The sequence below is a fragment of the Canis aureus genome, chromosome 31 (genome assembly GCF_053574225.1).
Source record: "Canis aureus isolate CA01 chromosome 31, VMU_Caureus_v.1.0, whole genome shotgun sequence".
NCBI lineage: Eukaryota > Metazoa > Chordata > Mammalia > Carnivora > Canidae > Canis > Canis aureus.
In genome coordinates this window covers 15,461,231-15,529,136 of record NC_135641.1, presented here as the reverse complement: position 1 = coordinate 15,529,136, position 67,906 = coordinate 15,461,231, and the positions used below count along the sequence as shown (strand labels likewise).

General features: G+C 58.1%; 1 protein-coding gene and 7 long non-coding RNA genes across 18 annotated transcripts in view; 3 read left to right on the top strand and 5 right to left on the bottom strand.

Moving 5' to 3' along the window:
• Positions 1-1,685: 1,685 nt before the first annotated feature.
• LOC144302196 (uncharacterized) lies at positions 1,686-6,710 on the bottom strand. Of its 2 annotated transcripts, XR_013369042.1 has the most exons (4): positions 6,478-6,710; positions 5,216-5,558; positions 2,639-3,874; positions 1,686-2,523 (listed from the first exon to the last, which is right to left on the bottom strand). It is a non-coding gene; the product is annotated as an uncharacterized LOC144302196 (long non-coding RNA). The 2 variants fall into 2 exon arrangements; XR_013369043.1 differs by lacking the exon at positions 2,639-3,874.
• A 5,095-nt stretch (positions 6,711-11,805) lies between these two features.
• LOC144302195 (uncharacterized) lies at positions 11,806-13,000 on the top strand. Its single transcript, XR_013369041.1, has 3 exons — positions 11,806-11,894; positions 12,140-12,301; positions 12,384-13,000. It is a non-coding gene; the product is annotated as an uncharacterized LOC144302195 (long non-coding RNA).
• Positions 13,001-28,309: 15,309 nt separating this feature from the next.
• On the bottom strand, positions 28,310-35,883 carry LOC144302383 (uncharacterized). Of its 2 annotated transcripts, none has more exons than XR_013369247.1 (3): positions 34,877-35,883; positions 34,601-34,667; positions 28,310-30,586 (listed from the first exon to the last, which is right to left on the bottom strand). It is a non-coding gene; the product is annotated as an uncharacterized LOC144302383 (long non-coding RNA). The 2 variants fall into 2 exon arrangements; XR_013369248.1 differs by having other exon boundaries at positions 34,885-35,883.
• Positions 35,884-38,862: 2,979 nt separating this feature from the next.
• Positions 38,863-43,665, bottom strand: IRX4 (iroquois homeobox 4). Of its 2 annotated transcripts, none has more exons than XM_077879642.1 (5): positions 43,575-43,665; positions 42,774-43,025; positions 42,010-42,140; positions 40,744-41,072; positions 38,863-40,285 (listed from the first exon to the last, which is right to left on the bottom strand). In XM_077879642.1, exons 1-5 carry the CDS (start codon positions 43,617-43,619, stop codon positions 39,462-39,464), a joined length of 1,581 nt encoding a protein of 526 aa, XP_077735768.1. In that variant the 5' UTR covers positions 43,620-43,665; the 3' UTR covers positions 38,863-39,461. The 2 variants fall into 2 exon arrangements, with proteins under 2 accessions (XP_077735768.1, XP_077735769.1); XM_077879643.1 differs by having other exon boundaries at positions 42,010-42,122.
• LOC144302382 (uncharacterized) lies at positions 43,648-45,592 on the top strand. Its single transcript, XR_013369246.1, has 2 exons — positions 43,648-43,789; positions 45,292-45,592. It is a non-coding gene; the product is annotated as an uncharacterized LOC144302382 (long non-coding RNA).
• LOC144302381 (uncharacterized) lies at positions 43,693-47,862 on the bottom strand. Of its 3 annotated transcripts, XR_013369243.1 has the most exons (4): positions 47,716-47,862; positions 46,349-46,628; positions 45,300-45,542; positions 43,693-43,725 (listed from the first exon to the last, which is right to left on the bottom strand). It is a non-coding gene; the product is annotated as an uncharacterized LOC144302381 (long non-coding RNA). The 3 variants fall into 3 exon arrangements; XR_013369245.1 differs by lacking the exons at positions 43,693-43,725; positions 47,716-47,862 and adding an exon at positions 47,097-47,224 and having other exon boundaries at positions 45,391-45,542; XR_013369244.1 differs by lacking the exons at positions 43,693-43,725; positions 47,716-47,862 and having other exon boundaries at positions 45,391-45,542; positions 46,349-47,083.
• A 382-nt stretch (positions 47,863-48,244) lies between these two features.
• Positions 48,245-55,207, top strand: LOC144302379 (uncharacterized). Of its 3 annotated transcripts, none has more exons than XR_013369242.1 (5): positions 48,245-48,611; positions 49,165-49,282; positions 49,640-49,832; positions 50,816-52,413; positions 53,336-55,203. It is a non-coding gene; the product is annotated as an uncharacterized LOC144302379 (long non-coding RNA). The 3 variants fall into 3 exon arrangements; XR_013369241.1 differs by having other exon boundaries at positions 48,252-48,611; positions 50,816-51,787; positions 52,277-55,207; XR_013369240.1 differs by lacking the exon at positions 53,336-55,203 and having other exon boundaries at positions 48,261-48,611; positions 50,816-51,270; positions 51,644-51,658.
• Positions 55,208-67,896: 12,689 nt separating this feature from the next.
• The window catches only part of LOC144302378 (uncharacterized), a 12,107-nt gene continuing 12,097 nt past the window's right edge, over positions 67,897-67,906 (bottom strand). For 2 of the 4 annotated variants that reach the window (XR_013369239.1, XR_013369237.1), the window contains one exon: positions 67,897-67,906. This exon is cut by the window's right edge and continues 552 nt beyond it. This is a non-coding gene — a long non-coding RNA (uncharacterized LOC144302378). The other 2 variants (XR_013369236.1, XR_013369238.1) reach the window with 1 other exon arrangement.

The window sequence follows — 67,906 nt, the reverse complement described above, 5'->3', positions numbered from 1 at the left end:
CCTGTCCCCGGCCCCTGCGGCAGAGAATCAGATGTTGGTGCACGTCGGAGATGCCCAGCAAGGCCCTTCGTAAGGATTCTCCCTGGAGCCACACGGGCTGTTGTCAACGTGATGGAAACATATCAGGCCCCATGTTCACCCCGTGTGGGCGACGAGGACTTAGAACACCTCCTCTAAGGAGCGACCCCATAGACGACAGGGCGCATCCGTGGCAGCGGTCCTCTGAGCATGGTGCCCATGCTCCTGGGACTGTCGCAGTAATTCTTACGTGTTCCCTGAGTTCCCTGTGGCTGCCATAACACATAACACGGCCACAGCCCGGGTGCCGTGGGGCCGCGGGAGTTCATTCTGTCCCAGGTCCTGAGGCTAGGGCTCATAGGTAGAGGGGTCAGCAGGTGGTCCTTCTGGAGCCCCTGAGGGAGGCTGTGCCCCGGCCTCTTGCGGCATCCCGTGTTGGCCCCTGACAATCCTTGGTGTGCCTGGTGTATGGGGCCTCGTCTTCCCACACACATTGTTGTGTGTCTGCACATTGGGGACCCCTTCTCCTTGCGGGACGTGGTCACTGTATTTGGGGTCCATCTTAGCCTGATCGCATCTACAAACACCTTATTTCCAAACGAGGTCCCAGGATTCCAGGGGGGGCACTGTCGCCCAGCTTGGGCATCATTTGCTTTCTCATAGTGCCGGCGTCCACCCTGACAGAGAAGTCACGGCCGTCAACCTGCTGACAATTGGGAGGACGCCAAGCTCCCCGGTGCGCATAGCCCCTGTGCCACCCAGAGGCACTGGGTGACGCGCAACCACGCTGACCGTGGGCCTGCTGGGACGGGAGCACATGGGGGCCCCATGCCGGGGTGTCGTCCTGAGCTCGAGCCAGGCCCGGAGCTGGGCTCAGCGCTCCTCTCACGCAGCACCGCCTCCCGGGGAGAAACGCTGAAGGTTGGTGCCGATGGGTCAGGAAGCCAGAGGAAGTTGGATGAGCCCTTCGAGGAGCATGGTGGACGGGGCTCTTGTCAAAACCCTGCGCTTCCAAACAAATAGCAGAACTTGGAAAGCCCTGACAGCCGTGGCGGTTTCCCTGCGCTCAGACTCCGTGGAGGACGCCGAAGGGCATGTGGAAGATGTGATTCGCTCATGTTGTAAAACAGAACATATAGACGCCTGGAAGGTCTGTTTAGCTGAATAAACCGATAATTTGCTAACGACCAATGCAGGTGGTTACAAGATTACGCGTGGATGAAGGACACACTTAAAGTTCAAGCTAGACCAGGGGATTCTAACATAATACAGAAGTACTAATGGGGTTTCAGATTTCTATTTTATGATGAAGCTTTAGGAAACTCTAACTTGTTGAGTTTGGGTATGATATCAAAGAATAACCCACATTATCTGAAAATACCGTGAGCGTGCACCTTTCTTCTCCAACCGCGTATCTGCGTGGGGCTCGGTTTTCTTGGTGTACCTCACCCAACGCTGCATTTGTGCACAGACCACGCGAGCCCTGGGCTGTCGGCTACTGAGCCAGACATTATAGAGATGCGAGAAATGTAAAACAGTGCCACTCCTTTCACTCTTTTTCTTGAAAAATAATTCCAATAAAACGTATGCTACTTACGTAAACATGTAATGGATTTGTTTTTATTTTTGAATGAATTAATAAGCATTTTTATGTGACCTGTCTTAACTTCCCATACAGCGACCAGCCATGGACAGAAGCCACAAAGGGAAGTGTGTTGGCATCTGGGATCGAGGTGTGGGGGCTGCGCCTGTGAGGGCCGCCTTTCTCTCCCCGAGTCTCCACTTTGTCCACATCTGGATGAGGGAGCACCTGGGTGTGGGGAGCAGCACGTGGCCACCGCGCAGAAGACCAGGTGCTCCCCAGGGTGGCCGGGCACTCTCCGAGCGTGGGGGCCACCGCACCACACAGCCTCCTCGCAGAAGGGGAGTGCTGGCCGCTGGGATCTGGGCGGCAGTCAGATTTCACCACGTCCAGTAGGAAGCACCTTTCTCCTACGCCAACTTGCCTAACAGCGGACACAAGAGGCACAGTAACCAAAGGGGCCCCTCGCCACGTGTTCGCCAGGGGCCGGGGCTGCTGTGCCCACGCCACAGGATTCTCTGATGTGCTCCTAAGTTTGCACACACACACCCCCCGTTGCACTTATCTGGCCAACAATGAGCAATGCATTAATTTATTTGGCATAAATGTCATTAAAATAAAGGTTATATGATTTATTTCCCCAAAAGCACTTTGACCTTGACCTCATGGGTCTGGTACAAAGGTCGGGGTCACTCCACCCAGGTCAGAACGCTCTACTTGCTGTGGTGATGTCTGCCTTGCAGGACGACCGTGATGCAGATTTAACGCAGGAAGAGCAGCTGAAGCTCTAGCGGAGGACCAAGCCGGGTGGGGACATCAGGGTCACCTCCCTGGGCGTCCTGGCTCGGGGCGCTGCTGGCGGGTTCCTTCCTCACACAGAGAATCCTCTTCCCCACAGGTGTACAAGCACGGAGCTGTGTTCTCTGCAGTAAAGGAAGGGAAGACTCCTTTGGGCGGGCGTCAGCTTTCACCTCCCACGGGGACACCCTATGACAAACCACCCCCATTGGTGGCTGGGGCGTAAAGCCTCTGACTTACTGGAGTTGGGCTGGGCTGGGTCTGTGGGTCTTGGGTGCACCGGCTGGCTGTGGGCCCCTGTAGGTGGGTTTCTGAGGGTGACCCAGCACCTGGCCCTGTGCCCCGGCTTCCTGCCCCCAGGCTAGTCTGCCTACATCCATCTCTGGTCCTTTCCTGTGGACAGTGCTCCTCCTGTACCAGCAGGTGAGCCGCCGACTGACAGCAGGAGGCCATGAACACTGTTCCAGGGTGGGGCCCATCCTGAATTTCCAGAGGCAGAGGAGCAAGCTGAGGGCTGGATCACCCCGGTGCGGGGCCTCCGTGGGGATGGGTGTGCAGAGCCCAGGCCCGTCCACTGGAAGTAGCTGGCACCTGCAGGAGGTGGTGCTCAGGCAGGACAGACGGGGGACAGGGACAGATGGGGGACAAAGCCGCTTCTCCAGGGGGATAACCCCACCCTGGGCTCTGAGGAGCTGGCTGGTGAGCTGATGGGAGCCTGGCCCCCCGACCTTGAGCCAACGGCGCTTCCTGGGCACAGCGGACAGCCCAGGACGGGGGTCCACTGCCCATGGGGCCCAAAGCAAAGTCCCCTCTGTGTGCTGCAGATGGCCTGCCTCTTACCCGTCCCCAGTCCCGACCCCTCTCCAGTGTGGCCTGTGTTCAGGGGGCCAACGGGGAGGCCGGGTGGTCACGCAGAGCAGCAGGGACCGTGGCCTCTCCCTGCGCCTTCGCCCGCTTGGGAGTCGCGTGCCTTTGGTGACAGCCTCTTGTCCCTGACACCCTCCCAGCCCACCTGCTCTTCTTCCACCAGAGCTTTTACTTTGGAGGCAGTGAACTTTCCGGCCACGGTCCTGGGCCCCGGCCTCCACCTGGAGAAAAGCTCCTCACTCTCCGGGGGGCTGGCGGCTGGCAGGGGCTGCTGGTTTCAATCACTCTGGGCCTCTCCCCCAGGTGGCAGGCGGCGGGCAGTGGGTGGCAGGCAGCGGCGGGAGGCGCTTTATTACCCTCAGGGATATTGCTGACGCTCCTGCTAATTGAGTTTTATCTTCCCCGTGGGTAGGCCTCTTCCCTTTGCATACACATCTGCATACTCAGAGTGAGTTATGGCGCCTGTGCTAATCAGTGCGGCTTGTTTTGTGGCTGGAATGGCCATCGTGTGCCCTAGAGGCAGCCCTGGCTGCGAGGGGGTGGTTTCCAGAAGTTTGCTGGCGTCAGGACTTTGCCACTCGGTGTGGACACTCTGATAGGGAAAGTTTCCTGCAGGAAGAGACGCAGTTGAGGCATGAGCCGTGCTGGTCGGTGACCTCACGTGACACCCAAGAAAACCTACTTCCCATTCCAGCTGGAAGGTGCAGCTAAGTGCCTCCCCTGCTGCCGCCCTGGCTGTGGCCTCAGTGCCCGGTGCGTTCTCCATTCCCCCAAATGCGGGAGGAAAGGCAGGGGCTGGACCACTGTCAGAAACCCTGCTGTGTTGATGGTCCAGATTCACGGGAGGGGGGGCACCTCTGGACAGTCAAAAGGCCCCAGCCCCTGCCTGCTCAGCCTGCCTCTGGAGGGTGCCCTCTGTCCCCTGTGCAGCACTCAGTGGGGGAGGCAACCTGAGGGTGCAGGCAGGTTGGCCCAGGCGTGCAGCTCACTCGATGAGCCCGCAGCCCCTCCTGGTTTCTGGGTTCCACTTCTGCTCCCAAAGGAGCCCTCCCTGCAGGCCTTCCCCCAAACAGCGGGGAAGGGGATGTGGGGGCAGCTCGAAGGGAGCCTGAGCACTCTGCTCTGACCCAAGCCCACCACTCCTGCCCCTGCCCCACCACACGGCCACACAGCCACACTGGTCGCCATGGTTCCCGCTGCACATGCAGAGCATGGCTTTCCTTTCCCCCTGCGGATGGTAAGTGGTTGTCTCCATCCATGTCGTGAGTGTTAGGAGTTGTCACTACGAGGGCCATCTGGCTGTGGGTCCCTGTCCTGACGGCACGGGGTCTCAGACACCGACCTGTCCTCCAGCCATCAGAGGGTGGGAACGAAGGGCATCCTGACTGCGGGGCGACGGGCCTCCGAGCCGGACGGATACCCACTCACAGCGGGAGCCTCGCAATCACACGCTCACAAAAGGTCACATTTGCAATAAGTAAAAGGGAAATGTAGGTAATTGGTTCTGGAGCCCGTTAATACCTCTGCCGGCATGAGAGGCGATCTGATGGACTTGAAACGTTTTTGTTCAGGTAATTAAAAATGAGATTTCATTATGTCATTAAAAATGAGGGCCAGCGAGCTGTTTCCTCGGCTACTGGAACGTTATCGAAAGAGGGAGGTCGATCCAGCAGGTACCGCGCACATGCAGGGTCCCCCGGGCCCTGGGTTGGGGTGCGGGAAGGCCTGCAGGGTGTGGGGATTCGGGGCCACCGTGAGGTCTGGGGGCAGCGGCGGAGACTGCAGGGTAATGGGCAGGAGATGGGGAGGGCCCCGGGCACTGCGCGCGGGGGCCGGGGTGCGGGAGACGCTGCTGCTGCCCGATGGGCCTGGGATGATGTCACAGGCGCCTCATCCTTTCGGCAGGTCCTCAGAGAGGCCAGACAAAAACCGCGACCTGCGAATTCTCACCGTTTGTGCGCTCCAAGGTGAAATGTCACGTCTGAAACAAAATACGGACGTGTTTATGTGTCATCTCTTTCTCAGTCCCAACTGTGAACTCTGCTGGCACTTTCTTCAAACCCTGACACGGCTTCTCAGACACGCAGAATGTCACCGCGTGGGAATCACTGTTCAGAGTTCGGATGGCTTTCCTGTTTCTGTGATCGCGGTGAAATCCGCCCGACGCGGGGTGGCTACCGCGGGAGGCCGTGCGTGGGTGGTGCGGGCCATGCGTCCTGGGCTGGTGCTCCGATCGCCTGCGCCCCCTGCGAGCTGTGGTGGGTGGGACCTGCAAACTCAGCCCTCAGCAATCCTGTGAAGAAGGATCATGAGATAACATGTCTTTATTTTTTTAAGGCACATTCTCTGGGTAAACATGATGCTTCATGAGACCCTTCTTTTAGTCTGTAAATAGAACAAACAGTTTCCACCCAGATTTTAGGGTTAAAAAAATATATATACTGAAGTAGATGTTTTGTGGCTGGAAGATAAACCTTTATCAACTAAATCCCAATTTTATGTAAAAAATAAAACTATGTGATGGAGAAATTGTGGTTTATTTCCTGGTTTATTTAGTGCCTTTCATCATTTGGATTCCCAGCATTCAATCTTATTTTTAGCTAAAAGAAATTCACGATTTAAAGTCTTCTGCTTTTCTTTGCAGATTTTCTTCACTCCGTGAGTGAACTTGGCTGAGGAAGATGATTTTCCCTAAACGTTTTCTTATGGTTAGAAACCCGGCACCCAGGGCTGTGGTTTCCCAGTGACCCCCGGCCTGCAGGGGCAAGTGCAACTGCCCTGGGCCTGGACTCCGGCCTTGGCACCACGGTCCTAACTGGTCCTGGGTAAGGGTGGTCCGTGCACCCCTGAGCCCCGTGTGGGCATGCCTCTCCTACCCACACGGGCCGATTCCTCTGAGGATCCGCTGCTTCTCCCCTGCCCACCCTGGCGCTAGTGTCTTAGTCTTTCCTGCTTCCCTTGGGGCAGCAGGTGGCAGCTGATGTCCAGGGCAGTGGCTGCCGTGGCAGTGCCTGTCCCCTTTGCCCCCGTGGGACCCCCTGCGCTCCCAGGGAGGGGTGCCCTGTCCCTCTTCACTCCCCTGCTGTCCTCCACCAGGGCTCCTGTGCACACATCCTGCTGCCACGGGCATGACACAGGAGCCACAGCAGACGCCTGGCGGTCGTCCCGTGGGACTCAGCTCAGGCCTCAGAACCCGAAGTAACAGTTCTCACCTGGATCAGCTGAGCCAGCCTCCATCACCCTGGGTAACCGTCGTGAGCAGGAAGGGGGAAATGGGACTCTTCATCTATACTCACAAGTCACACCAAATCCAAGGTAATTCAAGGGTTAGCGGGCGCCCCTTGCCCAGGCTGTAGTCATACTGGGGGAGTGGGCATGCTCCTTCTGGAGCCAGGACAGCCACCTGCAAGCAGCCCCCCTGAGGCGACACCTCTGGTAGCAAGGCCCCCTCCCAACAAAGCCTGGTGACTGCTGCTCCCTGCTCTGCGGGCCTCACAATGCAACGGTCACCCTGTGTGTACTGCACGGGCCGTGATCCCCGTGACACCCGCTTGCCACCCCACACTTGGGTGTGGCCAGCAGGCATGGCCCATCCACACACCCTCCTGGGTGCTCAGACCCCTGGAGGAAAGGGCTGTCCTTTCAAATCCTCCCCCAGGACCTAGGCAGCAGGCGGCCGCCCCTACCTGCCTCTGTTTGCACCTGGCCTGCCTTCCATGGGGCCCTCAGGTTGCCCAGGGCCAGGAGGCTGAGGGGAGGGCAGGTGGTGCCAGGCCTGGACATCCACCCCCTGCCCAGTGTCCTCCTCCAGCCCCTGGAAGCTGGGCTCTGGCTGGGGCTCTGGCTGGGACCGACTGGGTGCCAATGCCTGCTTCTGACCCCCCGGCGTGTGCTGACCCGGCCGGAGGTTTGCTGGCACCGCACGTGAATGGTGAGCATGCCTTCCAGTGCCCACGTTTCTGCAGGGCGATCTGACGTGCTCAGGGCTTGGACACAGTCTTAAGAGTCTCTGCAACAAATGCATTTCAGCCATTTTAATAAGGAAAATGCTGCTTTTAGCCTCATCTTGAATTCTGCAGTGCAAAAAAGGAAAGATATGTCCGTGAATGGCCATATCTACTTGGCAGATTCTGCCCACGTGGTGGCTTTAGAAACTTGATTTAAGATCGGCCACCACTGGAAGTCTCAGTTTAAAGGAGAACCAAACTAGTAGAGCATAATATAAAAAATAACTCTGTTTCCTTAAAAATATTTTATTGATCATTTCAAAATGCGAAATAGTCTTTGTACTAATAAGACAGAAATTTTAATGTATGAGGATCAAGTGAATTTACTACTCACATGAGAATAATACGGGGTATGAATCACAGCACGCCCCCTTCCCCCAACACAGTGCCGTCTGCAGAGGCCTGACGGGACTCAGGGCTGATGCTTCCCCGCAACACAGCCAAGCTTCCATATCAGCTCAATTGTCACAAAATTTAAAGAAAATCCGTATCTTTTCTTTTCTTTTTTTAAAACCAGGGATATTATTTTTATATTACTATGAATAAAAAAAAAATGTGTTAAAGACAGTCTTCGGGATTCACGTCCCTGTCACTTTTACCAGGAACACCAGGAACGCTTTGAGGACAGGCCACATGAAATAAGGGAGGCTTCTCGTGCCTGGAGACAGAGCTTCTGCAGGGAGGGGAGGCCTGACGCGGGGGCCAGGGGCCTGGCAGTTCCGCAGGAGCACGAGGCTCCTGTTGTAGGGGGACTGTCGGCGTCCTGCTCGACGTGGGTCAAACCAAATTTGTTTGGATGTGACCTGGGTTGCCTTTTACCTGCGTGTGCCTGCTGGCGCTGTTCCCAGCAGAGCAGGTGAAATGGAAGACACAGGCCCTGGACCGGCAAGCAAACCCCCGACACCGGTGGAAGCGTGGATAGGCCATCCCGGCGTCGCCGGAGGGTTTCAGGTCTCCCTGTGGGCTCTCCTCTCACGTGGGCCCTTCCTCTCCCGTTCGGAAGGAGGGTTTGGGGCAGTGACTTAAATTATCTCTCCGACAGGAAAGATCTGATCATCTGCAGCCAGTGAAGCGTGGAGACCCCCGCTCGAAGAGGCCCAGTCCGTGAGGGGCGCCCACGTCGGGGCAGCTGCTGGCTTCCGAGGGCACCCGCCAGCGAGCAGGGAGGCCGGCCGTCGGTCCCGTGTGTGCCACTGGCACAGTAGCAAGCCTTTTTTCAGGTGGTGACTTATTTGTAAAGGCTCGGGTGTTCTCCAGTGTCTAATTAGTACAGACGCTCATTCTTCCTGTTTTCGAATGAAATAGATTTTGAGGAAGATTTTAGCTCACCTGGGTCTGGGTCTGCGAACCCTGTGGCCCATGAAGTCATTTGTTATTTTATTGTGACCGTGCACACGATGCAAGGGTGAGAGAAAGGTCAGCAATAACTCTGCTGTTGCATTTTAGCCTGGAAAAAATGTAATATTGATCGATAAGAAAATGGGAGAGCACAACTATGAGCGCCTTACGTGATCTTCTCCGACCTTTACCCGCCATGTTGATTCTGTTCTTAAATGTTATGTCTCCCGTTCAAAAGGTTTGTCCTGTTTAGTCTCCTATTTAATTAATACATGATCTTCTTCACTCTCTCTAATGTTGCAACAAGACATTTCCTTGATTTCCTTGTTGAACCATTGTCCTTACTCCATATTCTCTCTGCCACTCTGACCAGTTCACGCGGCAATCGGTTTGTTTGGAGCCGCCACAGAAGCCCATCAACGGGCATTTAATACCTCTGTCTTCCCGCAGGTCTTTGGAACAAAGCGCTGTTTCAGATGACAAAGCCCTGCGTGGGTGAGCACTCTGCTAGGAGGCTGCCCCGGTGTGTGCATGTGTGTGTGCGCATGTGCATATATGTCTGCCTGGGTCTTGCATACATGTGTGGACGTGTGTCTGTGTGCACGTGTCCATGTGCATGTGTCTCCATGTCTGTGTGCACGTGTCCATGTGCATGTGTCTCCATGTGCATGTGTCTATATGTGTCTCTCTGTACATGTGTGCACGCATGTCTGTGTGCATGTGCATATGTCTGCATGTGTGTGTATGTGCACATATCTGTGTGTGCATATATCTGGGTGCATGTGTGCATATGTTTGTGTGTGTCTGTGTGTACATGTGTGCATGTGTTTGTGTGCACGTGTTCATGTACATGTGCATGTATCTGTATGTGTGCACATGTCTGAGTGCATGTGTTTGCATGTGCACGTGTATGCGCATGTGTGTGCATGCTGTGTCTGTGCATGTTTGCATGCGTGTATACATGTGTGCATGTGTGTGTGTGCACATGTGTCTGCATATGCGTGTGTGTGCGCCAGGATGTGACCCCCCTCCAGGGCACATGAGCCGGGAGTGTCTTCCTTGGTGGGGGGGCCAGAGTGCAGGGCGGGTCCAGGAAGACAGAGGTGTGCCGGCGGGGGCTGTGCAGAGAGGCGCCGGGGGCAGGAAGGTGGGCTCAGCCCAGGGCTCAAGGGCTTGTCCACATGGCCAACAAGTTGGTCGCACCTGACCTGGGTTGGATACTGTCCCTCCAAATTCCTGCCCACCTGGAACCAGCAGATGTGACCTTGTTTGGGAGCAATGTCTTTGCAGATACGATGGTGTTGAGAGGTCACGTGACTTGAATCCATATGACCGGTGTCCTCAGGAGAAGGAAGTACAGACTTGGAGGTGGAGCTGGAATGAGGTGTCCACAGCCACCACGGCAGGCAGAGGCCTGGGTTGAGTCACCAGGAGCCTGCAGCAGGAACTTCCCCAACTGCGTCTCCATCGTGGACATTGGCCTCTGCCCCATGAGACCACATGCTGCAGTCTGTGCAAAGTGAGGTCAGGCCCAAGGGGCAGAGGGCTTCCCTGGGTTGCCTCCCACGCACAGTGCCATGAGCTCCCTGGGGTCACAGGTCACACACAGGAGCTGGAGTTGGGCTGTCCCCAGGGTTACCAGGCGGGACGTGTGCCCCAGGCCTGGCAGGGTGGCTGCAGGAGACCAGTCCACATTGGCATTTCCCATGGGCAGGCGAGGCAGGGGACAGAGTTGGGGGTCCAGCACAGGGGTCACAGAGGAGCCACGGGGTCCCCGAGAGTGCTCCCTGCTCCCCATGTGGGACAGTCCTGCCCCGTGGAGGCTGGGCACCTGTACCGGGTCTCTGGCCGTTCCCGGGGAGGCTGCCGCTTGTACTGGTGCTTCTGTGAGATTCAAGACCTGTGCCCGGTGCGGGTTAACCACGCGGGGGCTGTGCTGGGGTGGGAGGGGGGCTGGCGAGGCCGAGGACCCCGGGGCCCTGCCACTCCCCACTGTCTCTGCGCTCCTTCAGGGGCTCCTCCGTGTCCTGTCCCTTCTCAGGGGACAGCGGGGGAGGAAGGATGAAGATAAGGGCTCTCGGGGCGAGGTTATCTAGCTGACCTCTGGAGAGGCTGAAAGGGGAGTGTTGTCACCCAGAGGGCACACAGGGGTCGCTGGGCGGGGAACAGGCACCGGCTGCCAGCCCGGTCAGAGGCAGGCCCGTGAAAGCAGCCCAACGGCCTGACCCTCTGTCAGCGCCGTCAGCGCCACCGTGGCTCCCAGACGCCCAGACACGCCTGCCGGCACGCATGAGTGCACGCGCGAGTCCCCTCGGAGGGGCCCGGGCCTGGGGGGGCGGGGGAGGCCTGCGGGGGGCCTGGCGGGCCTGCGGGGAGCAGGTAATAAGCTATTTATTGAGACGTGGCCGTTAGAATAATGACCGCGCTAGGAACCGTCTGGGAGGCTTCTCCTTAGTTTGGTTAAATCCCTGGTCCCGTTTTCTCCAGGCCACACCCGGACTATCAGGTGGGGACAGGCAGCTTCTTTGTTTTCGAGAAAATAGGCATTTCGCTCTGTGGGTTCTGCATTCATTTGTGAATAAACAGCCTCCTGCATATGAAAGACTGTAGAATAATCTCCATTTATTCAGACCCAACACAGCCTCGCCCAGTCCTGGAAGCATCATGTGATGGTTCATTCCATGGGGAGAGGAGACTCAGAAAATAGGCTTCCCCCCCAAATAATCATTGTTTTGCAGTTCCCTGGGATTTTTTTAAAAAGATTTTATTTATTTATTCATGAGACACACACACACACACAGAGAGAGAGAGAGAGAGAGAGAGAGAGAGAGAGAGGCAGAGACACAGGCAGAGGGAGAAGCAGGCTCCATGCAGGGAGCCCGACGTGGGTCTCCAGGACCACGCCCTGGGCCAAAGGCAGGTGCTAAACCTCTGAGCCACCCAGGGATCCCAAGTTCCCCGGGATTGATTTGAGAGTGGCGAGGACGCCGTGGTAGGGTGCTAAGCAGAGCTTTCCAAAGCGAGCCCAGGGCACAGGTTAATGTCCTCACTTAACAGAGCGCAGGGGGCTGCAGGTGGGATGGGGAGGGCCCCCCACCCTGCCCAGAACTCAAGACACTTTCGAAGCTCTCTGGAAGGTGCAGTATTCGATACACACCCACATGTGGGTGGCAGGACTGATTCTTGAATTCCCTTCACAGGAAAGATGACTTGGTGTCGCTCTTTGGAATTACAACTGATTTTTATATCATCATAAAGATACCTTGACCCTGTTTCTTAATAAGGTATGTGTTATTAATCATATGTTACACACGTGTTGCCAAAGCGAAAATAATTTTTCAGGGCAGAAGAGGTGTGTGTTACAATGTTTTAAAGAGAAGCTTTCTAGTTTATAAATTCTGTTCTATCAATAAAAAGTGATCAAAAGAATAAGCCCCCCTCCCTGATACCCTAATATGCAAGTGAGAGGGGAAAAGGTATTTTTAACCAACATAAATCTTTTTTTTTTTTGATATTTTATTTATTCGAGAGAGAAGGAGAGAGCAAGCAAGGGAGAGAACAAGCAGGGGGAGCGGCAGAGGCAGAGGGAGAAGCAGGCTCCCTATGGGGAGCCCAATGCGGGACTCGATCTCAGGACCCCGGGATCATGATCTGAGCCGAAGGCAGACCCTTCACCGGTGGAGTCACCCAGGTGCCCATAACGAAGATAAATCCTTAATTTATATTCTGTAAACTCTGCTCAAAAAAAATAACTGGACATTTTGTGTGCCTAGGAGTGGTTGGGTCAGCCGGGCTGTCCGAGGATGTGGAAGCCTTTGTGTGAACGCTTCATCCCAGGAATGTGAGAAATCTAGAACACGGGAGCTGCAGGTGCGGTAGGTGTGAGGGACCGGGGTGTGCGGAGGGGTGTGTGAATGAGTAACAAAGGCACCACGGGCTGGTGCTCTGGGTGCTGAGTCCCGCAGGCCGCGTGGGATCCTGGGCACCCTGTGACCGTTCTCGGGGGGCCACACGGGACAATTCAGTGCACATTCTCAGCACACAAAGGAGACATTAGGGAAGCTGTGTGGAAACGTTAGCTGTTTGGGAGTGGCCTCTGGGTTTCCTGTGGACCTGCTTGTCGCCCGCCTTCTGTCCCAGAGGGGCTCCCGGGCTTCACTTGCAGACACCGCGCGAGTCCCAGGGGACTCAAGCACATGAAACCATGTGGGGAGACGTGGTGAATTCACCTCCCAGCTGTGGGCGCATGTGCATAGACCTCGGAGTCCCATGCTGGGTCACACGCTGGTCCCCATGAGGACCCCAAAGGCTTTGGGCTTGGCAACAGACACTCCTTCCCCCACCGAGACTGCGGTGGCCAAGCACACTCTGGAAATGCGAGCAGTGTGTGATCAGGGCAGTGGCTTCCCTCGTGTTGCCCGTTTGCTCCACGCCAGCACCGGGAGAGCCGTGGCAGGGGCGGGGCGGGGGGGGGTTGCTAACTCAGGTGAGACGATTGCACAGAGACGGCTTCCTTGGCAGAACCCCGGACAGGCTCTGGCTTTTTCATAGTTACCCAAAATCTGAATCAATTGGGCACTTTCCACTTTTCATACACAGAAAATCCCTCCTTTCCAACCAAGCCTTTTGCAGTGGCGTCTGTCCTAGTGCCTGCCACCCCACCTGCCCCAGAACCTGCCACACCACCCGCCCTAGCACCTGCCCAGCACCTGCCACCGCACCTGCCACCACACCTGCCCCAGCGCCTGCCCCAGAACCTGCCACACCACTCGCTCCAGCACAGCAGGAAGCTGATTCAGGACATACGGAGCCTCTTCCATCAGGGATCCCCATGCTCTGAAATCAAGGCCCTGAGGGCTCCTGTCCCCGAAAACGGGGCCCAGTGATGGGTGCATGTGTGGTGTTCAGGCTGTCCTCCAAACGTAGTGGTCAGGAATTGCTCTGTCTTCCAGCACCGGTTGCTGTTTTTTTTAAAGATGTTATTTATTTATTCATGAGAGACACGAATTCACACACACACACACACACACACACACAGAGAGAGAGAGAGAGAGGCAGAGACACAGGCAGAGGGAGAAGCAGGCTCCATGCAGGGAGCCCGACGCGGGACTCAATCCTGGGTCTCCAGGATCAGGCCCTGGGCTGAAGGCAGCACTAAACTTCTGAGGCACCCGGGCTGCCCCCAACGCCAGTTGTGACACAAAGTGAGTCTTCAAGAAGAGGTCCAGTCAGACCCTCCACGTTCCCAGGGTTTCTGTGTTCCCACTTGGGCCCAGGTGGGTACCCATCTGGCCTCCATGACCCACACCTGCTCTTCAGCTCGCCAGCATTCTCACGAAGGCCCTGTTCTGTGTAATTTGGTCAGAGGTGTGATGTGCTGTGTGACTCAGGGTCCTGGCTTCGGGGCACCCTGGGCGGGGGCGCTGGGTGGGGGCCATTCCCAGTGTGGATGTCACCATGCTGTCCACGGACAGAGGGCGGGCCCCTGGCTCAGCCACACCTGGGCCAGAGCTGCCACAGGAGGAGAGCCCAGGATTTGGGTCTCTGCCTCCCTCCTCTCCCCCAAACCTATCCTCCACGTGGTAGCAAGTGAATGAGACACAGCCACGCTCCAGCAGAGTGGCCACGCTGGCTACGTGGCACAGGCCCACAGCCAGGTAAGCAGAACACGGCTCCTGTATCCACAGGTATGCTCGGGGCGTGTCCTCCCCATGTCTCATGCTGGAAGTCCTTACTCTGTGCTCAGCTGGGGAGAGACAAGTGTTTGCCGGACACAGAGATGAGCTGAAGGCCATGAGCCCTGGTCCAGATCCCCCCGATGTGACCCCTCAGTGCCCTCCTGGGTGCGGGCTTCCTAGTCTGTGTGGTGCTGCAGGGTGTTCCTGTGACCTGTGAAGCACATTCACTTTATTATTTCCATGTGCCTGGCCTTTTCCTACCAAGGACCCTGGATGGCCACACGACAGCTGAACGCCTGTGACAACTGTTTACAAAGAGAGTGGAGTGGGGAGGACCATCCTCAAGACAAGGTAATCACGTGTTTACAAAGACTCACCACGTGGTTCCTTAGAGAGCTGCCCCCTACCGTGCAGTCACACACATGCACACATGCGTGAGCACATGCATCACACATACATGTATAGATATATGCACACATGTGAGCACACATGTGAACACATGAGCACATAGGTACACATACACACGCAAGCATGTATAGGCACACATACACATCTATGCAAGGCCCACATACACAGATACTTACACACATGAGCACACAGGCACATATACGTGTATACACATAGATACACGTGTGAGCAGACACACATGAGCACACAGGCACACATATGAGTACATGCAGGTACACATACACACGTGCAAGCACATGCAGGCACACATGCATGTGCACAGCCCACTTGCTCATACGTGAACATACATACATACACATGTTTGCACATGTGCGAGCAAACACTCATACATGGGAGCATGCACACACGTGTGAGCACATATGCACACAACATCCACATTTTCAGTGGCCTGGGTTTTCAACGTCTCGGTTCTCCTGGAACTTTCCGGAGCTACACGGAAGGTATGACATGACATTCTCTGGAAGCTCTGGGTTGCCCAGGGACGCTCTGTCCGTCTGGACCTGCGTTTCCCTCCTTGCTCGCCCTCGGCCCCCGAAGCGCCGGCAGTGACAGCTGGAAGGCCGGAAAGTGTCGGCGAGCTGCCCTTTCCTCACCTCTGCCTGTCACGTCGGACCCTCTGCCGCCGTGGTATTTGGAAGCGCTCCCTGCTCTAGGACGTGAGCCAGCGGCTGCCAGATGACACCCGTCAGCCGGCCGGAGCGGCGCTTGACCTCACAGGCATGTGCTGGGGAGAATCCACAAGTGGGGGGCGGCACTCAGCGGCCATCTGGCACATTCCAGAGGCTCTGGTGACCTGGGGATGACAGGCGCCCCCTTGCCCCTTCTGAAGGCCGTCCCTCCCTCCAAGAGCAGGAGAAACAGGCCCAGCGGCCTGGAATATTCATTCATCAACCAGACCGCGGGATCTTGGAAAAGCTGAACACTTCTCCGTGTGCTTCTCCACCTGGGGGCAGGAATGTGGGGCGGGCGGCCTGTCCCTGTCGGGGCCTGCCTGCGGCCTCTCTCCTCTGCACCTGGCTCAGGTGCCTCTGCCTGGGAACTTAACCCTTCGCGTCCTGACCACGGCCCCGAGGTGGGTCCCAGGGTGCGGGCACAGGGTGGATGTGGGGGCGCAGGCGACAGCTGGGATGTGGCTGGCAGGTGAGGCGGGGAGTGTGGCCGGCTGCCCGCGGGCCTTGTCAGGGCCATCTAGGACTCACACTGCCTCCGTCCTGCGTTTCGTAGCTTTCTAGGCAACAAACATACTTCTTAACAATATTATATTAATATTATATTAATATAATAATATACTATATTAATATTGTATTAACAAAACAATAAAAATTCTGAAAAAGAATTAAAAATAATTACAAGATTGCTTTATTATGGGAAGAATGAGACTATGGGTTTCATCAGGTGACTTTACTGTATTTCTGATTTCTTATTTTTTTTCTAATTAATAGACTTTTTTTAGGAGCAGTTTTAGGTCCATGGGAAACTTGATGGGAAGCACAGACGTCCCATGTCTGCCCCCCAGGCTCTCCTTTTGCTGGCTTGGCGCGCTGGTGGGGAGCACCTGTCACACTGGTGAGCCAGCACTGAGACACCATGGTTCAGTCTATACAGCTCATCTCGGTGTTATAGCTTTCACGAGTGCGGACATGTGTTACACAGAAGCGCTCTGCTGCCCACACATCCTCTGTGCCCCACCTGTCCATCTGTCCCCACTGCCACCCCCAGAAACCGCTGATCCTTTTACTGCCTCCATGGCTTTGTCCTGGACACACATGACGTGTGACCTTCTAGTGGCTTCTTCCACTTAGCAACATGTTCCGAGGTGTCCTCCACATCCTGTACTTTCATCTCCCTGCTCCATGGGCTTCTCGGGTTTCTACCCCAGGCCTGCCCATGGGCCTCTATGCTTCCCTGCACGGCGTGTACCCATGGCAAGGCCCCCATTTCCTCCTTTGCCTCGTGGTGCAGGGTGGTCTCTTCCGCTGGTTTAGCTGCCGCTTTCCTCTGGCCATGAAACCTGTTACCCTCCCCTCCACTCAGAGCTCTGGTGGCTCATGGTGTATGGACGCTGGCACACTTACAGTGACCAGGAATGAGCTGTCTCTGGGACTTGGGCTTGGCCACCCTCAGCAATGATGGTGAGCCCCAGTGCTTCACACATGTGCACACACACACACACACAGACATGGTGCACGAGCATACATGTCTAAACACATGCATGCACAGACATGTGCACACACATGTACAGGCACACACACAGAGATGTGTGCACATGTACGGCCATGAGCATGTGCATACACTTGTACACAGATGTATACACATGTGCACACGAGTGTACACATGTGCACGTATACACGGACACATGTGCACATGCACACATATACTCATGCATGCATGCACATATTGATGCTGTCACATGGCATCTAGGCAACTTCAGACATAAGGAATGGCCAAGCCACTGGGAAGCCTAGACCAGGTGAGTGTGGAAGGAGGGCTGTGGGAGGACAGCAGAGGGGGATGTGTTCATTTGTGTCCTATTCCTGTCCCACCCTCACATGGTGCACATGAGGACACGGGAGCCCGTTCTCCTCCTGGGGTCCCTGCAGCCTGGTCCCTGTGGGGCTGGAGGAATGTGCCGTGCAGTCAGGATGCAGCACATGTAGTAGGCCTGGGGGCTGGCCTATTACTTCGTGTCCCGTTCCCCCCTTCTTCCCCCATCTGCATGGGAAGTTCAGTACAGGCCCTCTGGCTCCTTCCAGAATGATCTGCCCCCCACCTCACAGGTAAGTGGGAACCCCAGCCCTAGTGCCCTATGCAGGCAGGTGCACTGACCATGGGTGACTCTTCTTTTTTGCTCGTGGTAGAAGGCAGGTGGCCAGTGCCCCTGGCAGGACATTGGTACCCACATGGCTGTGGCTGTCTGGGGCTGCTTGTCTCATGGGCACCCCCATGTTTGTCTGCCCCCCACGGCCACCTCGAGCCTGAATTCATGCCTGGCAGAAAGTGGGATGTGACTGCAGATGGCTTTATCTTATGGATTCCAACATCCTCAAAGCCCCTGGTGCAAAACCCCATGGACCTGGGCTCAACAAAAGCAGCTTCTGCCCTCAAGAAGCCAGAGCCCTGCAGGACTGGGGAGCCAGCCTGCAGTGACTGCCTGAGGCCGCTGCAGGCACGCATTCCAGAGTTATGGAGAAGCTACCTCAGGGCCGGGGATTGTGTGGGGCAGGGGCTCCACAAACCAGATGGTATTGGAAGGGCCTCATCTTCCAGCCTCTCTAGCTTCATTGGGGCCAGTGGGGAGTTACTCATGTTCTCAGGCCTGACCCTCATCACCCTGCAGCCCTGTAGCCTGCCAGGCAAACGCACAGGAGACAGATGGCTGAGCCAGTTTGTGGGGGCCATGGGGGCCTGCGGTGGGGCCCGTGAGGAGGCCTGGGGTGGGCCTGCAGCCAGAAGCCCGACTCGGTGGCGCTGTCGTAGCAAACACCCCCGAATCTCCAAGAGCTGTGTCTCCCCATCTTTCCACGCCGGCTGTGGGCTAGCTGGCTCTGCTCTGAATCTGTCTTCATCCTGGCCCGAGGGGGCAGCCGCCCCAGTGGCACAAGCCTTCCTCGTGTGGCTGGCGGGACGGGGGTCAGGGTGGACGCTTGCAGTTGCCCTCACACCTCCTGGCTTAAGTGGCTCACGGGGCACCTGCCCACATCCCATTGGCTAAGGCAGGTCCCATGGTGGTGCCCTGAGCCCGGAAGGCAGGGACTCACATTCTCCCACGGGTGTCGTGGCGAGTCAGGGAAGTGGGCTCCTTCCCTAACGGGGAAAGTCTCAGTGGGCCCGGGTGTCCTGAATGTGCTCGTGATGCTCCCACTGCGCAGTGTGAGGGCTCAGGGCAGAACCTTGTAGACCGGGCGGGCCCTGCAGCGTCGGGCCTGGTAGTAAGGCTGTGGGGATTGGAGGCCACGTGAGGGCACCTTTGTGGGGTGTCTCCATGGCCGAAGAGCCCACTTATGTCACACAACCTCTTCCATAAAGAATGTGACTTAAATGTGGAATAGACACCATGCTTGTTCATTAGACGGATATCAAATCTTTTTTTAAACAGGTACTTGGATGTGAATAACTTCTGTAAGTTTAAATGGGCTGATTAAAACAGCAATTGGTGGGCATTTAGTGTCAATCAAAAACCTTAAGTTGAATTATTAGCTGTAATTGGAGTCCCGAACCCAGCTGGTGGGGGCTGCCGGGGCGGAGGCGGTCAGCACAGCCCTGGGCGTGAGGTCCCTTGGGGCATTGGGTCCGGGTCTCCTGCAGGGGTCTGGTGGGCGGGCGGCCTCTCGAACCCCCTGGGCCTCCTGCCGGCCTGCTCGCAGAGCCAGGACCTTCTACCCGGGGGACTGTCCAGAGGTCCGGCCTTGCCCCCACGGGTCTGCCCGAAGCCACCATGCTGGATGCACTTGTGTGCACGGAGACGTGAGGGGCTTGTCCCCTGCAGGAGCCCTGCAGCTGCACAGCTGGAACACCACCGGGCATTTCCTCTGCTCAGCGGGTCCTTGTGACAGCGGGCGGCACTGCAGCCACCCCTAGATCGGCTGAGGGCTGGACCCCGGGCAGCCCAAGCTCCGAATTTGTTCGCCAGCACCCAGAGACCCTCGCCGGTGGGCCCGTGGTGACTTTCCTCCTGCAGACGCTCCACCCCATCTCCCCTCGGGAGTCGGTCCCGGGCTGCGGCCTGGACAGCGGGCAGACGGCACACCCCTCCTGCAGAGATCCTGCTGGGGTCTGCGGGCCGACCCCACCCCAGGTCCTGCTGGTCCCTCGGGGCCCCGCAGAGCTTGCAGCCGAGCTGAAGATTGGGGCTGGACACACATGCACGGTTCGGCCCTGCAATGCCTCGACCGTGCCCCATGTCCCGTGGGAGGCCGCCGACTGTGGCCCTGCAGACAGTTGGGGAGTCATTCATGTCAGCGATCCTGTGTCACCACAGCTCCGTGGTGCTGTGACTTCTCCACTGTCCATAACCTTTCCAGTCCCTGACTTAACAGGTTAGAGCTGAGGCTTGAGTTTGTTCGCAGGACTTGCGAGGGGACCCTAGGGGTAACCTGGGAGGTGACCCGGGAGGTGACTGCCCTCCCCCAGTGGCTCCCACCTCTCCCATTCCCACAGTCTTCCTGCCCATTTCCCCTGCCTCGGGTCCTTCTGTCCTGGCAGTGGGGACCTTCAGGGAGAGGACACCACCTACAACATGGGTGCCCTGAGGAGACGAAGGTGTCAGGAACAGTCTGGAACTGTCAGGATGTGCACATCCTCTGTGCCTGGAGGCATCCTCAGAAGGGGCCATGGGCAGCTGGGGGGTCCCCGGCTTACATGCCGTGGGAGAGGCAGCGTGACAACCAAGGAGGTTGAGGCCAGAGGCTCCAGCAGCCGCGTGTCGGGGACCCAGGTCTGCAGGGTGTCTCTGGGGTGAGGAAGAGCCACTGCCTCTCCTCCGGAGGCTGTGCCAGGTCCCTGATACAGGTGGCCCCATGCATGGTGCCCCCGGACCCCAGGGCGGGAGGCCATGTGCCGCAGGCACCCTTGTCACAGAGCCCATAAATCACCGCCACGGGAGCCCTGCCACCCCGGGACTCACAGCCACCATGTCACTAAATGGCACTGACTATTATTGCAGAGCAAATAAATGGCTATTTCACTTTGCAGATTACCTGTAATTGTGCTTGCACTGTGTCAACTTCAGGTTTAATTGGTGTGTAGGCTGCGAGGCATGAATTACGGCACGTGTAATTTATTTATGCAATAAAATTTACCGTTAACCAAGAGAGGAAAAATAAAGAGAAAAATAATATGTTTCACACTGTAATTACATAATAAAGTTTAAATTAGGAATATCGCGGGGACCACAGACTTGCCCCAGACCAAGGAAAATGGGGAAGCTGAGCCCTCACTTTACTTCCAGCCCGGATGTGTAGAGGGCAGGGCTGTGAGGCTCAGTGCAGGTGCCACAGGGGTCAGTCCTGGGAGCCGAGGATGCTTCTCAGCCCAGGGGGCGGATGGGGGTGGACAGCAAGGACCCCTTTTGATGAACATTATTTCCTTATGTGAAAACGAGTCTTTGTGAAGACGGCTTCTGGGGTAGCGAGGTTTTCCAGTTGGAGACGGGCTGAGGAGACAGCTGCACAGCTGTGCCTTCGCATTTGTTTTGAAGGTCCCCAGCAGAGGTGCACAAGAGCTCCCCACTCTAAGATGGTAAACAGTAGAGCTCTGGCTTCCACGTGACATTTCCGGCAAAAAGAAGCTCCCTGTGCTCACTCATGGTCCATATGATTCCTGAAAGGACCAGCACCCAGGGTGCTCCTGCGACTCAGGCATAGGAAGGACAGCAGGTCCATGGGCATTGGGGTACAGCCCCGCCAGGCCCCTTATTAGTGAGGAAGGAAGGGGCGCATTCCCAGGCAGGACAGTGAGCTGTGGAACTCAGAAGGGACACTTCGAGGTGAGCCATCCAGGGCTTGATGGCCAGGGAGGTGGCTGCGGGCCACTGCAGGGACAGGGTGGAAAGGCCTCTGCAGATGAGGTCCCTTGGGGGACTGCTCAGAGTAGCCCAGGGCACCAGGGATGGCCAGACGACAAGGAGGTTGTTGACTCGGTGGGCTCGCTGGCTCACAGCCCAGGCCAGGTTCTCCCAGCTGGCTGGACACCTTCCTCCTCGGGCTTGTGGCTGCCACCGTGGGGGTACTTGGGACAGCCTCGCCCAGGGCCCTGAGGAGGGGAAGGGAGTAGATCCCTGGGAGGAGAGCCCATGGGGACAGGTCCTGTGGCCCTAGGAAGTCTCTGAGAGTTTTCTTGGAGCTGCCCGGCCCTGACAGGGTATTGTCCTGGGAAGACGGCTGTGAAGCTACCTGGACCTGGTGAGACCTGCTCCTCTCTCCTCCAGGTGACCCTGGTCTTCCTGGGCAGAACCTAGTTTCCCTGAGGAGACCTGACCAACCATCTTGGCCTTCCCAGAGATGCATCTGTCCCAGGGAAATAGCAGCAAAAATAAACTGCACCAAAGTAGAAAGCTTTTGTGCAACAGAGGAAATCATCAACAAAACGACAAAGCAACGTAGTCAACGGGAAAGGATACTTGCAAATCATATATATGATACAGGGTTAATATCCAGAATATAAAAAGAACTTATATACTACTACTACTACTACTACTACTACTACTACTACTACTACTAATAATAATAATAATAATAATAATGTAATTAAAATATTGGCAGAGGACCTGAAGAGACATGGCTCCACAGACGACATCCCCATGGCCAACAGACACATGAAAAGATGTTCCACATCCCTTGGCATCGGGAAAATGCAGACCAGAACCTCAGTGAGATCCCACCTCACATCTGCCAGGAGGGCTGAGATCAAAAAGACAATAACAGGCGTTGATGAAGATGCAGAGAAAGGGGCGCCCTTGTGCACTGGGGGTGGGAGTGCAGGCTGCTGCCGCCATGGTGCCTCAAGAAGTTAAAACTAGAGCTGCCCTAGGTCATGCCCTTGCTATGCCCAGGACCCAGGAATCATACGACTAGGTATTTATGCTTGAGAATATAAAAACACCAACTTGAAAAGATACACACACTCTGATGGCTACAGAAGCATTGTTAATAGCAGTCAAGGGGCAGCCCTGGTGGCTCAGTGGTTTAGCGCCTGCCTTAAGCCCAGGGCGTGATCCTGGAGACCCGGGATTGAGTCCCACATCGGGCTTCCTGTATGGAGCCTGCTTCTCCCCCTGCCTGTGTCTCTGCCTCTCTCTCTCTCTCTCTCTCTCTCTGTTTCTCATGAATAAATAAATAAAATCTTAAAAAAAAAGTCAAGTTATGGAGGGAGCCCTGATGCCCATCAGAGGTGATGAATAAAGACGTGGTCTATACACGACGGAATGTTACGCAGCCATCAGAAAGGATGAAATCTCACCGTGTGCAACGACGTGGATGGAGCTAGATAGAGGCTGTGATGCTGGGTGAGGTAAGTCAGAGGACAGATACCATGTGCTCTCACTCATACGTGGCATCTAAAAAACACATGATATATGCACAAATATCAGACACAGACCCAAAAATACAGAGAACCAACGGGCGGTTGCCGGGGCGAGGGCCGGGAGGTGCGGGCTTGCAGCCGCAGATGAGCAAGTCTCGGGAAGGAAGGCCTGCAGGGGAGCACCATCAGGGATGCTGAGACCGGGCGCCTGTGGGTGTGGGGAGCACCGCACAACAGCCAGACACGGCAAGTCGGAACCTCGCACACCTGAAACGAACGTAGTCTCCACGCACAGTAGACTGTATTTCAATTAAGAAAAATAAATTACTTTAGTTACAACATTTTAGCTCTAAATAAGCAATATAAACTTATTTATGTCTACCTCAATGCACCTACATTAGATTAATTAAAAAACAAAACAAAACAAAGCAAGGATGCATCCGTCCTGCATGGGTGTGTGTCCATCCCACCAGGGTCCCCTGGCCTTCAGCTCCTTGTCCCGTCCGGCCACACATTCCAACAGGCAGGGCTCACAGCATTCAGGGTCTCTCAGCCTGAAATCCTAGCCAAGCACAGACGTCCCCACAGAGTTTGCAGGCAGGTGCGTGGGAGCCAGCCACACCTGGTCTTCTGCTGGTACGGGAGGGAAAGTGCGTGGGTTGGGGGAATTTCTGTGGATTTTGTTGAGAGGGAGACAGAATTAGCTGCTGCTCTGGGGTGGCATCCGTCTCTGCTTCCCAGGTTACAGTTAGGGCCGGTGGGCAGAAGCCGGCGCTGCCCCACTGGACCTGTCAGGGACCCCATGCCGCCCAGGGCCCCGGGCTCACTCAGCACTCCTGCCGCTGCACGTGACCACTCTGGTTTTACCCCGGGCTGCTGCCCCATCCCGTGGGGGAGGGGCCAGTGTGGTCACCTGGCCATGGAATCAAGGGTGAGGCCAGACAGCATCGGCCTCTGCTTTCAGGGGCTGGGCACCACCAGCCGCACTTGCCACACCAGCCGTCCATTGTCTGCGTCCAAAGCATCACAAGCCTATAGCCACAGCCACCCTATTCCTAATACGGCCCTGCTGTTCCTCGTGCCCGACCCTTCTGTGGGTACCTGGTCATCAGGAGTGGTCGATGACGGCCCTGAAGCTGGTCCAGGGTCCCAGGCAGGGACAGGGTCTGGCTGTCCACAGCCAGCAGCTGGTCCCATGTCGGCATCCTGTTCTTGCACCCCGAGCACCGACAGCCGAAGACTGGTTCCCAGGCTCCAGGCCCCAGGGAAGGGAGAGGGACACCAGGGGAACAGCCAGTGGCCGTGTGGTCTCCACAGAGGAGTGGCCCTGTGGAGCTCGGAGGTCTGGTGGCCCTTTAGCCCAGAGCTTCATCCACACAGGGCAGGCTGGGGACGTGGGCTGAGTCCAGGAGGAGCGCGTCCCCTTGGGGAGGCAGCTCTGTGCAGCCAGGAAGCATTCCTAAGCAGAATGGACACCTGAGGGCAGCCAGCCAGCAGCCTGACATAAGTGTCCCAGGGGCCCGGAGGGAGGTGACACAGCAGCTGCCTCCATGCGCGGTGACACCTGACCAAGCCCCTTAGGGATAGACTCTTGTCCCCTTTCCTCCTGGCGGCCAATCCCAAGATGCATCTCACAGGGCTTCCGGGTCACCGGGCATCGGAAGCCAGTTTGCTGTGGGCGTGGCCAAGTGGCCCAGCGGTCCCTGCCCTGGCTCTGTGCCCTACTTGTCTTGGGACCTCTGCTCGAGGAAACGGGTGCCTGGGGGTCAGGCTTGGCTCTCGGGCTGCCTGGCCCAGGACCACACAGATGTGAGCACGAACGGACCCTGGATGGGCCCTGTCCAGTTGCCTGTCACGTGGACTCTGGTTACATATGGGGTTAGGCCAGCAGGCAGCTGGTGGGTGTGCTGTCCCTGTTCTCACACCCATCCTGCGTGTCCATGGCAAAGCACGGGTTCCCCGCTATGCAGGCTCTGATTGCTGGGCCTGCAGCTCTGAGGTGTGTCTATTTGATTTCATCCAGAAGAGGGATGGAAGTTGGGGGTCAGCCCAAGGCTCTTCCAGGAAGCGGTAGGTGCTAGACCGTAGGCTGGTCCTTCTGCACGAGGGCAGGACCCTCCCTCCAGCTGAGGGTCGAGGGGGTCTCCTGCCTGTGCTGCCTGCATGCCAGGGGATGGAGGCAACCACCTGCATCAGGGGGTCCCTCTCCTGACCTCCAGGAGCATCCTTCTCCTGACCTCCAGGGGTTCCCTCTCCTGACCCCCAGGGGGTCCCTCTCCTGGCTCTAGGACTCTTGCATGGGTTCTGCCCCTCCCTTCCTCCTCCTCACATTCCCACCACAGGCTCACTGATCAGCTGGGCTCTCCCCCCGACCCTTCCACCCCCTCGGTCTCTCTCCCACCCCTACCTGTGGGTGCAGGTGGTTGCATGCAGACAAGCCTGCCTGGGTGGAGGAAGTGGCCCAGACCCAGGACCCTTGCTCGTGGGGTCCACCTCTGTCCAGAACACCTGAGCACTCAGGTGTGATTGCTCCATGCAGTTATTGAGGGGCTGTGGGCACCGACCCCGGGGAGGCACCCAGACAAGGACTCCTAAGGACAGCAGGGAGCAGGGTGACCCCCCAGGACAGGGGCTGAGATGGGGCACAGCTGTTGTCAGAGTGTCCCTGGGTGAGCCTGAGGGGCAGGTGGACAGAGGCTGCCATGCCGTGACAAACCAGGCTGGGGGAGCCGTGCTGCTGCTGGTGGGGCCCTGGAGAGGGTGCTGGTGGCTCCATGGGCTCCGCAGTGGGTCCTTGGAAGCAGCTCGAGGCTCTGCCTAAGTGGCTTGGTACCTGCTGGAAGGTGTTATCAGGTGGCCAGGTGTTGGCCTGACGGAGTCCGCTCCCCAGCAGCCCCTGCCGGCCGGGCCCCAGCACCCAGGAGCAGCCTGCACTCCTGAGGAGGGAGACCCGCGGTGCTCTGCTGACCTCAGCCGGGAGTGGGGGGGTGAGGCCAGGATCGTGACGGCCCCTGCCTGAAATGCCTCACCATCTTTTTTTTTTTTTTTTAATTTCAGTGTATTTTAATTAGACAGGCAGCAATACCAAATTTACCTATATTAAAGCAATTCTTTTCTTTTTTTTTTTAAATAACTGAATTCTACTTTATTGATAGTGACCATTTAGTCTTTATTCTGCTGTTCGGTCTAGCAGCCAGTTGACACTGTGGGCGAATACTGCTTCCTCTAGCCTATGACACGCCCATCTTACTTACAAATTTAAATTCCCCAACTTTCTTTTATCTTTACCAGACTCCGGAAAGATCTCCAAAGGGCGTCTAGAGGGCTGTGCCCCTGGCAAAGCATCCATTGGCAGCTGCTTTTTCCTAGAGTCAGTTTTCTTGAAAAGACTTGTCACCGTCACTCGAGCAGTAATTGCTAAGACGTGCATACAGAGAACAACTGGGAAAAATTCATCGGGATTGTGTATGCGCCGAGGGAGGGCATCACCTATGATTTTTATTTTTTCGTCAACTCCTCTGCGGTTTCCCACTGTAGAAGTGTCTACAGCAACTCTCAGAGCAGTCTGCGTGGACGGAGGGACTGCAGTTGCCCCAAGGACACGGGGCTCAGCGTGCTTCACTGTTGGACATTTGTCACAACCCGAGCTGTGCAGGTGCTTCCCCCACAGCTAGAAATTGAGAGAAACGCAGCCAAACAGCGGGGCGGGAGGGGAGGGCGATTTATGCGCTATTTCTCCCCGACACAAAAGAGTAATGGGGAGGTCATGTGGGCAAGGTCAAAGGACAATTTGACTTTTGCAGGATGACCTGGGGCCATCTGTCCTGTGCAGAGCTGATGAGCTGTCAGCGCAGGGTGAAGTGAGGAAGGGGGGCTGCCTTACTGATGAGACCTCACTGCCCCCTGGACGGGGCACCGTGCACTGCTCCCGTGCTCTGTCCTGAGGCCCGGGGGCGCACAGCCCAGGAGGGGGTCCCCCAATGGCCCTGCAATGGGTCTGCCCTGGGGACTGGCCTCAGCAGAAACCATGCAAAGCCAGCAGCGCCCACTCTTCGCTTAATTAGAAGCTATTCCTGCCGGGGTGCAGGGTGGGGGAGGGCTTCCCTTCCAGTCACTTCCATGTAGAACCCTTTGTCTCCCTCCCTCTGAGATGGTGTGGATCTCTGACCGCCGGCCTCTGCTTCACTCTGGACGACACAGGGAGGTGGTGCCCGGATGGGAGCTGGGGGGCCGCTGGCCCTGACCCAGGAGCTGCCCAGCCACCCCATCTCCTGTCCATGGTCAGGGCCACCTCCTGCCGCCACGACTGGATGCACCATGCCCAGCGTGTCATGACCCCTTCCCAGCATATCCGCGAGATGCAGAGGCTTGCCTGCCCCTCTGGGCTTGGTCTCACTAACTGAGAAGCCAGGAGCCGTGGGAGCCCACTGGGACCCTCATCGAGGACCCGCGCTCTGTGTGTGCGCCCTTTGGACACTTTACAGGACAGGCTTCCTCTTCAGAAAGACGGCTCTGGCCATAAGCACAGACTCGTGATCTGTTTGCAGGCTTGCAGGTGTCTCACGGCAAGTGTCCAGGAATCGTCTGGATCATTCTGTGCCTGAGCTAATTTAGAAAGAAAGCGGCCCCCACCTTTACAGTCTCCTGGAGGGACGCTGACCTAGGTGTGCAGAGGGATGTGGCCTTGGCACATGGCACCTGGGAACGGACGGTCATTGTGGCATCTGAGCCTCACAACAAAGGCAGCTCGCGGCGGGTGAGCACATGCCTCCAGCCTTCCCATACCGTCATCTGCCTGTTGTTTCATTTACAAGGATATCGACAAAGATGGGAGTCAGGTGGGTCCGGTGGACTTGGGTGATGCCACCCATGTGAGCCCCCACGTGTGCTGATCGGCTCGAGCAGAACTGGAAAGACGAGGTCATCAGGACACAGGGCTATACCCTGCCTGAGTCCGGCAATGCGAAGAGCCACAGACGGCGGTGAATGCAGGGCTGTGGAAGGGTCACCTTCACAAAGACAGCAGGTGCTGTGGGTCTTTCTGTGCTGGAGCAGCCCCAGGGATCCCACGGTCATGGTGCCATGGACGAGGCCGTGGCAGCGGCTTCATGAGGCTGCAGAACCCAGTCTTGCAGCCGACGTCAAGGCCCGAACTCCTAACCCAACCATCAAAGCTAAAACAAAAAGCCCATCAATGTCTCGTAAAATGCCAGGTCTTTGCTGGCCCGAACTTAGGGCGTATTGCTTTATGCGGGAGCTTCAGAGACACGTGTGCCAACCTTGTGACCAGTGGGAGCATTTGCCAAGTTCCAGGGACTGCGCTGGGGGAAGCCTGGCACAATCGTTGCCGGGGAAAGACACACCTCTCCACAGAACACCTAAGAGGAAATGTCTGTGCGTCCAGGTTGCAGCCAGTGGTTTGAACCAGGCTGTCGGCCTTGGTGCGGCTGGTGTTTGGGGTGCCTGGCTTTTTCCACACGCATCCCCGTCAGCGTCCTCAGGCTGCTGGAGCAAAACCCAGGGACCCCCAGCAGTGGACACTTATTTTCTCATGTCCTGGAGGCGGGGAGTCGGAGATCCAGGTGTGGGCAGGCAGGTTTCTCCTGAAAGCCTCCCTCCTTGGCCTATGGACACCACCTCCTCCCTGCACGCCTGCATCCTGACAGTGGACAGATGGGATTGGTGCCCACACTAGTGACCTCATTTTAAATTGATTAGCTCTTTAAAGACCCTCTTCCAAAAAAAATCCCCTCTCCCCCAGGTGGACCACGACTTTTCTTTAGCCACAGGAAGGAGAGTCTGAAAAGCCCAGAGAACCTTCCGGATCCCAGGCATTCCTGTCTCTGAAGTAGAGCGGTGACCACTTCCCTTCTATTAGGACTACCCGTCAGCTCAGTGCAGTGGCCCGCGTGTCCAGGGGTGTCACCCGCAGGCACGATGGTGGCCGAGGGCCTTCCGAGCACACAGTAGGGCTTCAGTCGAGTGTGGCTCTGTCCGGGTGAAGCCATATGTGCGGCAGCCTCCACTGGGCTCCCAGATCATGAGCCACACATCAGCAAGAAAGGATGGGCTGACCTTTTCCCACTAAAGAAACCACATCTGGGACCAGCTGGTGAGTGCATGATGATTCACTGATTCCGACAGGGTCTAGCTGTCCCACCAGATCACCACGCCCGACTCCCAAGGTTTTGAGCCCAGACTCCTGGCACCTGCTTCCCCTGCTTTCCATCCTGATCGTGGGCCCCTGTGGCCCTCCTGAGCTACCATGCAGAAGTCACCAAGAGGCCCGGGTGTGTGTCCTAGGGTGTATGGCCGTGCTGGCCAGTGGCCCCGGATGGTCGGTCCTCTGGGGCAGGTTAGGAAGGAGGCGGGCAGTACACAGCTCTGGTGGCGTGGCCGCATCCACACAGGCAGTCTCGGGCCTCTGAACTGGCGCAGTTCAAATCTTCATCAGACTTGCAGGTGGTTTCACATTGTTTTTATTCATTTCCAGGCTTTTTGGTGTTGTTCCCTTCATTATACAAATCAAGTGAGATTCGAGTCGGCCGTCTGCTGGGGTCCCAGGAACACCAGGATCACGGGCCGTGTTTGTGAGCGGGTCCACACCAGCTCTCGTGACGGAGGTAGGCCCTGGCGGGTGGCCCTGCAGGCCCAGAGCGCCTTTCCCCAGGGGCCTGGGCCACGCTCTGGCTCTGTCAGCACCACCCCGGCCACTGCTGTGCCCATGGGGAGTGGGAAGGGAGGCTGTCTCAGGGCGGGGGAAGGGATGTTCTCTGGGCTCTGGCGGGAAACAGGCCTGACCAGGTGGGCACATAAATCCACCCCCTGCCACAGTCCTATCTCCCTAAGCTTTGGCGTCCTTCCTTCAGATCCCATTTAATGTAGGCAACCGCGATGTCCGCATTTCCATCAGCTCCGTGAACACTGCCAGCCGCTCTCACCGCCCGAACCAATGCCACAAAGGCAGAGCCAGCGTCGGGGCAGCTGTCCCCCCTGGGCAGCCTGGCCTGTGGCCCTTAGGGTCACCGCCCTACAAATCCCCCGTGTCTCTGTCCATAAACAGTGTGCAATCCTGCAGGTCTTCTTGTGTGCGGGGGTCTGTCCCTTTGGGTCACAGTTTGTACTTGACCCCTGGGCCCCGGAGATTTTAGGTGGGTTTCCAGTTCCAAAGCAATGAGAGGCCGTGGGGGCACAGGTGCTGCAGACAAGGAGCAGGTGGACAGGGGTTGGGAGTGAGAGGTGCCCAGAAGAGCCGGGGGTCAGTGGCCTCCCCTTCCCAGACTCTGCCCCGTCTTCTTCCAAGGCTGCCCCTTTGCCAGCCCAGACCCCGCAGGGCCAGGGCTCCAGGGGCATTGCTGGGCACCCTGAGGCAACCCAGGCCGAGAGACTGGTTTCCAGGCACTGTGACCCTTGGGCTGCTGGGGAGAAGGGCTTCCTTCAGGCAGCATGGCTGTCTGTCCTGCAGAGGCCCGGGGAGGGATTCGTAGCCCTGGGGTTCTCCGTCCCAGGACCTGGCTCTGCAAGTTTTCTGCCCTGGTTTGTGGGGTCTGCTTGGTCATCAAAGCATCAGGGTAACCCCAAGTGATAGCTGCGGCTGTGCGCTGCAGACCGTTCACGCCTCCGGATCTCACCTGATCAGCAAACTCCATCTAGATTTCTATCCTGAGGTTCCATCCCTGGAACCACATCTGCACATGAGTCTTGCTCAGTGGAGACAGTGCTGTGATGATTATTAGGGGGATGCAGGTTGTGGGGAAGGTGGGGTGAGCGTCTTCTGGAAGGAAACTCCCTGGGGCGTCAGCCTGCGGTTCCTGAGAGAGAAGGAGAGCCCTGAGTGCCACATGCTCGCCCGCCACTGCGGTCTTGGCTCATCTGGGCGACCCACAGCCTCCTGGTTCTCTCCCTCTCCCTCCCGGACATCGAGGAGTCCTAGTTTCTGATTCCTCGACCTCTCATGAGCCACTCTGGACGGCACACCCACCAGGGGCCCTGCGCAGGGCAGAGGGCAGGTGGCGGTGAAGGAGCCTGGCCACACCAGCCCAGGCCTGGGCCCGTGTCTGGCAAGGACATACTGTCCTAAGCGCTCCAACAACCCAGATCGGACTGCACCCCAGAGTCCTGCCCCATGTGCTGGGGGAGACGGTGGTCACTCAGCGGCGCAGGGGGGCTCAGTGGGCCCACGAGGGTCCCGCACGCTTCAGGGCCACTGTCTCCTCTTGTTTTCTGGAGGGAGTGAGAAGCCAGGCAAACGTGTAAAATGAAAGCAAACCTGTGATGAAAATCCTGAAGGTGATTTTCAAGGAACCACCCAGGACAGGCCCATGGCACCGCTTGTCCTGTGTCTAGTGCATCCCTTGTATTTAAATGGCATGTTGCTTTAATTTATTTTCACTTATTTATTTTTAAAAAGATTTATTTATTTTAAATAGAGAGAGCAGGGGAGCAGGGGAGGGGCAGGAGGAAGAGCAGGGGGAGGAGCAGGGGGAGGGGCAGGGGAGGAGCAGGGTGTGGAGGAGCAAGGAGAGGGATGTGGAGGAAGAGGAGCAAGGGGAGGGGCAGGGAAGGAGAAGGAGCAGGGGGAGGAGCAGAGGGGAGGCAGGGGAGGAGAAGGAGCAGGGGAGGAGCAGGGGGAAGAGGAGCAGGGGAGAAGCAGGGAAGGAGGAGGAGCAGGGCAGGAGCAGGGGGAAGAGGAGCAGGGGAGAAGAAAGGAAGAAGGAGGAGAAAGGGGAGGAGCAGGGGGAGGAGCAGAGGGAGGAGGAGCAAGGGGAAGAGCAGAGGGGGGCAGGGCAGGGGGAGGAAGAGCAGAGGGAGAGGGAGAATCGCTCTCAGACACCCCCCCACCCCCGCCCCGGCCACACCACGGCGCAGATAGGTGAGGAGTCTGAAGGGCTAATAATCTGCCTGCAGTCAGCTGCTCCGCAGGCAGGGGTGGGGGAAGCTGCCCTTAGGAAATCGAGGTAAGTGTGCAAGGGACCAGGCTCCGGGGAAGCAGCGGTCCTGGGGTCGCAGGGATGCCCGAGCAGTGTCACTGGCCACTTCACCCCAGGGCTGTGGGTCCCCTTGTAGGGGGACGTGCCCTGCTCCCATGTGGCTCACACCTGAGGCCCTGCCTGCACGGTGGCCTGCATCGGCCCAGTCCCAGCACCTGTGTCCTGCCATGGTGCTGCTGTGTCCTCCTGCAGCGGAACATTCTAGGCCAGTGTGTTTCTGAAAACATGGAGCAGGTGGAAAAGGAGCGTGAGCCACGAATGTGTCCTTGTGTGCCTCACCCCTGCAGCGCCCCGTTAGAAGCCAGATCTGCGTCGGTTCCCGAGCCTGCAGGCTCCTGGGTCCCACCTGGCCTCAGCAGTGTCCCTGGGCTCCACCACCCTCACCACTTCTCTCCGGGCGCTTCCAGCAGCCCGGCCTCCAGCATGCAGCTGGCTCCACAGACAGAGGCGAGCTCCCCTGAGAGCAGGAGGGAAGGACGGGACAGCCTGGTAGCCACCCCTTCCCGCCAGGGCCGTTGCCTTCCTGAGTCCCCTTGCCTGGGGCCCAGAGCATGGCACCTGCAGCTCCCATCCTCCCCCGGGGACTGCTGCACATGCAGGACAGTCTTGTCCCCCGCTGACCTGGCGCACAGGGTCCTTGCTGCAGCCCCCACCTCTGTGCCTGGAACACCGCGGCAGCCAAGAGTGGGCTCACGCAGCCCTCCACGCACAGGACTGCTTTTCACTACACGAGTGCCAGGTGGGGAGGGCCAGGGGTGACCCTAGACCACAGGCCCCACATCCCTTCAGGGCCACATGTTCACAAGGATGGGGCCTGCACAGGCAGGATTCATCTTATCCTTCTGGACCAAAGAGTGTCCAGTAGGTACCTGCAGGCCAGCAGAAGCAGAGGGGAGCCCACCGCCACCCGCAGTGGACTCTGAGGACCCGGAGAGGTGCCCGTGACAAGGTGTGTGCACCTGCCACAGAAGGGTCTGATGGGACGCCTGAGGTGCCGTGAGCCCCCGTCACAGGAGTGGCATGCCCACCTACTTGCCTGACATAAATCATGCTCTTGCCCCAGGCGAGTGCTGTGGCAAAGCTGGAGTTTGTGTTCAGGCTGATTACTCGAACTTGGACTAATGTTCCATGAAAAGAGAGTCTCTATCATTAAATTCATTAATTAAGGTCCCATTTGCAGACTGATTATGAGTCTGAGTCACTGTGTGATGGGACAGGCCCCTGCTGGTGGGGCCCCTGTGAACATGTGGTCAGTCTCTGAGGGCCCGGGTGGCCCAGCACCTGTTAGAACCCAGGCTGGTGTGTCGGGGCAGAGGTCCTGGGACCAGTGGGGCTGGGGGTGTCCCTTCCACCCTGGGCCCCACGCCTAGTGTGCCGCTGTGTGGGCGCAGGGAGGCTGGTCTGGGCAGGTCCACCCTTGGCTGTGCCCCGGGGCCCATAGCTCCTGAGGGACAGGCTGCAGCTGCCTTACCCCTGTCCCCTGACTCAGGGCCCTGCTCTGCAACCTCCCCCTCCCCTCTGCTCCCTGGCTCTGTCCCCTCACCCCTCCTGGGGCAGGTGGACTTGCTGGGTCCCCTCCTAGACAAGTGCCTGCAGCACCAGCTCCTCAGCCAAGGGCACTTTCCCTCTCCCCCCACCCCTGCTGGCTTGCACTTCTCCCCACCTTGCCCCTGCACTGGGGGGGCCATGGCTGCCACGGGCTGTGCATAAGCCAGGCCCCATGCAAGGTCCTTCAGCCTCAGGCAAGCCCAGAAGCTCGGAGCCTGCAGGCCCCTCGGGGCAGGTGCGCCGTGAGGTGCGGGGGGGTCCACACCACTTAGGGGGTGGCGGAGAGGCTGCGGCTGTGCTCTGTTGCTGGGTGGGCAGCCGAGTGGAGTCTACCCTGTGCCACCCACTGTTTCTGCTCCCGTTTTCCTCTTCCCAGAAATGTTAGCTTCTCTCTGACTCTTCCTGACACAAGATTCCTCCCTGCGACACCCAGATGGGTCACTAGCAGACGTCACAGCGTCACGTGGAAACCACTTTTCCCCCTGGCCTGGGCTGTATTCCTGCAGCCTGTATTCTATGGGGTTATTGGAGACTCTCCTCCCATTGCCGGTCACCCCATGTCAGGTGAACCTGACAAATTTGGGTGAGCAACCCAGCCTGCACCTACTGACATCCAGCCACGGTGTCCCAGCCCTGTCCTGGGGACCATGGGATGTCCTGCCCCCAGGGGCTGCAGCAGGTGACCCGAAGCTACCCCTGCCTGTTATCCCACCTGGGCTTCCCAAGCACTAATGGGGCTGCCCCCCCCCCCCGTCTCTCCCTCCCTCTCCCCTCCCTCTCCCCTGCTCTCTCCTCCTCTGCCCTCCCCTCCCCTCCCCTCCCCTCCCCTCCCCTCCCTTTCTCTGGCTAAAAGGAGCACTACCCCTTCTGGTGCCCTGGCCTCTGGACCGGCCCCTCCCTCCCCGGTGAATGTCCTCCCTCCTCCTACTCCGTCTGTCAAGATCTTAGGTGCTCTCAAAGACCGGAGCCCAGGACAGCTGGCGGTACCCCTGCCCACCAGGCCAGGGGGGCATCATTTCAGCAGAACGCGGCAAAGGTGGACACTGGATGCCTAACCTGCCGGAGCAAGCCCAGCAAGCTTCTGCAAGCCCTGGCCCAGCGGGAATGGGGTTCGCACAAATAGTGTGCACACGAGTCCATCAGCTCCGTTCACCGGCTTCATATGAAGAACATATGGATTATGCATTTAGAATAACGCGGTGCCTTGAGAAGCAGAGGTGTGGCATACTCGGCCCGTGCACCCCCCGGCGACCACCCCCCCCCAAGTACTACTGCCATCACTGTTACCTCCTGTGAGATTGATAGAGTCCCAGGACCACAGGGCAGCTCTGCTCAGTCTAGGCTACATCGTCACCTGCAGGGAGGGGGACATCAGGTGATCCTGCAGAAACTCAGCTCCTTTTCCAGGAGCCCCATCCCTGGAAAGACCACGCCACTGTGACAAAACTGAATTACCAGGGGATGCTGGGAATGTAGCATCAGCCACCCCACTGGGGTCAGGGGTCCCGCAAAGCCTGAAAAACCCCTCATCCTGGTCTAATTCCCGCTTCGGGCCTTCAGTACCTTCTTACATTTTGGGTTCAGTTCAGGACATCAAGGCTTTTTTACTGGGGGGAGCTTTTGGCTTCTGAATTCCACCCTTGGTGTTTAGACATTTTTAGAAGTGACTGCAAGCTCTGGTGGTGCTGGGGGGTGGGCGCTGGGTCTTCCCTGGTCCCTGGCTTGCGAGGGGAGCTGTGCCATTCCCATCTACTGTGGGCTTGGGGATGCCTGAGGACCTTCGAGGTGCCCACCCTCCCTCCCTGACAGCACAATGGGGGCACCACCCACTCAGGGCTCAGCCAGGTGCACGTGTGCCTGGTCCCGACACTTCAGATAAAGTCTTCACTCCAGAGCCAGAGTCCTCCAGGGAAAAAGCAATTTTTCCACAATCATTTCTTCATAAAGCTGATGGAAGGCAGTTCTCCCTCCCTTTCCCCCTTCCCCCTGCCTTCTCTTACTCCATTGGCCCCACTGTTCCGGCTCCTTCCAACAGGACCTGAGACAGGGCCAGCGGAAAGGGTCATGGCGTTACTTCCCTGGGCTTCCCTGCCTTCCCAGGGTGTGACCCTGGCTGAGGGGCTTTCCGGTTTCTCCCACATTGTGGCACCGCTGGAACAGGTGCTCTGGCCAGCGTCACTGTGAGGGAGGACATGACAGCTGACCCAGACGAAGCGCTTTCATGGAGCTGCCCTAGGAAGACTGCATCTCCCCGGCACCCTGGCACACAGTGCGGAGGGGTGGGTACTCCTGCCCTCAGTGTACCAGCTCAAAGGAGGCAGTTCACAGCAGCTCCTCTGCTGCCTACTGTACCTCCCCTCTCCCCACCCTGGCCTGGGCCATCCCTTCACTGGAGGCCTGCCCACGGTGAGCCTGCAGCCTGGGCACCCACACTCCACTAGAGGAGCTGTGTCTGGGCACCAGACTCCAGGAACACCATGTAGCCAGTGACGAGTCTGCAGGAGGGGCCAGCCTCAGTTTCCATTAATCTGCTGTTATCTGTTTTGGGAACCAGGAGACCCCAAGAGTCCTCCCACCAGAAAGGACTGGAGCATTAAAGATCTTGCTTCTCGCTCTTCTCTTGTTCTAGGTGTGTGTGTGTGGGGGGGGGGCAGAGAGAGAGAGAGAGAGAGAGAGAGGAGGGAGGAGGGAGAGGCAGAACAGGAGGCCGGCTGTCTGCAGCCCGGCAGGCAGGCCTGCCCAGGGAAAGCCGGGTGGCATAAATCGCATGCATAATCTCAGGAGACCACCACTTTAAATCTTAATTGGTTGCCTTTTAAATATCATTTAAGGGCTGGCTTCTCTGCCTCTCTCTCTAGTTAAGAAGGTGTCGTGTCAAACTCTATTACCTTGTTGGATGTCTCTCCCTTAAGTTTAAAAAAAAAAGGGGAAGGAAGGGAAGAAAAAACAAAGAAATGGAGGCATCAGCGGCGGATGGAGGGTCGATAAAGCTTTTAGATTTGGAGACGTTTACCGGGAGCCCATTTCCCGCGGCTAAGAGTTGTTAATGGAGCTTAAGGAATTATCTCAGACTGGGCCGGCCGGGAGCGCCGTATATTTCCCGCGCCTGTTCCCCTGTCGGGTCTGGATATGCTGCTGTCAGACTCGCTTAATGAAAAGTAACGCGCCGCTGATTACAGTTTTATTTGGGCTCTATGTAAAGAGCGCCGTTAATTTAGCATCCCTTCCTCGGTGTGTTTGAATTGGCCACGCCTGAATGGCTGAGAGCGCGGTCCCCAGCGCTCCTCTGCGCCTCCAGCTCCTTCCCTGACAGCCTCCCAGGGAGGGAGATGGGGCCCCTGCCCCCGACTGCGACCTTTCCCCGAAGCATCAACTCTTGAAATCCAGGTCTGGTCCCAACTTACTCCTTGCAGGTGCCCGGTGGCCAGCCTCCCTGAGGGGACACAGGCCTGAGGGTGGGTAAGGGTGCCCACTGCAAACCTTCCAGAGTTTATTCCTCCCCCAAAGGGAAGGAGGAGGTCGAGGTTACAGCCTTGCTGTGTGGCTGAATCCTATCTCCCCCCACCCCCTGCCCATCCACCTGATGTCTTTATTTTGCACAATTTTGCAGATTAACCGAATAAATCTCTCCTGGTCAGTGCACCAAGATCTGAGGGCTTGGGCAGGGCAGGTCTGCGGGCACAGGCCTTGCCCAGAGCGTGAGGTCCCCAGGGCAGCGGGCTTGGGCAGCAGCCAGAGGCCTCGGGGGCCTGAGCTGACCTGGGGAGCAGGGGTCCAGACCCAGAGGCCGCCCGCAGCCGGGGGCCCAGGCGCGGCCCCACCCCGCCGCGATGCCTGCCTCCGCGAAGCCTGACTTTTGCAGGAAACGCCTGGCTTTGTCTGGGGCTGGGCTGGGGGCGCCGAGCGGCCGCCCTCGGGCCGCATTAAAATTCCTGGCGCCCCGGCCGCGGCCGCGACGCGTCTCCCGCGAGACTCCACTTTCGCTATTACTGTCAAGTACCCTTGACTCTTTATTTTTGCCCTTTTATCTATTACAACTAATTCGAGTTCTTTTGCCCTTTTCAGTGTAAGACGTGGGCTTTCTGCAAAGCCTCCCCCTGCCAGCGAGCTCTCGGAGCGCGGAGCCTTTAGAAATTGAGGGGTTTACTGTCAAAATGAAAATTTCACTTCAAATTATCTTGGCTGATGCTCGCTCGCCAGGCCGGGGGCTCCCGCCGCAGCCTTTTGACAGGCACATCAGCGGCGAGCCTCCGAATCTCGATAATATCATCCAAGAGAGCGAAAGTCAATACGGTGACAGCGCGCGGGCGGATACAATCCAATTACCGCGCGGTCCGGCCGGGCCCGGGGCTGGGCGCCTGGGGCGGGGCCTCCCGGGGCCCGGACTGCCTGCCCGGGTCGTTCCAGGGCTGGGGTCCGCGGTCCCGCCCGCAGGGTCGGGGCCCAGCACTCAGGGGTGCCCGGCGCACACCCGGGAGCTGCCTCCGGCTGCGCTGCGCTTCCCTCTGCCGGTGCCACCTCGTCCCAACGACCACCCTCCCCCGCATCAGGCCCGTTGACAGCGCCCCCGGCCTGCCCGGAGCCTCGCCCCGGGGCCAAACCCCACAGGGCTCCAGTCCAGGCCCCGCCTCGCGCGTCCCTCGAAGGCCGCCCGCCCGTCCGCGAGACGACCCGCGCTCCAGCCGCGCTGCCCCCGCCGCTGCCCCCTTGCAGGTCCTTGGCGTAGGCGGCCCGTCCTCCCTCGGGACACCCGGGGCTGTAAGGCGGCCCAGTGGGGCCTCAGGCCGAGCGCTTGCAGGCGGGGGCGAGTCCGAGTGGGCCCCGTGCTTGGGGCCAGGCGCCCGCGGGAGTCCTCAGAAGCCTGGGAACTGCGACCTTCCTGCACCTCGGAGATGCCGGCCGTCCGCGGGCTCCGCTCCGAGGGGTGGGGCTGGGGGGCCGGGGTTTAGCAGCAAGCGCAGGGGTTTGGAGCGCGCTGGAACTGGGCGAGGCGGGGCAAGCCGCCGGCCACCCTCCCTCCCCGGCCCCCACCCCAGGCCTAGACTCCCAGCCCCGCCCCATCCCTGCGGCATCCTAAGCGCTTCCCGCCCACCCCCCCCCCCCCCCTTCCAGGCGCGGCCTAGGGCTCTGGGCGGACGCTCGGGTCGCCGCGCGGCTGCGGGTCCTTGGAGGGAGGTCGCCGAAGAAGGGCCTCAGGGCACGGATGGCCTCCCTCCTCGCTCTCCCCTCAACACAGTGCCTGGGAATTCAGAAAGTTTAAAAGTTATTCTAATCTAGCAAGAGGAACTCCCACTTTCTCAAAATTTGGAGTTTGGTATAATGGGGGAGAGTTTAACAGTCCCCAGCCTCTCATCCAATTCCACTCGAGTTCAACAACCTGGAATATACTGTAACTCTTCTTTTGAAAAACAACTTTATAGAGCATCTGGGGCTCTGCACCAACTTCCGCGGGACTCTGGGCCAAGGACCCTGCTCCCGCTCACTCCCTTGGGGATTAGCACCTTTCCTCCCGCAGAGACCTCCAATCCCGGGCTGGAAACGTGTTCATGTTGCAATGCAAACACCATCACTCGGTTTATTGGTTTTGTTATATTAGCCTCTGAAGCAGGCAATTATTGGTGTGAACATACATTTTTTAAAAAAAACATAATTTTATCGAGTTAAGAGTGTGCAATAGTGTGAACGAGGTGGAGTGCTGTTGGCAAATGTGCGGAAGATGAGATCAGGTCCCCAGGCTGAGGAGTCTTCCGGGAGGAACGCTGGCATGCCTCGAACCCGAAAGGAGACAGCAAAACAAAGCCTCAGAACGGAAATGTCTTCTCCATGTAAACTTTCAGACGTAAACTTTATGCTTAGGGTGGCTCCCTTCTGCCTGTGAGCAGCCCTATCCCGATGGGTCTCGGAGTTTGGAAATGGCCTGAACTAGTGCATGTCCAGGTGGGGTCGGTGGACCTGGCAAGACAGCTCAGGCGGCTGGCGTGTAGCCTGGAGAGGCCGAGTTCAGCTCCTCCCTCTACAGTGGGTTGGCTGCCTGAACTTTGCCACGCTCTCGTCCTGCTTTGGAAACTTGGTAGAAAAAGAGTCTGTGACCCACAGGCCTGCAGCCCCAGCATGGGCTCCTCCTCCTCTGCTCAGGGGCAGGGGCCAGTTAGGCGCAGAAGGGCTTGCCTCCGGCCTTCGGGAGGGCCAGCAGCTCCTTGGCTGCACCTGAGGCCGGTGCATCATGGGGTGCAGCAGGAGGGAAAGTGCGCGCCAAGGGTGTCGTCAACACGTTGGCGCCTGCCCCCAGCGAGCGTCCCAGCGGCCCTGGGTCCAGGAGGGCGCCCTTGGCGGTGGCCCAGGCCTGGTTCAAAGTGCTGTGCCTGAGAATGGGGTCGTGAAAGACCCCATCCACCCAGTTTCTGAGACTGGTTACCGGGGAGTCCTGGTGCCTGTCCAGGGCACCAGTAGGGGCTGGGGCCGCAGGCGAGGATGAAGCAGGAGCCAAGGAAGTGGCCGCAGGGGCCGCAGCGCCTTGACGCTTGAGCATGCAGGATGGAAACTCAGTCTGGCTCAGGGCAGTGGCGGCCGCGGTAGCAGTGTGTGCCAGGGACCAGATGCGCGGCTTGGCCTCCAGGCCCGCCGGGGCCCCAGCCTGTGCAAAGCCCAGCTTGGCCTCACAAGCCTGTGAGCCGCCCCCTGCACCGGGCTGCTGCTCTGGCCCAGCCGCTGTGGTCCGGAGGCAGCTCCTGGCTCTCTCCATGTCCTGGTCCAGGGCGGTCCCGCCACCGGCGGCCAGGGGCATCCGCAGGGTGCCCGAGGCCTCCTTCCCTGGGGCGCTCGGACCGTCGGGCGCCGCAGGGATGCGCTCCAGACCGCCTTCCAGGGGCTGGAAGGGCGGCTTCAGCTCGCACTCATGGGGCTCCCCCTCCAGCGGGTCGAAGTCCTCCAAGTCGGTGAGCTCTAGATCCTTCTCCTCTTTGCCCAGGGACTCTGCACAGGATAGAGGGAGGGGCCAGTGCAGGAAGAGAGGAATGTGTGTAGCAGAACCCCACTGGTCCTTCCTAGCTCTGTGCCCCTGGTTATGGGGCAGACCCTGGAGCTAGGAAAAGCACCACAGCCCTTCCTTGTACCTCCCACCTGCTCCAGATGCTCTCTATCCCCCCGGAGGGTACACGGGAGACTCAGGGAGTCCCTCCTCAGATTCAGGGTGGGCGTGTCTCAGGTTGTAGATGCCCCTTTTGGGCTTCTTGAAGCCTGCTCCCAGTTCCAACTGCAGGCCCCCTGGGCTCAGGGCCTCTCAGGGCCACCTCATTCATTTGCTGCCCAAACCCTCACAGTTTGCTTTAACTACCCCAGATTCAGTGTCTTTAGAGGTCTTAGCACCCCAAAGAAGGCACAGGGAGTCCCGACCTCCATGCCCAGCCCTGGCATCACCAACTCCCACCCACCTTCGTTCTTGGTGCTCTTGAGGGGCTCCTCCCTGGTTTCCTCCTCCACCCCTTCTTCCTCCTCGCCCTCTGCATAGGGTCGCTTCTCGTCTGCACATTTGTTCCTTGGCGGCCATGTCATCTTATTTTCTTTCTTGAGGCGCCGGCGCGCGTTGGCGAACCAGGTGGACACCTGCGTGAGGGTCATCTTGGTGATGATGGCCAGCATGATCTTCTCGCCCTTGGTGGGGTAGGGGTTCTTGCGGTGCTCCTGCAACCAGGCCTTGAGCGTGCTGGTGGTCTCGCGCGTGGCATTCTTCCGCCGCGTCCCGCTGTCCATGGTCCCGTACCTGGGGACAGGCTGGGCAATGGGTCGCCGGCCGAGGCCCTTGTGGTGCCGGAGGCCAGAGCAAGGCCCGTGCAGGCTTTCAGGCCTCATCATGGGGTAAGACCTGGGCGGGACCCAGGCCCCGCCCTTCGCCACTGCCCATGCACTGCTTTCTGGGGCCCCAGAAAGTGAAGATGCTTATGTTTGATTAAACTTAAAGGGAGCCTGGCTCTTTCCCAGCCAGAGTGGTCAGGAGTGGAGTGGGGGCTCAAAACCTGGCCAGGTCTCTGTCATTGTCACTACCTAGACATCTACTTCTTTGGGTTCCTTTATGAGGTGTCTCTCCTACCCTTCTGATCCCCAGACCAGGAAAGCACATCGTAGAAGTGTGAGACCAACTGTATAACACCCATGGGCAGAAGCGGTCATTAGTGCCCACAGAAAGAAAATGCCCAGATAGCCTATGGTGAACTTTCTGCAGTTAGTTCCTAATTGTTCCCTCCTCTCCCCAAGGTGGGCCATGCTGTCTTTGAGTGGGTCCCACTGGACTCCCCCTTCCAGTTCTCACCACAGGGGGAAGGTGGATGGGGCTCCCACACACCCACATGGGCTGCGCATCTTGGGTTGGGGCAGGTGTCCGAAGCCTGGGCAATAAGACCTGTCTGCTCAGGGAAACCACATCACAGCAAGGGCTTTGGGAGTCCAGACAGTGGGCTGGGGGTGGGGGTGGTGGGGGTTAAGACGCACCTTAACCCCTGTGGAGCATGGCTTGCCTAGGAAGTGGGGCTGGACTAACCCAAGGTCATCGGGAGCTGGACCAGAAAAATGCCCCTCCTTCTACCTCCCAACTTTTTCTAGGGGGTGTGGAGCTGGTGGGGCTGGTGTGTGTGGGTGATTCTGACGGCTGATGGAGGAGCCCTGCGGCCCATGCAGGGCATGCGAGGACTTCTGTCCCTCACCTGTCGTAGGGATACTGGCCCAGCGCCGGCTCGTAGGGGTAGTAGGCAGCGGCCGCGGCAGGCGCCAGGCCCGCATGCGCAGATCCAGGCCCATCCTTGGAGTCGAAGCCGTTCTGTAGGATCCCAGGAGCCTGGGGTCGAAGCTTCCTGGAGGCGACCCAGCTCGACCCCGCCCCCTCCCCCACATCCCTCTGCTCCTGAACGCTGGGCACAGACCCTGGGCAGCCTCACCAGCCACCCCGACCGTTCCCGACTCTCTCTAGGGCCCAGGGAGCGTTGGGGTAGGGGAATGGGGAGGAGGGGTGAGAATGAGATTAGAGGAATAAAGGGGCAGAGAAGAGGGTAGGGGGCTGGGACGGCAGCACAGGAGAGGAGGGTGAGCGGATGGCTGGGAGAGGGAGAGGTGGAGCAAAAGGGAGGTCCGAAAGGGGTTGAGTGGTGGGGGTTGGGAGGAGAGGGAGAGAGAGACCCAGAGGAGTGAGGATAGGGGTTGTGGAGATGGGGAGCAGGGGCTGCCCTGGGCCATGGTGCTGTGGTCAGGCTTGGGGGGTTCCCCGCCCGGGGGCCTGGCGGGGTTCTGAGCAGCCAGGCGAGGAGGTGTACAGGTGAAGCAGCAGCGAAGGGTGCTTTTCCCACCCCTACAACCTGGGGTCCAGGGCACCGGCGCCCCTGACTCCAGAGTTCAGGGAGTGGGCTTGGCAAATCCGGGGCAGGGGCGTGGCGTGGCGTGGCGGGAAGGTCTCAGATCCTCCCCCTCCCCTTACCAGCGAGTAGAAGGCGGACGCCTCGGAGCCATAGGTCACGTAGTTGCCGTAGCCCTGCGAGCCCCCGTAGGGGCCCCCATACACGCCCAGCGCCGCGGCAGAGTTGAGCTCGTGGCGCGCGGTGGCCAGCAGCCGGCTCTCGTAGACCGGGCAGTAGACGGGCGCCTGGGCCGACGCGGCGGGCCCCGACTCGGCCAGCGTGCGGCCACCCGACTCGCAGCACGTGCTCAGGGAGTTGGTGGTCATCAGGAACTGGAGGGGAGACGGGCCGCGAGGAAGGGCGGGCGCGCGCGCGAGGCTGGGGCTCTAGGCCTCCACCTGCCCTGCTCCCGGCCCAGGAGGGCGCCCCGTTGCCCGCGGCGCGTGCGCTCCTTCCCGCCGGGAGTCGGCTCTGCGGGGCTGCTTCCTCCAGCCTCTTGGGCCCCGCCCGTCCAGGCCCCGAGTGCACCCCCCCCGGGGGTCCGTCCCTGTGTGGGGGGTTCCCAGGCCGCGCACGCCCTCCTGTGTCACGTCTGTCTTGAGTCCCTGGGCTCCTCTGGGGCGAAGCCACGGACCCGGGGTGGGGTGCGGGTGCGGGTGCGGGTGCGGGTGGGGGTGCGGGTCAAGCAAAGCGGGAGAAATGGGGCCCCCGCACGTCAGGCTGTCTCAGCGCCCCTGCGCTCCGCCGGGCTGGGTGCGAGGGAGGAGCGCGCGGCACAGGCCCGGCTCCGGGGGAGCGACGCCGCGGGGCCGCCCCGCCCGCCCGCCCGCCCGCCCGCCCGCGTGTCCCGCCGCGCCCCCGCACCGCGCAAGGCCCCTTACCTGGGGTGCGGAGGAATACGGGTATCCAAACTGCGGGTAGGACATGGCGCGCGCGGCCCGGGGCCGGCGGGCGGGGCCGGCGAGGTCCTGCGCCGCGGGGGGCGGCGCGGCGCGGCGCGGCCACTGCTCCGGGGCCGCCGGCTCCTAGGCGCTGGGAGGGCGAAGCAGAAGAGCCGGTTACTTCATCCACACGCCCCGCAAACTTTTCTAACCCGGTAGGGAAGTGAGCGGCGGCGGCCGCAGCGAGCCTGTTGGCTTCACATTCCCGAGCCTCGAGGGGGCTCTGGGACCAACCGGCCTCGCAGCGGCGACACAAATACATATTTTGCAAAAAAGGAAAAAAAAAAACCGAGTTGCGCGAACCCGTCAAGTCAGATGTGCGTGGCTTTAAGCGGCGGAGGCGCTGACGTCAGCCCACGCCGCGCACCGGGCCGGGCCGCAGACGCGCGGGTCACTGGCGGCCGCGCGGGGCGGGGGCGGGGACGGGGACGGGCCGGGGCCGGGGCCGGGGACGGCCGGGGCGCCGCGCGGGGCGCAGGGGCAGCGGGCTCTAACCAACGAATTCCATCCGTGGACTCACTACCGCCCCGACGAAGGCTGCTTCTCCTTAGTCACCGAGAACGGGAAGCACTTTTAATTAGAAATTAATTAATGAGCACCTGCTCCTTCCCGCCCCACTGTAATCATTAGTCTCAATTACAAATGAGACATGTGAAGGGACACACGAGCGAGTCTCCGCTGAAGATGTAATCAACAGTTAAGATTAGCCCCGCGCTGGTGCTGGCGCAGGCGGCCACCGCCCGGCCACCGCCCGGCCTCCGCGCGCCGCCCCGGGTGCAGGGAGGCAGCTCCGCGGCCGGCGCGCCGCTCGCACTATTGTTCGGCTCCGGGGCCGCGCCGCCGCCCGCCAGTTCGAGCCCAACTCCGGGGCGGAGCTCCAGGACCCAAAGCGGCTGCAAGTGTCCGCGTCCGGAGGTCAGGAGGCCCTCGGGTGTGTGGGTCCCGAGGCCCTTCCCCGAGCCATCCACGCCGGGGCTCGGTGGCCCAAGTGCGGCGGGGCTTGGCGACTCTCCGCCACCGCGTCCCCGGGGAACGCCCCCTCCTCCGTCCCACCTCCGGACGCGGCGAGCGACCCTCCCTTTCCTCTTCCACCCCCTAGCGCGGGCCGCCCTCCCTCGGCCTCCCCTGCCCCTCGCGGCTAAACCCGGGACTGCCAGACGTCCCCGCGCGCTCGGAAGAGCAGGTTTCCCGCCTCCGCTCCGGGGCCCCTCCCGCTACGCTGGCTGCTCCGGGCGACCCTCAGGGTTAGGTGCCGGGGAGGGAGCGCCGGGACGCCCTTCCCCGCCCGTGTCGCGTAGCTCAGCGCCCGGGGCGCACGGAGCAGTTTGGGGAGCCGGCCGAGTGCCCACCCCGGGACTTCCCCATTCAGTCCGGGTCCTGGGACCTTGCCCGAATCCCCAACGGAGGCGAGCGCGCAGGCGGCGGAGGGGCGCCTGGGCACCCCGAACTCGCTCCCCGCCTTTTGTGCCGCCGCCCTGCGGGGACCCGGGCTCGCCCCTGCCGCGCGCTCGCCCCGCTCGGCCTCCCGCGCGGCCGGGAGGGGAACTGTGCGCGGCGGCGCTGTGCAGACTTGCTCGGAAAGATTCCTGGGTTCAGACCTGTGAATCGCCCCAGGGTCACCCTCTAATTAATGATGACGTTCTCGCCCTCTCCCCAGCTGCAAACCTGCCTCCCAGAAACGAAATCTGCCCGCTCTGACAGCTCGGTTGAAGGTGATTGATGACTATCTGGAGACCACAGTACGCATCATAAGATATCTGCTGCGTAATTGCTTTAATTTACAGATGAAAATACGAGCTCTCCGATCGCGTTGAACCACAGCCGGCCACGTCCGAGCTGCTTGCGAAGGAAAATCATCGGAAATAATGAATAGCCGCTCCATGCAAATTATTCAGACAGTTTAAGCGTCTGTAGCCGGGAGAGATATATAAAGAACACGAGTCAAATGACATTAATAATTGTTTCTGAATTCTGTATTGATCTCGTGGCAGCCGTGTTTATTTCTTTCTCACCTGAATTGCTAATATCACCTCCTGTAAATAATAAGAAACTAGCCACCGGGGCTTCTGGGCAGAAATGAATCTCTCCATCTCTCTCCTTCTTCCTCCTCTGCTCCGCCCCTCCCCCACCCCCTCCTCCCAACTCCTTCCAGCTTTCCCGCTTCTGCTGAGGCTTTTCTGAACATCCTCCTACTTTCCATTATTTATTGTTTACAAACAGCTCGCTCTCTCCCGGTAATGAGGCCCGGGCGAGGGAGGGGCAGGAGCCCAGGGTGGCCCAGGGCCCAGGGAGCAGTAATCAGGATAGAAGGTGCATTCTGCATCTTTTCCTCGCCCACTTCCCAGGGCCCAACCCCCGGCGACTGTGAGCACCCGGGCCGCGGGGGACGACAGCCAGCGCCCAGGTCCCAGGGCCCGAGGCTCTAGTTCGCAGAGCAGCGCGCCCAGGCCGGTTCCTTACCCGGGCCACAGCTGGAGGGGAACGGCGCCCCCTGAACACACACATCATCGTTTATCTTCTGAGCAGAGGTGCCCACCTTTGGGCACAGCCCGGCCGCGGGGGCCCCTAGGGGAGGGGTGGCAGGGGCTTCTTTTGACCATCACTGCCAGGTTTTCCTTTTCAGCCTGAGTGCCTCAATAGACGCTCTCAGTCCCCACCTGCCTAGCCCGGTTCTCCCGGGGAACCTTTCCTTCTAATCCAGAAATCAAGCTCACCGGAGACTTCCCAAGGCCATTGCACACTGGTCCTCCACTTCGTGCCGCCCCAGGCCTGCGACAGGACGGCCTGTATGGCTACCCTGCTTGGGGAGGCTCTGCTGCCGGAGGAGCCTAGCGACCTTGCCACCGATCACCCAGGCCCTGCTATCTAATCCCGGATTCGGGGTTAGTCAGGCCTGTCTCCAATCTGGAGCACACCCGGGAAATCTCGCTGACAGCCTGCACCCTGGCTGAGGCAGGCCTCCTGGAACCGGGATACTTTCGGGTTATCTTGGCCCTGTAGAAGACACCAGAATAATATTCGAGTGCCCTTTCCTGAAAGGCTGAGCCTTGAGCTGAGCACCGGGTTTCCCTCCAAGAGAGGATACAGCAGGAGTGTCAGCATCTCCGGTATCACCAGCTGAACGCGCCTGCATACACGGGCGTACTGACCTCACGTCCCTTGAGGGACCCTCGGTTCTAAATACACCCAGGAGAGGCTTCCCACGGACAGGGCAGCAGCTCAGCTTCCGTTAAGTGCCCCCACTGGCCTGTTGAGTACTAAAGGAGCCCAGGGCGAGGGGGCTGAGGATGGTTAGCGCCGAATGTGAGAGGCCTGTGGGTCGCCCTTTTTGCCCAAAGGTGCTGTAGGCCGAGGAGAGGCCTCTGGGAGACAGGCCGCGCCCTGACATTCTTCCCCCGCCCCCCGAGACCGGCTGGGGCCAGGCGCCCCCGGTCGGTTCCCCCAGTCGACCCCCGGGGCCACCTGGTTCTCCGCACGAGAGCCGCCAGGGGCTCTCTCCAGCCCAGCCAAGTTGACCCCAGGCAGAGGGCGGAGGCTAGAGCGCGCAGGCCAGGCTAGGGCCTCGCCGCCGCCGCCGCCGCCGAGGCATGGGGCCAGCCCTCGGGGCGCCTGTGCCCGCCCACCGCTCGCGGACACCCGGGGCGGGGTGTGGGGCCGAAAGGCGCTCTGGATATCCGCGGCGCGCCGCTCGCCAGCCAGCCCCGAGGTCGGCAGGTCACTCCTTCGGGGCCGGTGCTCCGGGTCTCGGCGAAGTCAGGCGGGCGAGCTGCAGGCCAGCGCGTTGAATCCTGCTCCCGAAACGCCTCCATCCCAGGTCGGCTCGCTCCAGCTCTCCCGCTGCGCCCCCGCCGCTCGCCCGCAGGGCGCTGCCGGAGCGGGAAAGGCGCGCAGCCGGGGCGTCCGGGATCAGGCCCCGCTGCCCCGCGTCGGCCCCCGCGCCCCGCGCCGCCCCCACACCCCGTCTCCGCAACTTGCGGCGAACGCCCCGGCCTCGGGAGACCCCAGCGGCTGGCAGCAAACTTTGTGCCCTCCGGCGCGGAGCGATCCTGGCAAAGTTTGTGCGGCCGAGCCCACTCCCTACCTGCGCTGGGGACGCGCCCGCCCGCGCCGCTGGGGCGCCGGGGCCGCGGGGAGCAGCGCGCAGCCCGGGACGCACCGGGGAGTCGCCGCAGTCGCCGCCGCCCGCGCCCCTCGGCGGCCGCGCCGAGCCTCCGCCTCCCCGGGAGGGGGGAGGGGTCTCGGAGCCCCGGGGCGGGGGCGGGCGCGGGGACCTCGCCTACCTGCGGTGGCGCCCGGCCACTACCGGCCGCCCGCGAGGGCTCTGCGCGGCCGCTCGGCGCGCGCGCTCCGGCGGGGAGCCGGCGACAACTAATGGAGACATTTCCAGGCGGAGCACCTGGCGAGCGGAGCGCGCCGGCGTCCCCAGGCGCCGCGGTCGTCAGCCGAGCCCGCACCGGCGTGACGTGGGCGAGCGAGCGCTCTGCTCCCACCCGGCCGCCCATTAACGCTTTCCCCCGCGGGCGCCGCGCGCTTGCCAACTTTCCCTCCGCCTGGCCCGCGCGCGGGGTGCGTGGGGCGCCTGAGCCGCGCCGAGGGGCGCCCTGGGCGGGGGCGGGGGCGGCGGCGGGGGCGGGGGTGGGGGCGCCCTGCGCGGGGGAGGCAGCCCAGCCGCAGCAAGGCCGCGGGAAGGCAAGCAGCCCTCATCTGGCCGAACCCTGGCGGCTTGGGCCAGAGGAAGCCGCCGGCCCCAGGTCTCCTGAGCCCCCCTGGCCGTGGTGTCCCCCGCTCCGGACAGCTGGCTGAGGGCGGCTGGGCAGGAGGCTAGGCCGCCAGGCTCCCGCCCTCGGCTCTCTGGCCCGCACTGCACCCCCCCCCCCCCCATCCGTATGGCCCCTTCACCCTAAGGGAGGCTGCTTCACTGGCTACCGTCCGCGGCCCCTGCCCGCTCCAGCTGCTTGGGCAGCAGCGGTTGACTTGGTGAGGGTGCTAGGGCTTGGGTGGCTGGAGGTGGGTGTTCCCAGGTAACAGAAAGTGCTTGGGGGCCAGCAGGCCTGTGACCTTCCCCCGGTGGGGGCCTGACCTGGGAGCTTTCTCAGGGCAGTCCAGAGCGCTCCTGGGCTGGGCCTCTGGCCTGGGGACACACCTCCCCCTGAATAGCCTGTGGCTTCTGCAACCTGAGTCCAGGATGGAAGTCATCCTGGGTAGGCAGGTCCCAGGTCCCTCAGGGGGGCGCTTCTGGCCCTGACCCCCTCCCCCATCCGTTCAGAACCATGAAGTTCTCTTCACAATCTGTGGCCTTGTAGTGACATTGAAGATGTGTTGATTGGATAATGTCTAAAAAAGTTATTACCATCCACCCCCCCCCCCACCGCCTTCTTTTTCTTGAAAGCTCTCTGTAGCAGCGGGAAGGCCTGCACATGTCCTTGCTGCCCCAGCAGCGCAGGGGTGGGGGTTCAGGGGTAGACGGGTGAGGGGGTAGGGGGTTGGTATTTGTCTCCAGTCCTCTGGCACACTTCCGTGTCCTCTGCAGAGCAGAAAGAGGAGAGCCAGCAGTCCTCGGCTTCCTGGCCCTGAGCTGAGTCCAGAGCTTCTGCTGGTCTCTGGGAAGGACACAGCTCTGGTCCTGGGGTTGCTCTGAAAACATGAAGGTGGGCTTCCTGTGGCTATGGGCCTACAGGCTCCATTCAGATGTGCAACATCCGTGTGCCCTTCCATGTACCTGGGTTGAATGGAGGGGGATGTGGGAGGGGAGCCCTCTGTGTAGGGAGGTCGGGAAACATTCTCAGGGCAGCCAGAAGGAAGTGGAAGAAGGACCCAATGGGCCGTGTGGGGAGGGGGCTGCCCTCTGTCCCTGCCCTGCCCTCAGTGTCTTCCTCCCTCTCCCGGCCACAGGAAGGTCTTGGCAGGGCCCTGGGGCAAGCATGCCAATCCCTCCCTGCTGGGCTCACCTGGGACTCGGATTCTTTTCATAGCTGCAGATAAGCAAGGCATGTTTGTGTCTACAGCCTCGATTTGGAGATAGACTGGTTCTGCATTCACCAGGGCCTTTTAACAACAGCAGCGGCAGCGCACGGGTGAGAAGCATCAAGGCCCAAGAGGAGCGGAGGGCGACTGGCTGCCCAAGAGGCGCTGCGTCCTCCGGGGGCCCAGAGCCCGGACGGCAGCATGCGTGCCCTGGAGACAGCACTACCCTGGAAGGTAGGGGATCCACCGCCCTTCCCTGGGAGGCAGCATCTCCTTTCACTGCACTCCCTGAGAGCCTGTCATCAGTGTCGCATCATTTGGCCACTGCCAGGCCTGACCTTGCCCAGGTCCTTGGCCAACCGACCAGAAGCCTCGGTGGCCATCCTCTGCTCCTCGGCCCCTGGCTCCACTGCCACCCTCAGGGAGCCTCCTGGGTAGGTGCTCTGAGGAAACGAGGGAAATGCCCCAGGGAGCATCCCTCTTTGGCATCAGGGTGAGTGATCAATCCAGAAAGCCAGTCTGCAGCTGTGGCCACCTCTGAGGGACCACACGGCTCCAGGGGCTGGCTGAGGGCGAGCCCTGGCGCGCACTCTGCACAGTGACGAGGCTGCCAGCTGTGCCCACCACTGCGCCCCACCTTTGGTCAGGGCTTGCTTCCCTTACAGATCCATTGTCTCTCAATCCGTCTTTTGTTTTTGCTGCTGGCAGAGCTGCCCTATGCAATCTGAAACAGAAGTCTCCGTGCCCCCAGGGCTTGGCCCTGCTGCTGCATCCCCCCCTTGCCTGGACGTTGCAGCAACATGCAGAGGCATCTGGTGGTGGAGAAGGCTGTGCTGGCCCAATTGCTGCCTGCTGCCTGCCATCGGTGGGGGATACACAGCCTGTCCCACCTTCCTGGGGACCCAGGAGGGCCCAGAGGCTCCTGCTGAGGTCCGGGGGCCCCTGGGAGCAAGGCCCCAGAAGGACCTCTTGGTACCACTGGGCGCCGTGTCCCACAGATGCCCTTGTCTTTGGAAAGGCCTGGCCTTCTGGGCCTCCTTGGCCTGACTTCGCAGCAAAGCAGTGTCTGGGGCCCAGGTCTAAGAGTGTTGAGGGGAGAGCCAGCCGTATCTCTCATCTTTGAATGAGACCTGTTTCTCACCTGGGGCTTCAGGAAGAGGGGGTAGGGGTCCAACAAAAATATCTAAAGCAGAAAATCAGAGTGACTTCTTTTTCAGAGCCGAGGGGTGCCTGGGTTCAGGACAGCAATGTGACCCTGGCCATCGATCAGAGGTACAAGTGGTTGCAGCTCAGAGTGATTTCGTGTGGACTGACGGCCGTGTCTCCTGTGTCACGTTTTCCTCTCCTGCTCACCCCACCCCTCATGAGCTTGGAAGGAGGCCAGGGGTGCAGGAGTTGGGAAGGGTTTTTTTCTCCTTGTGTCAGAAATGCCATGTCCTGTTTGTAATGCTGAAACATACCCGCACACTGCAGGGAGGTTTCTTCTCTTAAAAGTGAGAGGCTGTTCATTCAAACAGTGTCTGTAGTCTGTATGGTTAAACTTGAGACATTTGCCCACTGCAGGCTGGAATCACCAACGCCGGGCTAGGGAATGCATCCAAACCCGAGGATGGAACTTCACATCGTAGAGCCAGTAGTGGTTGACGTCATGGCCTGGAGTTTGCACGTGAAGGTCCCAACAGAGGGGCAGGAAGGAGGGTCTAGAGAATGGAAAAAGGAAGGTTGAGGGCTCCAGGGGCAGGAGCTCATCCTTGGGTCAGGGATTTCAGAAACACTTAACAACAGGTGGGGGGCCCCCCAACGGAGCCTCACGGGGCATCCTGCCAGAGCTCGCAGCAGGAAAGGAGCGGGGTATGCTTCTGGACTGCCTCGTTCACGTGCACTGCTCCCTAGAAGTCACACACAAACGCTACGGTCACATGTGGACGTTGACGAGAGCCATTAGCAGAGAAGAGAGGCAGAGGTGTGGGTGCAGGTGCAGCGGGGTTGGCGGCTGTCCTGGTCCTTCATGAGCCGAGTGCACTGTGACCCCCCTGCCCTCCCAGGTGCTGCTCTCGGCCTGAGCTGCCCTCCGAGATTTGGCATGATGACCTCTCCACCCCGGGTCGGAGGTGTGTGTGGGCTGTGACCGCAGTGCCCTCACATAGAACTCACGAACGCAGGGACCCTGTGCCCACGTTGGCTGGTCTGTAAGTGAGGCGCCGAATTGCCGTACCTTTCGCTGCCTTGCGAACGCTGCTGTGTCCCCTTGAAGGGGATTCGGGAGTGCATGCTGCCACCCTGAGCAGTGTCCTCCCGACCCTGGGGGCCTTACAGATGGTGCCGTAAACCTCCGTGCAGCTGGCGGCGCTCCAGCGGTGACCGGTGTAAAGCACAGGCTTTTAATTATTGTGGCGGTAAATCATACAGGAATGTCCTCCAGGACTTAGCTGATTTTTATATAAAAAAAACCATTTCAGAGTATTTTTGAAATTCAATTAATTGAAGGCCCCAGATAAAAGGAACACATTCTTAATGGCTATAAAATAACCCTCGGGGAGGAGAGGGGACCACAGAACTCGACTTCAAAGTGTGACAGAAATACTTACTGTTTTACTTTAAAAGTATCCAGATCAATGACTCAGTCAAAATTACTTCTACATTTAGCAACCTTTTCATTTTCTGCTTAAATATGGCAGAAAGAGACGCTCTTATTGCCCGTGACACAAAAGCTCCTGTAAGGAACTGTGATCCCTGATGCTCAGCGGGACACGGCACCTTCTCCTCCGCGGGGCTGACCGCCAACATGCAGGGCTCGGAGACCCAAGTGGAGGGGGTGTGTCCATGTTCCTGGGCTGCATCACAAAGTGCCACAAAGTGGGTGTCTCTCTGGGGTCTGGCGGGGAGACGCCCAAGACCAAGCCCTTGGCGGGACTGGTGCCCCGGAGGCATGAGGCAGGCCCTACTCCAGCCTCGCTCTGGCCTTGGGTGGCTGCTGGCCACCTGGGGTCTGGACCCATCATGCTCGCCTGGCGCTCTCCCTGTGTGTGTATTGGTCCCCCCTCTAAGAGGCACACGGTTGTCTGGGGTTAGGTCTCACTCTCTCTCCAGCACATCCTTACCCAGTTACTCCTGTGATGACCCTGTTTCCAAACGAGGGCACACTCTGGGGTATTGGGGTTGAAGCTGCAATGTGTGCATTCAACCCACAGCACAGGAGCCTGGGCTGCTGCATGTTCACCTGGGTTTATTTCTTCATATTGACCCCCACCCACCCCCCACTGCCTCATCAGCACTGTCAGGTCCACAGAAGGGGGAACCCCTGCCCCCAGACCAAGAGCACCTCCCGTGTGTCCATCAGGAAGGATCACATGGCACCCTCATCCCTAACTGCATGAGGCCTCTCGGTCACCCCGGCCCCGGGGCAGCTGAGGGGAGTACATGAGAGCCAGTCCTCTCCTGTCTCCCTCCTGTGTTTTATCACCATCGGGCACATTGTATCATTACTTCATTTCTTTGTCCTTATTCCCTCCCCTCCTGCACTAGAATGAATGCTTCAGGCAGGTTGTTTTGTACGTAGTAGGTGCACAGTAAACACACAGTAGGGGCTTGGTGAATGTGGAGTTGATGAGGACGTGCGCACGGCGTTCTTCATAGAAGAACAGCAGAGTACGGAGACGCCGTTGGGAGGGTTCTTGCACCTGGAAGGCCACAACTGTTCGTGTAGGGGCCCTGATGGAGCATCTCCCATGTCCCAGCCCCCTGCGGCAGGTTTCGGGGTGTGCCAGCACACGGAGGGAAGAAACCCATCAGCCCTGCTGGAGCATACTGTCCTCAGAGAGGGGACAGCATGAGTGAAGGCATCACTGAAGGAGCAAACTATAGGCGCCACTGAATACCCGCCTTGGGTATCTGCACCACCACGTTTCCGTGGACTCACCATGCTATACTGTTTTCCAGCCCTAACTTCTGGGGGCCAATGACCTGCTCTCACTGTGTGGTCCTTCCGTCTGGCTGGCTGCACTTTTGCCGGCCTCCAGAACATTGGGCCCTTTTGCGGACCTCCCTGGGTGGTGGCTGATGAACTGGCTGAGCAGCGGCAGCCCCGTGGTGACCACATTCTCTGAACTTTGGCTCTCCCAAGGTTTTACCAAAGGCTCGTACAGTCATAGGAGGCGTGGTGGACTCTTCCCAGCGTGATTGCTCTGATGTTTCTGGTTCACAGCCTGCTCCATTTTGCCTCTGGTCAAGGGTTGCAATGAGTCCTTCCTCACAGCCAGCACCAGGCCGGGGCGGGGGGGTGTCTTTATGCTGCACACAAGCTCCTTTGCCTGCTGCCAGGGAGGCACTGAACCTTGTGACTGTCTCTGGCTGGCACATCCACCTGCTGTGGCAGAGGGCAGCACCCGAGATGACAGGGGCTCAGCCGGGCTCCATGGATGAGACAGCCTGCTGCCTGAGGCGGACCCACTGTGAGAGTGAGAATCGGCCATGGTTCAAGCCACTGGATGTTGGGATTGTTTGTTATAGCAGCACAACCTGTCCTATCTGACTCCTACAGTTATTCATGACATTATAATTATTTATGATCGTGTGATTATGCTGTACATTATATGATTCCAAATTATGACTGTATGTCACTATGTAATTATACATTACGATATAATTTTTTAAAAGAATTTATTTATTTATTCATGAGAGACAGAGAGAGAGAGAGAGAGGCAGAGACACAGAGAGGAGAAGCAGGCTCCATGCAGGAAGCCTGATGTGGGACTTGATCCTGGGACTCCAGGGTCATGCCCTGGGCCAAAGGCAGGTGCCAAACTGCTGAGCCACCCAGGGATCCCCACGATATAATTTTCAACACAGAGAAAGCAACTAGAAAGAAATACTGTCTTAAAGGGAAAATACAGTATATGGGCAAAATACACAGTGCCACTAAAGGCTGAAGTGGAAGGTGATGTGTCCGTTATTGCTGCGTGGGCAGGAGAAAATAATGTTTTCAAGAATGTTTCTTAACTTCCACATGAATACTTCCTATTTGTGAACGTTTCTAGCAGCCACTGGCCCTACTTCTCTGCCCTGTAGGCTCTCTGTAGGACTGCCTAGGTGTCTGCATGCTGTAGCCACTGGCTGTTTGGACAAGGGTGTCTGGGGGACTTGCCAGCTACTGCACTGACCACCGGTTACATGGATCACCAGGACTGTGGTGGAGGGAGCACTGATGTGACAGGTCTGTAGAATGTACAGAAAAATAATGATGCAATTGCGTGTTGAAGTTTTAAGGTAGCAGTCCAAAACCAGAGAACCAGAGATGTTCTAGTGTGGCCCTAAAAAATCAAAACCTGTTTCTTGTAGTTTAGGGAGATAAGAATATTTAATATTATAATATTAATAGTAAATAATAATGTTCAGTAATATGTATTATTATTTTATCTATTTTTAATAATCAGTGCCAAATAATGATATTTAATATTATCAATTGTACTTTTGACTAAATGGAAGTAAATTGTTTTGACACAGTCATTTACGTCTCTGTGTATGATTTATGGCTGTGTTCCCATCACTCCTTTATCTTTCAGTTTCAATCTTCCCATCCAGGCCCCTTTTGAAGTTTGTTTATCATATGGTGTGAGGTAGGGATCAGCATTTTTTCTTTTTCCTCTGCAGAGGTAGACACTTTGTCCATTGTTATTCATTAAATAATATGCATCACTCATCAAAATATGTATGGTGTATTTTGTCTAATTTTAAGAATTAATTAAAATATTTAATAATTACTATTTGTACTTATTTAATGATTAAAATATTAACTTTATGGGATAGATTTGAAACAGAGTCTTACATTCTTTGACGATAGCTCCTCAATAATGAAAGCCTATCCTTATAAAACAACGGGCTCTGCCCTGTAAATGTGTTACTCCTGTCACATGTCCGTGGCATTGGGAATGTTCGCATTACCCACAATGCATTAGCAGATGGCTGCCTGGCATCCCTGCTGACGTCGGAGGCAGAAGCTGACTCCAGCGGGGCAGCAGGGGCAGGTCTGCCATTGTCGCCTCACCCTCCCAGTGACAGGCCACCGCTACCACACTGCCAGCCTCCCTTCAGCTACGCATGGACCATGAACAAAGCTTCTGCCACTGGGCTGTGGGAGGATGGTGCACGTGGCTTCCATATGAATGATTTAAGAGGAAACTGTTTGCCCTCTGATTCTACTTCTGTCCCCCCAACCTTTGCTGGGAAGGGGTAAGAATTTGTCACTCGGGTTTCAGAAGCCGTGTCTTGAGTTTGGCACTGCTGCCTGCCTAGACCACCATAGTCTTTGATATCTGGTAGGAGAGAGGACTCATGTGTGTTCAAGCTGCCTTCCACTTGCTCATTAGTTGATGGCAGCTTGGCCTGCACCAGGGAATGGCAGGTGCTTGGTCTTGGGCACAGCAGATGGAGCTGATGGGTGAAGGGATGAGCCAGGTCCTTGGTGGGCTTTGCAGTTGCCTAAGGGTGGGGGCCTGGACAGGGAGGGAGCAGAGACAGTACAGGGGTCTGGCCATGCCCTGGGGAACACAAGTAAGTCGGGGCCCGGGCAGGAGGACGGTTTGCTGGGAGACGAGTTGTGGTTTGGGGGCGCATCTCCCACTATCACTCACACTGCCTGTGTGTGTGTGTGTGTGTGTGTGTGTGTGTTTAAGATTTTATTTATTTATTCACAAAAAACACACAGAGAGAAGCAGAGACATAGGCAGAGGAAGAAACAGGCTCCCTGCAGGGAGCCCAATCTGAGACTCAATCCCAGGACCCTGGGATCATGACCCGAGCTAAAGGCAGACATTCAACTGCCGAGCCACCCAGGCGTCCCTGCCTGCAGTTTTCTGTACATTAGACTTCATGGAGGATTGGTGGTGGGAATCTAGGAGCAGAACAAAACATTTGTAAAAGTGACCGAACATAGTACATCGTTAGGTCTTCTAAGCACATTTCTTCATCTTTTCTAAGGTTAAATGGTTATAACATCAGACCTTCTGGAAATGATGTCTCCTTCTCTATGCACTTCCTTCCTGGCCTTTCCCCAAACCCTGGTGGTCTTCGCATCCCGCAGACTTCCATGGCGGCTGTCATCTAGCCCACCCAGTACACACTGCTGGCATGGGCGTGTGCGTGAGCGGTAGGTTTCCTGGGCACATAGTGTGCACACCCAGAACCATGGCAGGTGGGCTAGGCCTTGTTCGAGGTTTGGGGTTCTTGCCTCAAGGATGCACACCTGCTCCTCCAGAGACGCAGCCTCACAGCCTGGCATCCTGACAACCTGCTGTCTTCCCTCGGAGGGAAGGTGTCTGCAGGCCTGTGGGGGCCAGCTGCTTCCTCATGAGATGCCAGAAGCTCCCAACTGCCCAAACCCAAACACTATCCCAGGGTTTGTGTGATCTTTCTATTCCAACTCCCCAAAAGACTTAGGCACCATATTTGAGAACCCTTTGTCTGAGGACTTGTTATATTTCATGGTATGTGAAAGGGGCTCCTGTGTGTGACATTATTCCTTGAGCCTGGGTAACATGAATGGATAGCTCTGCTCCGCAGTCCAAGGAAAGCTCAGCATTACACTCACCTTTCTTCTCGGGATGACTGTCAAGGCTGGTACTGCGTCCAGGGGACCCCCATCTGAGCCAACTGGCACAGCTCAGATCCTCCTCAGGGCCTTCCTGCTACCCGGGGCAAGAGGCTGTCTGATATCTTTGCTGTGGGACGTGCTGGTACAGGAGAACACTAGACATGAAGTCACCAGAGGCTGTGCTCTCCAGACTACCTAGTATGCTGTGACAGGTTCAGATTCTCTGGGGTCCTGGCCCCCTGGGGCAGCAGGCTCGAAGCCTGGGGTGTGGGAGCAGACTGGTGCAGGTGTCCATGGGTGTCCATCTCCCCCGACTCCCCCACTGACCCCCATGACTGTGCTGGCTGTTGGTGGTCTTGTGATGGGGGTGGGAGGGGTGGTCGTCTAGGCAGAATGGAAGCCCCTCAAACACCAGGAGCCTCTGACTGTCCATGCCAGCCACCAGTTGGAAGAGATGGGATCTCATTTTGAGTCTTCTCACCTTCACAGTTTAGGTGAGCGTCTCCCACAACATTGAGGGAAGGTTGCTGATTTTCTCCTTAATTCTTAGTGGGGTTTTCGGGACCTGGGGAATAGGCTGAGTGCCCTGAAAGATCGTGAGTGCTGAGAAATTTTCTGCAGACTAAAAGTTCCCAAACACATTGAGCTGGTGGTTTGAAAATGTGCTTTTTGCCCACATTTCTCTTTGCAGCCACCACAAGACAGAAGAGCACATGGGGGCGTGGGATGTCCGCCTCCGTCTGTAGCCAAACACTCCATGGAGAACAGCAGGCACTCACGGGAGGCAGTGTTTTCATAGGAAACCCAGAAACAGCAAGCCTGTGTTTTTTCAGTGTTTTCCTGTGAATCCCAGAAGCTGGTTCGCGTGTGCAGGTTCTGGGCAGCTGTGCAGGCCGCCGGTCCTCCCGGAGCGGGCGCAGCAGACAATCAACGCGCCTCTTCCTGGCCTCGCGCCTCTGAAGCACTTTCCTGTGTTTGCCTGTGATCCACTTTTCTAGGTCTGGTGTTGCTATGGTGTCGCCTCTCCCAACCCGGGATTGCCGTCTTCTGGGGCCGTGGTGGCACGGGCGACCTGGCAGGTGGTGTGTGCTGGGCCGCTGGGCACGGCAGTCCACAGACTCACCTGCGCTCTTCCGGCTCCGGTGCCTCCCGTGACGGACGGAGCCTCAGCAGCGTCAGAGGCAGGGAGGCTCGGCGGGCAGGCGTGGCTGCGGAGGTGCAGCCACGACCCTGCCCTCTGAGCCCGTGGAGTCTGACTCCCAGGGGGGTGACGTCGGAGCCCAGCCACTCCAGACCCGCTGCTGCATGCGGGGGCTCCTTCCAGGGACCGACCGCTGAGGGGCAGGGGCTCTCCAGCAGCTGCCGGGAGAGAGGACGGGCTGTCCCGGGGCGTGGTGGGCGAGGCCGGATGGCAGTGGGACTCTTGTCTTGGTTCATCTTTCGGGTCAGCTCTACCCTTTATCCTCTGTCTGATTTTTTTTTTTTTTTTTTTTTTTTGTCGTTGGAGAGGAAACGGGGCTTTTGTCCTGAAGAGTTTGCGGGGTTCCTGCTTTGCTGAAGGCGCCTCCGCCGAGCTGGTTCGCCCGCACCTTCGTCCCCGTGTGTCAGATGCCCTGGCAGCTGCATCTGGGGCCCGAGCAGCGGGACTGCTGGAAGGTGTGCGTGTCCGCGAGGCATTGCGTCCTCTCCGCTGTGCTGCTGACGCCGCTGCTCAGGCGGGCTCGGGGAGCCGTGGTTTGAGCTCTGTCATCGTCGCTCATCTGGGAGCTGGGACACTTCTCAGGGCCACGTGCCCTGGCACTGTCAGTTACGTGGCAAGAGAGGCCGAGGGCACGTGAGTGGATTCTCAGAACCCTCCAGAGGGGGCACTAAGGGCTATGGTTTTGAGACTCCACATTGCCCCTGGGATTTGACATGGTTCCTGTGTTTTGAGCCATTATCATCCTTCCTGGGGCTTAAATAAGACCCACTGGGAGCTGCTGGGAGCTGCTGGGAGCCTCCTCCCCCCGTCCCTCTGACATGGCCCTGCCAACCTGGGTAGCTCGGTACTTTCCTGGTGCGATAAGGTGTTCCAGGCTCGTCTGCACATTTCCATTCCCTGTCCGGCTTTCCCGCAAACCTGGCTGCTTCTAGAGGCTGGTGGTATTTATAGGCCACGGCCCCCGACACTGTGTCACCCCATGTTTAAGAAGGACACGGGAGGTGTCCACGGGGCACAGCCAGTCCCCTTGATGTCTGTCTGTCCTCGCAGGGACGTGCGGCCCACCGCGGGCTGCCTGGCTTCTCCACGAGGGGCCGCAGCCCAGCTGGACGGTCTACTCCTGACCATGACCAAGGGCGCGCTTTTGCTTGCCTTACACATTTCATATTTTCCACATTTTATTTATTCTAGAAATGACGTTTTGCCTCATAAAAAGAAACATTACTTTATATCAAGGGGTAACATTTTGTGCTCAGAACTCCCAAGGAAGGTGCAATTTTCATGAAAACGGCAGCATACAATGCTGCAGAGCTCAGCTCAGGAGCATGGTGAACAAGCATTGCGCTTCGTTTCCCTGGGTCCGTCGGCTGTTTTGCTGTGGTCGAGGCAGGTGGCCTGGGCGGTCAGCGGGCTCCTGTGCCCTGCGAAGTGACACGAAGGGGACGGTCTTGAGGAACATGGGTATTAGAGTGGCCTCACCTGCCTCCTGCGACGCCTCGGTCCTCCTGCCTCGGTCCCTGGGCGGCCAGCTTCCCCAGGACGTCTCTGACCAGGAGCTCGTTCCCAGCAAGCAACCCCCGGGGGTCCAGCTGTCGTGGCGGAAGGAGGCTGTTGGCAAAGAGGCTGCCGGGAGAGGCAGCGAGCAGGGCTCCCCTTCACTCATCATTTCTGGAAGACCCCTCTCCCATCACATTACGATCCTACCTCCCAGTGACACGTCACCAGAAACAGCCGTTGGAGTGAGAGGGAGCGCGGTTGGTGCAGGCCACCCCAACCGTGCAGTCCACGTGCGCCAGGAGCGCGTCCCTGCGCGGCCCGGGCTGGCACAAACCCGCTGCAAAGTCGGGGCTGAAAGAGTCCTTTGTTGGTCTGGCTTTTCTTGCTTTTGCTTATTTCTTGTGTCTCTGTTCTGATTTTCTAGTGAGGTTTCCTGGAACAATAGCTTTCTCTTATAAACTCAATTGATTTTATGGTACTCAGAAATGTTTTTCATAAGCACCTCACTGCAAAAATATTCTTCAGTAGTGTCTGCCAGCAAGTTGACATGAAAACAGAGTTGAACTCACTCAACCACTTTCCCATGGTTCAGTCCATTGGCCCATTTCTGAGAATTCAAGGAGGTCTGGCCGAGGACCAGAATCACATTGTGGGAAAGTCCCCTGATCACGGCCCGCTGTCACTGGCCCTGCATCCAGTCACATCTCCGCTCGGGGCCGGGTGTGAGACAGACCACAGTCCTGCTGGCCAAGAGGCCACGGCCATGGTCCACACCACCACCACCACCACCTGGGCCTAGATGCACAGCATCCCGGGGGGCCTGTGACACTCACGTAGGACCCAGCCTCAGTCCTAAAGGGAAGCAGGCTCTCAGCAGGTGTGTCTGAGAGAAGAATGGAGACACTCACCCCACAGGTTCCCTCTCCCTGCCAGTCCCCCCTGGTGACTGTGTCTGTGGCTCCAGGGACCCATCCTGAGCCGGTCACCAGCTCAGCCTCCCGGTCCTGTGATGACCCAAACGTGGCATTAGTTAACAATTGCCCGAACAAATTGTCCCAAGACTTAGTGGCTTAAAATGAGCCCTGGTCATTATCTCAGCCTTCCAGTGGGCTGTGGGTCTGGGTGAAGCTTGCGTGCAGCCCAGGCTTCGGGGTCTCCTGTGGGGCTGCAAGTCAGCAGCCAGCGCTGTGGTGTCATTGGAAGGAGCCAGGGGGGAGAGATCTGCTCCCGAGGTCACTTCCATGGCTGGGGTCAGAATTTAGTCCCTTGAGGAATTCTGGACGACAGGGCTCGGTTCCTGTTGTGAAAATAGACTGTGAGCAAGACAGTGCCATGCAGCCTAACCTCACAGGTGACAAACTATCACGTTGGCTGCATTCTGTGAGTCACCGGCTCTGGCCCACCCTCAGGCACAGGGTGTGCAGTCAGGGGAAGGACCGCGGGCAGCCCCGGGCACGTGCACGTGAGCAGTGCTGGCCACTACGACATGCAAGAAGTCAGCTCAGCATTCTGCAAAGATTTCTTTGTGATAAAAAGAAATGGAAAGAAATGACCTCTGTTTCCACCAGACATGCAGTATCTGGAAGTGACCTCTGGAAAGAGGACCCACAGGTGGATCCGTGGGGAGGCGGGGAAGTGGGACACAGGCTGGGCGCCACCTGCCTGTGGACTTCCTGTCGTTGGTGGTGACGAGTCCACCTGGAGTGAAGCCAGTTCCAGTCTAGGCTTTCTGTTGCTTGGCACCAAGAGTCCTAAGTGCCGTCTCCCACGACCATGCTCCCAAGCTTTCTTCCTCAGCGTAGATTTTGGTGGCTCAATGTATCCCCTTAGCCGGCGAAGCCTCCAGCCTTACACGGAGGAGAGCCTCTGGCATCCTTGGGCAGGGCTTGATCATCGCCACTAAACCAAGGGAGTCAAGAATGGGTTAAAATAATTATGACAATTAGATAATTAGGTTTAGTTCCTAGATTCAATTTTGTTTCTAGATGTTGTTGATTGCCTTCTGATAGCTGGCTATGTAGGCTGGTGGAAAGCACAGGGCGGGTTAGGTAGACAGTGCACGGTTGTGCACAAGGGTTGGGGAGGCCGGTTACCGTCAGCCCCCACCAGAACTGTGTGGTGCTAGACCTTACGACACCGGTGAGCTGCACCTCGAGGAGAGCTGAGGGCACTCGAGGGTGAGCCCGGCGCAGACGGAGCATGTGCATGCTTCCATTAGCAGAGACATGCGAGTGCCCGCTGGCTCAGTGTGCATCACTGGCTGGGAAGCCGAGGCTCTGGAGTGGGGCTTGGGTAGAAGGGCATTACCGCGCCAGCGTGGTCCTCTGACTGGATCCGGCCAGTAGGAGGCAAGTTCAGTAAAACTTAAAGCCCTTTGCTCACTTTCTGGTTACAGTTCTGGAAGCCCCGCCTTTGCCCATCCACGTTTCTTTTCTCCAAAAATGATAAACGAGCTTCAGTGGCAAAGCTAGAAACCAGCCTGTGAGGTCAGTCATCTAGTTTAATGGAAATACTTTTCCTGGGTAGCCCGGGTGGCTCAGTGGTTTAGAGCCGCCTTCAGCCCAGGGTGTGATCCTGGAGACTCGGAATCGAATCCCACGTCAGGCTCCCTGCATGGAGCCTGCTTCTCCTTCTGCCTGTGTCTCTGGCTCTCTCTCTCTCTCTCTCTCCGTGTGTTCTCATGAATAAATAAATAAAATCTAAAAAAAGAAAAGAAATACTTTTCCCAAGTTGTGTTCCCGACTGTAACGCTGATGCAACAGTCACTGACGGCTTCCAAGCCCCTGCCGTCATTTGGTGCTCAGGCATTTGTTGGGACACTTCTGTGCCCGGCCCATGGACTCCTGGCCACCGTGGAGGCTGGAAATGGTTGGGACAAGCAACCTCGGGCTGGTGCGGCCCACTAGCCCTTGTCCTGGGCAGTCCTTCCTGCCCTGCTCAGGGACCACCTAACTACCGGATGGTGGCATTTAGCTCATGGGAGTCAGCTTGTCATTTGCACATTGTTGCACACGGGACTGTGGAATCCTCCTGCACCCCCACCTGGAGAAGATTTTTGACAGATGAGGCAGGAGTCGGTTTGCACACACTCTGTTCCTCTGGCCCTGCCTTGTGAACAGTATGAGCTCATGCAAGAGGTGCCCTGCTAGCGACAGGCTTGAAGATGGCCTCAGACTGGCATCCTTCCTTGTCCTTGGCTCTTCCCAGGCCCACTCTGGCTCCAGGGCCCATGGCCCTCAGAGCCAACCTTTGTCCTATATTCCACCTTTTTTGGGTGAGGGCTCAGGGAAGGTGTCATCCAGGCACAGAAGCGACTCTTGGAGGATATTCACCCATTGTGCAGATGAGATGATGGATACAGGAAGTCAAACTGAAGGGAATCCCTAGGTGGTGAGAAAGTAGAGTGTCAGGACCCCACAGTTCAGCATCAAAGCCACATTCTGCAGCTTCCCTTGCTGTTGGGTCCAGGTGTATAGACAAGATATATGCCCAGTACCACACAGAAGAGATGACCAACCTATCTGGGCAGGGCTCTGCCAACATCGATTATCATCTGCAAGCTCCCCTCTTGCATGTGGCCCATGTGGGCACCATGGGGACGGAGATTCGGTCTGTTTTGTGCACAACACTGTCCAGAATATAGTGGGGGAGGAACACATTATTTCTAAGTGAATTAATGAAATGGAGTAAACTGCTGCAATTTGTTGAGGTTCTCCTATAAACAGGGGCCGGGCTTTGTGCTTCATGTGTGTCTGTGACCCAGTAAGCCCCGACTCCCCTTCGTGAGTGACCTGTGGGGGTGGCCAGTGCTGAAGGCCTACTCTGTGGCTGCACACAGGCTGTCCTCAGGGGAGGGCTGCAGGCTCTCTCCCCATGGGCCTGGCTAGTGCCAGTGCGGTGTAGACCTCAGGGTGATTCACAGCCCAGACCTGATGGGCCGGCACCCCAAGGCAGGGCCCATTTCTGAGGCCCAGATGCACACGTGGGAAGATTGCACAAAGCAGCAGATGCTTTTGTAAATAAAGTTTTGTTGGAGTACGGCCATGCACACTCCTTTACGTACCATCTACCTCTGCCTTCGAGCTGCAGGGTGGAGATGAGTAGTTGCAACACGGAACACATGGCCCATGAAGTCTAAAATACCTTCTGTCTGACAAATTGTCTATTTTGCATGTACTTTGGAGTCCCAGAGGGAAAAGGGGCAGCAAAGAGAAGAAATATTCAAAGATATTGCTTAGAATTTTCCCCAGATTTGATAAGAGAGTCAACCATACGGTTCCAAAAGGGTCAGTGAGCCTCAAGCAGGAAAAAATGAAGAAAACCAGCAAATGGGCAGATCACAAAGTACGAGTCCCTCCAAACAGAAAGAACAGCAACGTGAGCGACTGCTGATGTTTCATCAGGAACCATGGAAATTAGGAAAAAATAATGGGTTTTCTACTAGAATATTCCATAGTCACAGAGAATATTGCAGGAAAAAATAATGGGTTTTCTACTAGAATATTCCATAGTCACAGAGAATATTGCACACCCATGAAGGTTAAATAAAAAGACTTTGTAGATAAACAAAAGCTAAATGAATTCTTGCCACCAGGTCCTCCTACGAGGGAGGCTGAGTGATCTGGGAGGGAACGGAACATTCATACCTTTCTCCCAATTTCCTTAGGAATCTGTTGAATAAATAAAAATAATTTTAAAATGTATTCTGAGTTCTGGAACATAAACAGATATAAAATATGTGATGTATACGCATAGACCTCAAAGGGAAGGACCAACCACGTGGTGCATGCAGTGCCACGACATCCGCTCCAGCAGACTGCGGTGTGCAGCAGGTCCTGGGTGCACGGCAGCGGGTCAGAGGTGCACAGTGGTGGGTCGAGGGTACATGGCGGTGGGTCCTGTGTGCATGGCGGCAGGTTAGGGTGCACGGTGGTGGGTCAGGGGTGCACAGCAGTGGGTCCTGAGTGCATGGCAGTGGGTCAGGGGTGCATGGTGGTGGGTCCTGGGTGCACGGCGGTGGGTCAGGGGTGCACAGCGTCTGGGCCAGGGCAGCCACTAGGGACACAAAGCTGGAGAAGTAGCACATATCTGATGAAGTGCCTCAAAGTCACGAGGTGCAAGGAGAGTGGTAGGGAGTAGAGAGGAGCACAATGTTTTCCCATGTGTGGGAACACGTTGGAACCTGCTGGAAGCAGCTGCAGCCGTCCCTGATGGGGGTCTGTAGCATTAGACAGCTGTATTTTAGAGGCGAAACTCCATCATGTCTTCTCTCAGAGTTTAGATGGAGGAAAGGACAATAAATGTGAAGAAAGTAACAGAAGAGGAAGAAATCAGCAAAATACAAGCCAGACGTCCCAGAGAACACATGGCCCGAGGTCAGCTTTGGCATGTCCCAGACGCTGATCCAGAAAATGCCAGGAGGCACAGAGGGGCTGGTCCTGTGGGTCCTGCCAACGTGGGAAGAGGAGGGGGCAGGTGCCACGTCCAGCTTCCTGCGTGCACGCGCACACACACACACACACACACACACACCCTGTGGGCTCTCTTTCCTTCCTGCCTGACCCCCTGCCTCATTCTTCTACCCCGACTCCTGTGTTCACACACGAATGTATCTGCATGCACACTTACACGCTCAAATGTCAGCACGCGCCCAAATAGTGGCCCGAGGGCTGCGGCTGGGGCTCCACAGAACACATGTGCGGCCGTGAACTTTGCTGATTCTCATTCCACACACACAGCTCCCATTGCACAGGACGGAGGGCTGCACACACCCCAGTAATAGACGGTGAGCAAACCCCATAGTGCTCCCTCGACCCTGCAAAGAAGCAGAGGCTGGCTTGGCACGGCTTGGCACGGATCAGTTTTCCCTAATGGAGCTGCAGCCCAGTGATGTAAGAAAGTCCCGGAACCGTGCATGTATGTGGGGCTTCCCTCTCCTGCTGGGGGCACCGGCCACTGTGTGCGTGTTCCCCGTGGCCCAGCTGAAATCCAGCCCACCTCTCTCTGGGAGCCAAGCTCTCCTGGACAGCCTGCTAGCTACTGTGGGCCAGTGCTTTGTCCACCAGTGAGGCACGGACATGCGCACACACCTGGGATCTCTTGACCGTGGACGGTTCTGAGTGTGGCTTTGTGTGAAGCTGCTTGAGTCATTCAGTGGGTATTACGGGCACACTTCCTCCGGGCCATGCTCCACAGATGATGAGAGCCTTGGCTTCTCCTTCATCAAATGCGGGTAATAACCAGGCCCCTGGATGTGAGAGCCCGTTCCCCTCTGCTGGCTCCTCTACGGCCTGCCGTTGGGCCAGGGGCTGCGTGGGCAGCCAGCAGGTGGAGCCCGCACAGCTGTTGGCACACACCGTCCCCCGTCCCCCGTCCCGGGGAGCCGCCCTCCTCCCGCTGTGAGCACCTCTCCAGGTTTGAACTCAGGCAGTGAGTGTGCCGTCTGTGGGATGTAGTAGATGTGGTGGCGCTGCTCACAGTGTACCACACGGGACCTCTAGACCGTCTCTTCCCCCCGGAAGTGGGTGAAGGATGGGGGGATGCTGGAAGCCTCTTGCAATGTCTGGCCTGGTCTGGGCGCAGGCCGGGTGCAGGCAGCACATCCCCCAACCAGTCTGCTCCCAGGGTTGGCCCCAGGGCCTTGCAGCTCCTAGAGGCTCAGCACCGAGCCCTCTCCCTGACTCAGTTGCCTTGCCCCATTGTGCCTCCAAGGTCCCTGTCGGGGACAGAGGCTGGGGAGGCAGGGGTGATGAGCCAGGCCGGACGTGGCACCCTGGGGTCTCCTCCCCAGGACAGTGCGGTCAGCCCTGGGTAACCTGTGGGCCCCGGGAGGAGGGCACTGGCCAGACGTGGCATGGCCTGGATGCCTGCCCCTGCCCTGAGGTTGCCCTGTCGAGTGCCATCTCGGGAGATCACGAAGCAGGAGCTGGGGGGTTCCGTGTGGCCGTGGTGGGGGTCTAGTCCCCACTTTGCCCCCCTGGGACGGACACTCCTTGCCACATCTCAGTTTCCATGTCCCATGAAATGGGTCCAAGGGCACCGTCTAGATAAGCTGTCTTCTGCAGGAAGGTGGGAAAAGCTAGAGTGAGCGAGCAGGGAAGCCGTGGGCAGGTCTGTCCTTCAGTCCCCCTGACTCAAGCTCTGCTGCCTCGGGGGTGAAGGGGGAGGCACCTTCCTCTTTGCTTCCCACCCACAGAGCCCCTTCCACCATCTCAGAGGACAAGCGCCTTCGGGGGGGTGGGGGGGTCCAGGTGACTCTCCATATCTGGAGCCCCATCCAGTGAGGGGGCCCAGGGGGCAGAGGCCCCCCCTTTGTTTGGATGGGCAAAGAGGGACAAGGGCGCCCCTGACCGCTCAGAGCACAGCCCCACTGGCCGCAGGCGCTTGGGGGTCTGCTAGCTCCTGAGAGGAGGTCTTGCCTCTGTCTGCTCTGTTTTCTTATTCTTTTTTTTTTTTTTTTTTATCTCATCTTTCAGACGACCCATTTGAGTAGAGCCTGGAGACGTGTTATTAAATTGTTAGTTTCCTTCAAGAAAAAGGATTTACAGTAAACAGGAGATCTGTGATTTTAAAAGTGCATTTAGTTTAATCCCAAGTGTTTCAATTATCCAACAGAATATTAAATCCTGGCGGGCGCGGTGCAGGCCGTGCTCCCCGTGCCGGGGGTTACGGTGGGGACAGATTAGTCAGCCCCGTGCCCCGGCTTCCACACCGCAGACGTGCTGGGCTCATTTCCCCGCCGTGCGCGTTCCGGGGATGCTTTAAAGCAGAGATTTCTCCACGGTTACTCCGAACATAAAGATGATATATGCACAGCATAAACTGTTTTCATTAAGTATGAGCTTATTTTATAAAAAAGAAAATCAGACAAATTAGGTTTTCTTTTCTTCCATCTCTTTCCCAAGGAAGATTATTTACAGTAGATTTTTTATCCCTCCCCCTTCTATTCCTCCAAAGGCAATGAAAACCAATTCTGAGAGCAGAGCAGAAAATCAGTTTTTAATCAAGGAAAACAACGTGTGG

Excerpts from the sequence above, each read along its gene's own strand:
- IRX4 (XM_077879642.1), bottom strand. The coding sequence starts at position 43,619 with ATGTCCTACCCGCAGTTTGGATACCCGTATTCCTCCGCACCCCAG. Across the intron at positions 42,141-42,773 it reads CGTCCGCCTTCTACTCGCTG|GCTCCTGGGATCCTACAGAA; the intron begins GTAAGGGGAGGG and ends CTTCGACCCCAG. Across the intron at positions 41,073-42,009 it reads GGCCAGTATCCCTACGACAG|GTACGGGACCATGGACAGCG; the intron begins GTGAGGGACAGA and ends GCCTGTCCCCAG.